Source organism: Lactuca saligna, chromosome 2 (assembly GCF_052625555.1).
Source record: "Lactuca saligna cultivar CGN05327 chromosome 2, ASM5262555v1, whole genome shotgun sequence".
NCBI lineage: Eukaryota > Viridiplantae > Streptophyta > Magnoliopsida > Asterales > Asteraceae > Lactuca > Lactuca saligna.
In genome coordinates, this window is record NC_136418.1 from 143,355,654 (window position 1) to 143,427,742 (window position 72,089).

At 38.4% G+C, this 72,089-nt stretch overlaps 2 protein-coding genes across 2 annotated transcripts; both read right to left on the minus strand.

Moving 5' to 3' along the window:
• Positions 1–11,497: 11,497 nt before the first annotated feature.
• Positions 11,498–15,593, minus strand: LOC145030190 (uncharacterized). Its single transcript, XM_078978596.1, has 5 exons — positions 14,810–15,593; positions 14,364–14,656; positions 14,190–14,225; positions 11,835–13,107; positions 11,498–11,748 (listed from the first exon to the last, which is right to left on the minus strand). Exons 1-5 carry the CDS (start codon positions 15,591–15,593, stop codon positions 11,498–11,500), a joined length of 2,637 nt encoding a protein of 878 aa, XP_078834722.1.
• Positions 15,594–59,620: 44,027 nt separating this feature from the next.
• Positions 59,621–60,316, minus strand: LOC145030191 (uncharacterized). The gene has a single exon (XM_078978597.1). It carries the CDS (start codon positions 60,314–60,316, stop codon positions 59,621–59,623), a length of 696 nt encoding a protein of 231 aa, XP_078834723.1.
• Positions 60,317–72,089: the final 11,773 nt, after the last annotated feature.

The following is a 72,089-nucleotide window of genomic DNA, read 5'->3' on the forward strand; positions in this document are numbered from 1 at the left end:
ATTAAATCATGTTCATTTTTAACTTATATACTTAATGGTATTTCATGGCCATTGCACTCTAGAGGATTCCTCATAATATCTTTATCTATATGTATGCATAATTTCATTTCCATGCAGACAATACCAATGGATGTATTGCTGCTAAAATTTTTGGATTATTTAGTTACAATGTTTGTTATTGATTTAATATATGTAGTCTTTTTATTCTTATTATTAATATTTTTTCTCACTTTTGATGAAGTTTTTGTATTATATTTGTGTATTTTCATGGGTTGTTTCTCATATTTTCAGTGAAACCAAAATCTAAAGTGATAATACATCTCAACCATATATACTTGTACCTACAAGTTTTTTTTTTTTTTTTTTTTTTTTTTTTTTTTTTTTTTTTTAATTTTCAAATAATAATTAAGATTCTAATTATTAATTCTTCTACTTGAGTAGAATGACAAGATTGCTAATTCTTAGAGCATTTTTTATAAGTCCGTGTGCTTAATTTTTTTTTCACCTGAGAAAATAGGTTATAGGTTTAAAATGTGATTATTATTCATATAACTACTTTTAATTAGAAAAAGTTATAATATTATGTTTAATTAATTCATTAAAACACATGACTTGGGTGGTTTAATATTTACTTAAATAAGTATTTATATACGTTTCACTCTATATAGTATATCTCTATATTATTATATAATATATGATATATTCACATGACTCGATGTATGTGAGTGCAAAGTTTTTGGCTGCCAAAATATAATAACCAAAATATAATAACCAAGATGATATTAAACAAGTTGATGAAATTATGTAAGTAAGAGAAGACAAATGTAACAATTTGGATTTAGTATGTTATTCGTGTAACGAAACCAAATTTGTTCAAACTGGATCCAAATAACCAAAAAGCAGATTAATAGAAGTAATACGATTCGGTTAAGTGACAAACATCAAACCGATAACCTTAAATCTGACTTACCCGCATGACGATCATGCCACATGAAGTATATTCGGTGGTATAATATTCTCAAGGTAAAAAGACTTCATTACTTACATTTTTCTGTATGTAAACATGTAATTAAGTATTTTTTTCAAAGTTAACTGATATTATATATAGATTATAAATTTTTATTTGTGTAGGTTAATGGCAAATAAAAAATAATAGATCAAACTATTCTTGTTAGAGAACAAAAACATATTTTGATATATATCATTAAGATAATACAATTTTAAGAATTGCTATACAAATTGATTAATTATCATAATAATAAATAATATAAAAAATCAAGTTAATGAAATTTTATACTATCTAAGAATAAACATTCTTGAGATAAGTTAATTTAAACATGTATATATCTTATTATATATTTAAAATAATCACAATGTAAAAAAGTATTATTTCAAAGTCAATGGTATTGATATTACTATTTTTAACTAGCAGAAAAACTCGGGCTTCGCCCCGTACCATTTTTGTGTTCTTTATGAAAAAATATAAAAGTTTTGACTGGAAGGACCAAAAGTATCAAAATGGCTAAAAAATTAAAAGGGTTGGAATTAGCAAGTTTTAAGAAAAGGGATCAAAGTTGTCAATTCCTCTTAAAGTGTTGTGGCAAAACTTTGAATATTAAAAGGTTCCTAAAAAATGTAAAAATTTTGATTCCAATGACCAAAAGTGTTAAAATGGCTAAAAAATGAAGGGGAAAATTGACAAAAATATACAAGTTTACTATTCATAAGGAAACATTATATATATATATATATATATATATATATATATATATATATATATATATATATATATATATACACTTTAAATACAATAACACAATAATTACTTTAAACACCCAAACCTAGCTCTCTCTATCTCTCTCTCTCTCTTTCTATATATATATATATATATATATATATATATATTATAATATTATGTGCCACGTACGAATATTCGTTTGGTTTATATTATAAAAGAATATCCCCTCCTAAAGCTTCTTTCTTGCTCAAAGGGTGTGTTTAGCACGGAGCTGTTGGAAGCGTTTGAGAGCTTCTAGCTTTTAATTTTTGATAAAACGTTCTAGTTTAAACAAAAAATTTTGTTTGACAGTACGAACGTTTAGCTTTTAGTTTAAATAAAACGCTCCAAATCTAAAAACTATTTCATGCAGCGTTTAACAAAATGCTACTGAGCTTTTGAAATCAATTTCCATAATTACTCTTAAAAATATATTTATATATTTATTTAATTTTAATCAATTGTCCTTTTATATAATTTCATATATTTTAAAAAACTTACAACTAGTTTTACCAAACACTCATATAACAAATAAATGCTACAACTTCCCGCTACCAGCTACCCGCTAACCATTTCTAGCTAACAACTATTTTTACCCAACACGTCCAAAATATCTAACTAAAATACCAAAATTGTCCTTATGCTACTATTAAAGCCATAGCTATTTAATGTCCTCTATTCATCTTCCTAATCTCACCGCTTTCTCCCTCAAAATGCAAAGTTAAAATTACCAAATAATAGAGATAATTCTTTCCTAAATTTTCTCTTATATTTTTTGTTTTATTTAATTTCTCTGAAAAATTAATAAAACAAAAAATGTATGAACCATAATAAAACAAGTAAATATTAACATATAATAATGGGATTTTTTCCCTAATATAAACACTCAATAATAATATGGATAGGATTTCTTTGATTAAAAAACCGATTTACCAAAATTACAATTCTTAGAATTATCTTCAAAACATAAATTCTTTGATACATAATATACTATCCACGTTTTATTTATGGTGCGAATCCGATTCAATATTGCATCTTTCTTGATCGTTTATTTATAGATGCACTATCTTTTGCTTTCTCATACTTTCACAAAAACAATGCCAGCCCCTCGAATGTTTGATACTAGCTGTTGCCCACATTATAAAATTTGGGAAATGTTAAATTTTGTTTTTACAAAATGTAAATACTTCACTAGTCAACACTAAAATATTGTAAGGATCTACTATCTAGTTGTCATGATTCATGTCAAAACTTTTGGTATAGTTTTTTTTAAGGGATAATGATTTAAAATGGTAATATATTTTTTGATTTGTATACATTTGGTAAATAAATTTTTTTTCGTCTACATTACCCCTTCATCTTGTTAAACTGTACACATTCAATCATTATGATCGATTACTCCATATTAGCGGAGAAAAATGATTTAATAGGATAATATATTTTTCATTTTGTACACATTTAGTTATTAATATTTTTTGTTTCAAAATAAATCTTTTTTGTTTTTGTACTTATTCAGTAATTATGAATGATTTATTTCGGTTTACTCATTACATCTTATGTCCATTGATGTGGGACAATCATTGATGGGGTGTTTGGGTTGTTGATGCTTATGTCCATCGCGATCTCGACTGCTTGATTGCGTAGCTCTTGTGGTTTGGTTTATGTCTTGTGTTTTGAACATCGTAGCTTCTTCATACGATATTAGATTTTAATAATTTTTATATCCACGTGTTCGTATTCTGAGTATACTACAACTTTTGTTAAGACTAATCTTGGTAAAATGAAATATATTTTTGGTTACGATTTTATAAAAAAAACATCCATACATGCATTCATAAAAAGTGTATGGATATAAAGATCGTAACTAAAAAATATATACTTTTTAACAGGAGTAATCTAAACAAAAGTTGTAACGAACGCATGGATATAAAGATTATTAAAATCTGAGATCGTATGAAGAAATTATGACGTTCAAAACATGTGACCTAAGAAACCAAGTAGTTAAGATTACGATGGTCATAAGCATCAAAAACCCTAAACACCTCATTAATGATTGTCACACATAAGATGGCGTGAAAAAAAACGAAATCATTCATAAGTACCAAATAAGTACAAAAACAAAAATGATTTATTTTGTAAAAAAAATATTACGGACTAATTAAATGTGTATAAAAATATTAAGGACTAACTACGTACAAAGTGAGAAATATATTATCATATTAAGCCATTTTTACCGGTTAACTTGAAGTAGTCAGTCATAAAGAATGAATGTGTACAGTTTAACAAGTTGAATGAGTAAATATTAAAAAAAAAACTCAATGACCATATGTGTAGAAATCTAAAATTTTATTACAATTTTAAATCATTATCCATTTTTTAACATATAAATGACTAAATTAAACAAAAACTAGCAATAGACTAGAAATTACAAATTATTCATTTGGTTTTTAATTCAAGAAACCCAAAAAATAAAAGCTTTATTCTTTTTATTTTTATACTACAAAAAATATATTCTAATATTGATTCAAGAATAAGGCCCCAATATTTTGGATTAGACTGAAAACAAAATTCATTTTTAAATCATGAAAGAAACCAACACATGGTCATCATAATCGTTTCAATCACCAATTATTTTAGAAGGGTTAGATGCAGTGTTGTAAAACTCGCTGAGTTGACCAATTACTCAATTGAGTACTCCCTTCTCGACCCTTACCGAGGCGAGTTACAAAATCCAAGTACTCCTTAATCGCCCCTTGCTGAAACGAGTAGTGTTGTAAAACTCGACCAACTCGGTGATTAATATGTATAATATATCTAATGATTTATTATTTAACACACTTACACACAAACACACATGATTATTACTACATATATATATATATATATATATATATATATATATATATATATATATATATCTTATAATTTTCAATAACTATTCACAAAGTGAATCCAATTTTTTTAGAAGGATTAGATGCAGTGTTGTAAAACTTGCTGAGTTGACCGATTACTCGATTGAGTACTCGCTTCTCGGCCCTTACCAAGGCGAGTTACAAAATCCGAGTACTCCCCAATCGGCCCCTTGCTGAAACTAGCAGTGTTGTAAAACTTAACCAACTCGGTGATTAATATGTACAATATATCTAATGATTTATTATTTAACACACTTACACACAAACACACATGATTATTACTACATATATATCTTAAAATTTTCAATAATTATTCACAAAGTGAAACCATTGTGTGTTTTTTCAGTTTTTATGTATTCAAATGTATCTAATTTGTTATATATTTCAATCAACTTATGATTTTGACATATATAATTTCCTTAAAAATATTTCTACGTGAATTACCGAATCCAAGTACTCGCTACTTGGTAGTCGGCCGAACAGGTACTGAGTAACGAATTCTACAACCTTGGATAGATGTAACAAATCTATCCTAATAATAATGTTAAGAACCTCAATATGTGTTAGGCGTGTCAAACCTAACAAATAAAGGGGTACAAAATGACTCCAAAACATTGTTACTTTGCACTAAAAATGTAATACAAGGTAAGCAGTGTCGCTCCACAGAAACACAGAACACATGTTAATACCTTTTTGCATAAGGTACAAAAATGGTCACATAAATGGGGGGTTGGTATGCAATGATTTAAACAAGAGGATAAAGCAATAAGTAAATGATCAATTAAATGAAACAAATTTAGGATTTGTAAGAACTCCAAATCTATGCAAGCCAATTTAACAATGTGATTCCAAGGATGAAATGATATCTACTCAAATCCAACTAAATTGGTACTTGAAAGTGTTACAAGTTCTAACACTTCTTATTTACCAAGTTGTCAAATTCAAAACAAACTCTTTGAAAATAACCTAACCTTCTAATTTAAGTCTAAACAAGCTCTTAGATAGAAATCAAAAGGTTACAATAAGATTTATGTGAATGTTCCCAACAACACCCAATACTCCTCACAAGCTCGGGAGTGTAAGAGTATGTGAATAAGATTTACTGTAACGACCGAAAAGTCCAACTAATTAAAATTTTTCAAAAACAATCAGATTTCATTAAATTATTACAAAAGGTTTTCAATACATTATTTATCAGAATATTCCCAGGTCCATTTCATAAAACATAAACGCGAGGGACGGTACGATCACGCCTTTGCCTTGCCACAGTCTCCGGAAGAACCTGAAAAACATTAAACCACAACTGTAAGCCCGAAAGCTTAGTGAGATACCCCCAAAATACCAACCACATATACGCCCTTCCAGGCTAGGACCTTCCGGTCCAAAACATATTGCCTTCCGGCCCATAACATATTGCCTTCCGGCCCATAGCATAAAAAGCATACATAACATAACAGAACATAGAACAACCATGCATATCGGGTCTACTGTGTGACTGGTCCGCCGTATCGGGCCTTCAGTCCGCCGGATCCACCCTCCGAGTCTAGTCATGTCCTTTGAGTCTACAATGTGGTTGGTCCGCCCGCACCGGGCCTTCAACCCACCTGGTCCACTCTCTGAGTCTACAGGGTGACTGGTCCGCCCGCATCGGGCCTTCAGTCGGCCTGGTCCACTCTCCGAGCATCGGCACGTCTGGTCCGCCCTCGTGGGGCCTACAGCCTATCCGGACCACTCGTTGGGCCTTCGGAATAACCGGTCCTCCCTGGGTATCTTGGCTTACAGCACAAAGCAGGACCCGCCTCAACCCATCCCCAGTCCAAACAACCATGTGCACATAACATACAATCATATAACAGTCATAGTCAACAAACCGAGCAAGCAGATCACATAGCATATCATTACCTTAACCAGGTTACCGACCTAACCGGTCACTAGCATAGCATCACTCTACATATCGGGAAACTGACCTTAACTAGGTCTCCAGCATGTACCATCCTAGCTACCAGGATGCAAACATATCAAACAATAACATAATAACCATATCCGAATCTCAATCCAATAAAGGGCCGACCTTGGTGCCTTAGACCCTGTTGATATAGTGAGGATAACTCACCTCGAAACTGCCGGCTGAAAGGATAAGATCCCGCTGCTCCGAACTCTGACACGTACTCCTCCAATTTCCCCTTTTCCCATCAACTCTACTCTTGGTATTTCGGGATGTTACATTTACACTAAATTAATTCAATGGAGATCAATTTAGTGTTTGTTACTTAGTCCAATTCACAAAACAATTACGGATTTTGCAATTAGATAACTTGAATGACCTAACCCAAATTCAAATGCCCAATAAGAATCACAATTAGAATGAAACATTCAATTGAAACAAAATCAAATTCACTAGGTAGGAATGGAAGCAAACATCAAATCACATGATTGAAATTACAACTAAAAAGTCAAGACATAAAGTTGGAGAAACTAGGGTTCTAACCACTCATGACTAGAACAAGATCACAAATCTAGAAAATGAAATTAAAGTTCTTACAAAATGAAACAGATGTTCCCAAGTGTTAATCATCTCCAAAAATCCTCAAGAAAATTGCCTTCTCCTCTCAAAAAGTCGACCCTCTAAAGAAAAAATTGGTTCCCCCTTTAAGAATGGTGAAAAACTGCTTTAAAACTCACATTTACGTTTACACGGCCCGCGTAAATTAACACTGTCATTTACGCGCCTGCGTAAACGAAAAAAATACAATGTGCAGAAATCTACGTTTACACAGGCGTGTAAATGCAAGGCTTCCATTTACATGGCCGTGTAAACGTCTGTAAAGCCAAAAACTTCATTTCTTTGATATCTTGCTCCTCGGTGCTCCGCAAGTCTCGAAATTTTGTCCACAACTCTTATTTACCTCCTCCAACAATATACTTCCTCCAAAAGTCCCTGAAATATCACAAAAATGTGTGAATGAAATTTCCTCCTGAAAAATCCCGAAAAACATGCAAAATGCATGAGTTTAAACATAAATGCAATGCACTTTTATGGAGTAAAACTACAAAATGGATGCATGAAATGAACCTAACAACATGCCTTGGAAAGTCTATGTATAGCCACAGAGAAATAGCGTTTCATATCCTCGCCACAATTTTACATTCAAAAAATAAGTGAAAAAGAGTTACATCATATACGATACATAAAGGACACTGAACTGAGGGGACCTGAATAACATTAGTCGCCAAAGTCGCTTTGAGAGGAAAATGATAAAGACAAAGTATAAAAAAATCACCTTCTATGAAATAAACTTATTCCATGTATCTAAATATTTCCCTATGATAACAAGTCATCCATATTATGTCTTATGAATTTGACCGTGAAGATGCCATCAACATACAACTCCCACCACCAAGAATCAAACTGATATTTCTACATTTACACACATTTCTAGGCAGTATTTTAATACATTTAACCTATGTTTTGGTTAATTGCAAAGGTATTCGGTACTTATAATGTTTAAATTATATTTTGAAGCCAAAAAGGAACATTCTTGAAGAAAAGGGCCAAAATTGAACAAATGTTGGAAGTTGGAGGACTGGAGCTAAAAATAGGAGAAGAAGATTAAAGAAGTCATGAAAAAGAAAGAAATCCCCATGACGTGGCATTGAGAAAGATTTTGAATACGTGCTGAACAAAGATTGTCATGACGTGACAATCTTACTGCCATTACGTGGCCATGCAATTTCTTGCATTGTACAAGATTTAAAAAGATTCCAATGGCGTGGATGTAACGCCCATAGATTCGAGCTACTCAATTTATAGACGATAAGCATCAAAAATGACTTTTTATAGATGATTATTTGGAATAAATAATGTTAACTAAGTTGTAGTATATGTCACAAGGTTTCCATACATATAAAGAGCGCTGAAATCCAAGTTATAACGAAGAAGTTATGACCTGTCGAAGTTTCGCGACAAAACCAGTACGACACCGGGAATCGTAAAAAGTGAGTTTACGATAAAGCACTTTTTAGACTTAAGGGTCTATATGAAATTTTTTAAGTATGTCTCCACCTACGTGTGAATATAAATAACATCAAAAACGGAGCTCGTATGCAAAAGCTATGACCTTCCGAAGATGCAGCTGTCTAAGAGCATGACACATGTCAAAAACCTTAATTTGACTGGACTCACGACATGAGCATGATTTCTCACGATGTGAGGAGTCAGAACGCCACTTTTCAAGGCTAGAATGCAGATGGCAAGTCTACATTTAAGGCTCACAATGTGAGCATGATTTCTCACGACGTGAGGAGTCAAACAAACACTATTCAAGCCTAGAACGCAGATGGCGAAGCTACGAAGTGATACAACAATGGATCATGATGTGAGCAATGAATTCTCACGACGTGAGAGACCAAAAATCAGGCTATAAATAGCAAGTTCGTCCTCATCCATTCCGACACCTTCTACTTTCATTCTCTCTCGTTTATTGAGGCCGTTACCGTGTCTCGAGCCCGATGATCACGAACCGCTGACCGTTTCTAGTTAGATTCTATCAAGCATGCTACTAACGTGAGTGCATATTTACTTTCATCTTACACATAGATATGAAGTATTTAATATAAATTACATGCTATGTGTGCATATTATCTGTGTTCTTGATATCCATGTTGGATGAACAAAAACATACATGTTTTATTTGTCTTAAACTATATATGTGTTTTATACATATAATTATGATGGTTAAACGATGGGTAGATTAAAGATGAGATAAATGATGAGCGATGAAAGATGAGTGATGATATATGAGTGGTAAAATATGGTGAGAAGCGATGAGCCAAGCGATGACCCAAGCAGTGGCCCCATCATCTAGCAGATTATGGATGACAACCACGGACTATTCTAGATAGTCCAGTGGAACACTAGCAGACTCGCAACCTATAGGTGTTGTGAACGATATGTTCACCCGGTGTACTCTAAAAAACCCATTGACATGTATTACAAGTGGACTCTAAAAAATAATACTATCAATAAATGAGATAAACCCTGGCAGCTATGGATTTAGCACCTGTTGGATGAACCCTGGAAACTATGGATTTAGTGTCTGTTGTATAAACCATGGAGATGATGGACTTCTTGCCTATTCCTTAAGAACAATCCTTAGGAATGAGTGATAGATGATTCTTAGGGTAGATCCGTAAGAAATAAACAAGATAATGGGGATGGGTAATTGGGTTAATTTTTTGATGATAAAACATAATAAATTTATTATTGTGGGTTGAAAACCCTATGTACTCACCAGGTTTCCCAACCTGACTCACTCAGTTTATTTGTATCACAGGTGTCGATATGAAGCTACATTGCATTAAGAGATTAAAAGAGATGTATATCACTAGTGTAAATGAAAGTAAGGTCTGTTTATGCTTATGTTTTTGTATTGACGATGACATCCTAAAGTTTTAATATCAATAAAATACATTTCTTCAAAATGCTTTGATAATATATTTATCATGTTTTCTGGGAACAAATTCCACAATATATTTCTTTAAAAATATACTCTGATTTTCAAAGCATAAACAAATCAGTCTTTACTGATTGTGAATTTGGGGATGTCACAGTTGCTATTAGAGAATTAGTTTAAGCGAACTATGAGTAAGGATTTATTTCTAGACTTAAACTTAGAATGCTAAGCAATGATTGTGAGATGAGTGTCTACTACACTTTAGACACAAGCACTAGCTTAATTTAGGATTAGATGCATAAATTGCTTTTATATGCCAAATGATTTATGCTATAAGATGCCTTATATGCTTTAGGATGTTATTATTTGATCGGATCTATGGTCTATTGCTGAACGGATCTGGAAACCTTATGTTCAGGATTCTAAACCTTTAATTACGATATTAGAACTAACATGTAACTTTTTGTAGTGATAAGGATATTTATATGTCTATCATAAATAAAGTTTTCCTATCTTAATTCTCTTCACTACAAACCGAATGTCTGATTTGGTGTATAGATTTAAATGGAAAGAACCCAAAGTGGAGTCGGAAATGCCAATACAAATAACAATCAACAGCCTCAACCCCAAGTGATTGAGCAAGTATCGGTGGTAGCAGCTGCACCTGAGCCAATCACAATGGCTGGAGAACAAGCCATGATTCGGGCTGTGATGGCCGAACAGAGGGAAAAGAGTAGGCAGATGTTGCACAAGAATAGGGATGAACCTACGATTCATGTTGAACAACCTGAACTGAATGAGGGTCAGTCAGAGGAAGGAAATTATAGTAGAACTGTTGGTCAAGCTGAACTGCCTATGGTTAGGAGGAATAACCAAGAGGACGGAGTCGAGAGAAATGGATGCAAGTACAAAGACTTTACGACTTGCAAGATGTCAAATTTCACTGGAAAGGAAGATCCCATCGGAGTAATGGATTGGATCTTGGAGATGGAATTAGCCTTCATGACATGTGGTTGCAAAGGCAAGATACAAACCACATTTGCAGTGCGTCAGTTCAGAGGTGGCGCTGTTTGCTGGTGGAACACTCTGGGGAAGACCCTAAGCCCTAATGAGCTACTGCAACTGACTTGGATAGAGTTCTTGGTTCATTTCAAGCGCAAGTACTACTCGGCCCAAAATCTACTTGAGCTAGAGAACCTATTTCTGACATTGAAGAAGGGAATCATGTCCATCGATGAATACACCAATAACTTCACAGACAAAATGGAGTTTGCTTTGCATATTGTCCCAGACGAGCTGAAAAAAATTGACAGGTATGCAAAGGGACTTCGATGGGAGTACGTGGTGCCAGTACGTCAGACACCTACTCTGGAGGCAGTTAACCATATCCCCTCACATATACCTTGACACATTGCTCGGAATTCAGCCTCAACACTACTTCTAGCCACCACAGATTGCTTCTTGCTACGCCAAGTGACCAAATTACCCCACACAAAAGTGCAATAACCTGTGGTTGACCGTCCATCAACATAAGATCCTCCCCAATCTGCATCAGTGTAGGCATTTACTCCTCTCTCAATGGATTTTTTAAAGTATAGACCATATCCTGGATTTTTTTTAAGTAGTGCAGAATTTGAATAATAGCTTCCATATGCCTAGTTGTGAGAGCATTCATGAATCTACTCACCATACCTACAGCAAACCCAATGTCAGGTCTTGTGTGTGCAAGATAAGTCAACTTACCCACCAATCTTTGATATCTTCCTTTATCAACAGGGTCATCTTTGGTTTTTGTTCGAAGTTTTATTCCTGGTTCCATTGGCACACTTTTTGGTTTGCAACCCAACAATCCGGTTTCTTTCAAGAGATCAAGAGTGTACTTTCTTTGTGATACAAAAATGCCTTTTCTTGATCTGGAAATTTCCATAACAAGAAAGTATATAAGCTGGCTCAAATCTTTTATTTCAAATTCTTGTCCTAAAAGAAGTTTTAGTTCTTTAACTTGCTTTGAGTAGTCTCCGGTTATAATGATATCGTCCACATAAACAATCATGATTACAACTCTCCCGTCATGAGAGTGTTTAGTGAACATCGTGTGGTCGATTTGCCCCTGAATGAATCCGTATTGCTTACCCACTTGAGTCAGTTTTTCAAACCATGTTCGTGGCGATTGCTTTAGGCCATAAAGAGATTTTTTAAGTTTGCACACCATTCCTTTGTTTTCTGGAGATTCGAGGCCAAGTGGAACATCCATGTAAACTTCTTCCTCTAGTTCCCCATTTAAGAATGCGTTCCTTACATCGAGTTGATGCAATGGCCAGTCAAGATTTACAGCAAGAGATAGCAATACACGAATGGAATTTAGTTTTTCCACGGGAGCAAAAGTTTCTGCGTAGTCGATCCCGTAAGACTGTGTAAAACCTTTTGCGACCAGCCTTGCTTTAAATCTGTTTACACTACCATCGGAGTTGTATTTGACAACAAATACCCATTTGCACCCCACTGTTTTCTTTCCCAGTGGAAGATTAGTGTATTCCCATGTTTTGCTTTTTTGAAGAGCATTCACTTCTTCACGGACTGCATTTGCACATTCCTTTTTTGAGATTGCTTCTTGAAAGTTCCTGGGAACTTGAATTTCTGAAACTGAAAGAGCAAAAGCTTTGTACTTTGGTGACAGTTTGTCATATGACACAAAGTTACTTATTGGATGCATAGTATAACTTCTCTTCCCTTTCCGTAATGCAACTGGAATATTTAAATCATCCGACTCATTTGGGGAAATGTAAGAAGTGGAATCATTAGATTGAGTATTAACTGGTGAATTCGGAGGTGATTCATGGCTGTGTGTTTCAGTAGTAACTTGCTCTACCACCTTAGTATGCTGTCTCGACCTTCTAGTGTAAACTATATAGTCTTTTTGAGCATCTTGATTTGAAGTTCCAACTATTTGGTGGAGTTTGAATACCTGGATTTTCACTGTTAGAGTCTACTTGAACTGGTATCACTATTGGGTCGGAATGGTATAAGGTAGGATAGTCCAAAAATTGATATTCCTCAAAGTTCTCCCCCTAAATATCAGTTTTGGAGTAGTAGGGGTTGTCTTCAAAGAATGTGACACCCATGGAGTGATAGAATTTTCTGGTGGATGGGGAGTAGCACTTATAACCTTGCTGGTTCAGGGAATATCCTAGAAAGACACCTTTGAATGACCTAGGATCTAACTTGCTACGGCTTGGCTGATGATTATGAACAAATGAAGTACAACCAAATATTTTAGGTTGTACCTGGGACAAAATCCGAATGTGAGGGAAACTGGATTGAAGAGATTGGTGTGGCATTTTGAAGTCAATGACTCGAGAAGGCATCCTATTAATAAGGTATGTTGCAGTTAAAACATCTTCACCACAAAAATGATTCGGAACAGAACTGGATAATAGTAATGACTGAGTTACCTCAAGTAGGTGTCTATTTTTCTTTCTGCTACTCCATTCTGTTGGGGGTGTCAACGCATGATGTGAGGTGAACAATTCCTTGTTGAGTAAGGTAGTTTCCCAACTCAGAATGAAAGTATTCTTTTGCATTATCCGATTTAAGCACTTGAATTTTTGTTACGAATTGGTTTTGTATCATTTGATGAAAACGTTGGAAGATCGGCCCAACCTCAGATTTGTCTTTCATCAAAAATACCCATGTAACACAGGTGTGGTCATTGATAAAGGTAAGAAACCATCCCGCACCAGAGATATTTTTCACTCTAGAGGGTCCCCAAACATCACTATGGATTAAGTAGAAAGGATGAGAAGGTTTGTACGGAAGTGGAGAATAAGAATGTCTAACATGTTTGGAAATTTGACACACTTCATAATTGTAATCATTCGGATTTTTAATCATTAAATGGGGAAACAACTTCTTTAAGTAATGAAAATTTGGATGACCTAATCTATGATGCCATAGCATTATATTATTTTGACTAGAAACATGAAAGACTGACGAGACAAAATATTTTTTTAACTTCTCGGCTTCAAGGTGGTAGAGCTCATCGCATACTTTAGCACTGCTAATCATCTTCCCCGAACTCATGGCCTGAAACATACATACAAATGGGGTTAAGATAGTAATGCAATTAAGATCCCTCATTAATTGAATGGGGGATAATAAGTTGAAGTCTAGATTAGGGACATATAACACATATTTCAATGTTATATTCTTGGATATGACAACTGTACCAATGCCCTCTACTTTTGAGTCTTCTCCTGTAGCAACTCGTATTGTTCTTCCATTAGGTACTGGTTGGAAGTTAGTGAATACAATTCGATCCCTAATCATGTGATCAGTAGCTCCACAATCAACAACCCATGGTTTTTCTGCAAATGCATTTGTTACAAATGCAGATGAGACTCCACCTTGTTGAGCCACAAAAGCAATCCCTTTGTCTTCACGGGATGTGATTTGCAGCATCTTCCGGAGGGCTTCAATTTGTTCTTTGCTAAACACTTCTTGGTTGTCACTAGCTGCTACATTTACACGAGTACTAGATTTCAAGTCAGATGGTTTTCCATGAATTTTCCAGCAGGTTTCTTTGCTGTGACCAGGTTTTTTGTAATGATCACACCAAGGCCGATTATTCTTCTTCTAAGATGTTCCAGGGCTCACTTGAAATTTCATACTAGATGGGGCACGAGTTTCAAGAGCAGATCCCTCATTTGTGATGTTGCCAATATTTTCAAGCATTACTCTTCTTCGAATTTCTTCACGTCGGACTTCTGAGAACACTTCCCTGAGGTTGGGCATAGGTTTAGTACCAAGAATCCTTCCTTGGACTTCATCAAGTTCCTGGTTGAGCCCAAGAAGGAATTTATAAATCCTTTCAGTCTCAACCAACCGCTTGTATTGTTTTCCATCTTCCGGGAAGCTCCAAGTAACAACATCAAGGACATCGAGTTGCTGCCAATACCGGTTCAATGCAGTGAAATAACCCATCACAGTTGACTCTCCTTGACGGAGATCATGGAGAATGCCCTTGATTTCAAATAGAGCTGAAGTGTTATATTGATTTGAGAATGTGTCACGAGCCGCTTCCCAAATTTCGGATGTTGTCTTGTAAAACATAAACTGTTCTCCTATTTCAGGAGTCATAGAGTTCAAGAGCCATGACATAACCATATTGTTCTCTACCTTCCATTTTTTATGTTCTGGACTTTTATCATCAGGTTGGGCTAGATTTATGGACAAGTAGTCTTCTTTGCCTTTTCCTGCAATGAAAATTGAAACTGAGTGAGACCAAAGATTGTAGTTATGACCATTCAGTTTATATGTTGTGGGCAAGGAAATGTAATTAGGATTCAAAGTTGGTGGAATTTGGGACGAGTTTGCTGATGATGAGCCGGAATTGACATCTTCACTGACGAGGGCAGTGGGTATATTTCTGAATTTGATTGAAGTATTATTCATGGTGACAGAAGCTTGAAAGAATCCTCAGAGCAGTAGGTTGCAAAGAAAAAAAAGAAGAAAGAAGAAATTGGTTTGGAATAACCAACCCAAGAATCTGATGATAAGAGAGATTGCTGGTTTAAGGTTAATCTAACCAACCTTTTTTTGAAGAACGACACTCGATTAGGCCTGGATCGAGCTCTGCTCTGATACCATATTGATTCCTGCAACCCTACTGTAGATCTAGTAGCAGACCAGAAAGATTGAGAGAAAACGATGCATTATTTTTATTCATCATTGATCTAATTCTCAAAGAACAGGAAAGAAATATTTATACTAAAAAGGCTAGGGCTGACTCAACCCTATAACAGAACTAATAATGGGATAATATCCCTTCAGCCTAAATAAGGAAACAAATAAGAAAATTAAATTCAGAAATCTTTGATATAAAACCTTGATTTTGTTATCTGATGTGTTAAATTATTATATGAAAATTCTTGAATGGTGACTTGGAAAAAAATGCGAGACAATACTTGGGACGAGTATGAGTAGGTGTGAATGGTAGTAGATTCCTATACTATCGGAAGCACAAGAGTCACACTTGGATCAGGGAAAGTCACAAGGTTACCAAGAAGCTAGTAATTGATTCCATTTTGTTCAAGTATGTCGTTACCATCGTTTCGGTAATGACTAAGAAGATGATTGTTATTCCCACCCAAGTGTTCATATCATATCAAGTCCTTCTAAGATATGTATTCTACGTGGTTCAGAGAACTAAGTTCGATGTAGCATCCGACTTAAGCCAAAAGATTGAAGTGAAATTTAATTTAAGCGATCAATAGAAGTATCGCGACCATTGTTTAAGTAAGAAGCCTATAGCTAGAACTGCTACATGCCAAAATGTGATTATATCACATTATAACATGAAGGAAGGTATATTCCATTATGGAATTTGACTCTAAGAGACTTGAGTCTAAGTGTTGCATCATAAGATGAGAGGTCATTAGAACATGACCCATCGGTCTGTTACAATAAATGAAGGAAAGAAATTATCGTAAGTCTTTTAAAGAGGAAGGAGTCTTCAATAAGGATTATGTAATTTGAAGGTTACGACTGAAAGTCCAACGCAAGATAGAGAGCGGGTGCAAGATTGAGCACCGCCTGCGGTTAAGAAGTCCAAGAGTTAGATACTCGTTCGGAGGAACGTAGGAGTTACGATTATTACCTAGGATGAAGAGATAATGTATGGAGTCATTATACAATCCCTGTTTTGTTGATGATTCTGGGACGTAATCATCCTAAGGGGTAGATAATTGTAACACCCGCAAATTCGAGCTAGTCAATTTAGATACGATAAGCGTCAAAATGACATTTTTATATATGATTATTTAGAATAAATAATGTTAAATAAGTTTTAGTATATTTCACAAGGTTGTGGAACTAGTGAAGGTACAGTGGCTGCATCGGAAGGGGTCCGAGTGGACTTAGGAGCCCGAGGAGGAGATGAGAGAGCATTATCCAAAATTGTTCAGGGCAGCAGACTTCGAGAACGAAGTCTGATTCAATTGGGGGAGAATTGTAATGCCTGGTTTCCGGTATGAACTTATTTTTCCAGTTGTTTAAGCTTTCTTTTTGGACTCGGCGTGTTAGAGCCTCAACATGGCGTGTCGAGATGTTTTTGGTCACGAGGTTTAATGAAGCAACATGGCGAGTTAAGGCGCCTCAACTAGGCGTGTTGGCAGCTAGGAAGGAAACCCTATTTTTTTAGGGTGTTGCACACTATTTAAAGGCCTTAAGTCCCTTGGCTAGCATCCCTATTAGCCCCCTCTATCCAGAAACCCTAAAACCGTGCATCATTTTCCATTGTTGAGTGTGTGATCTTGTGGAGAGCCTTGAGTGTTCAGTTTTGGTGCATTTTGAAGGAGCTAAGGAACTAGGAGTTTCTTGGTTTGAAGAAGAGGTCATAGGTATCAAGTTCTCACCTTGCTTGTTAGTTGCTTAGATCTCTTCTTGGGATGGATTGTATGATTTTTGCAATGTTTTGGTGGATTATGGGGGATTAGTGTCTAAGTCCATAACTATAATTGGTATGTACTTGACCCGATTTGGCATGATCCATTTGGGTTGCACTTTACCGGAACAATTTATATGGATAGTCTTTTGAGAATAGTATGTTTATGATTTATATTAATATATTATAAGTTCTAATATATTAATATGGAATCACATTATTTAATTAGTATTGATCAAGAATTAATTTAGAATTAATTTAGTGATCAAAAGGAACTAATTAAATATGAACTCTTATATATATATATATATATATATATATATATATATATATATATATATATATATATATATTATGAGCCAAGTTCATTTAGGTTGGGCTAAGCTTTCATGGATAGTCCATGGAGTTTTTAACTCATGGATCCTATGGAAATGAAAGGTCATGCGCATTAGGGTTTACATGGATGAAACCCTAATCCTCCATACTATATAAAGAGGTCTTTGGCACATGAAATGGCACTAGTGTGTGAGAAAACAAGAGTGGGCCAATTTCTAGTATGCTTACTATTCTCTCAAGTTTTCCAAGGTGTTCTTGGTGATTTGTGATTCCACTTGAGGCTTCCACACTATTGGGGCTAAGCTCTTAAAGTTCAAGACTTCAAGCTTCATTAAAAGGTATGTTATCTAACTAGGCTTTTGTAGTATAGTTGCTTCATATTATTCTAGTTAGGATTAAACCTTGGAATATTGAATATTTGCATGTATAATAGAGAAAACATAGATCCAAGGTTTATAGGGTTGCATGTACACCATAGGAGTGTTAGAATGCTCAAAACCCATGAGTGGTATCAGAGCCTAGGCTTGTTTTCAATTATACTTGATGCTATTTGCAAGGAAAATCTTTTTTTTTTTTTTTGGAATCTACCAGTTCACCACGAGGTGGTAAAATTTACCACGAGGCGGCGATTTTTCAGTGTGTTTTTTTTTTTTGGCTTGTTTTGGATTAGAATAATTACCACAAAGTGTTTTTTGTTCATAAAACTTGATTTTGATGTTATGGTAATGTTTATTCTCATCCAAATAAATGATAATTGTCAAAGTTTCAAGACTTGTTTTAGTTTATGTGATTAGCCAAGTTCTTGAAAATTGTTGATATGAATTATCTTCACTAATCATTTTGATCTTGTTCATAGAAAAATTACTTGATTATTGTGTTAATTGGTAATTTGATCTTAATGGTTTTTATGAATTCCATAACTTGTCCTCAAGTTATGGAAAATGAAGAGTTTTTCTTTTAAAGTGTCATTAAAAGACATAGATTATGAAAATGGAAGAGTCTCTAATTTTAATGTCATTATAAAATGTTTTTTATATCTTCCATAACTTGTCCTCAAGTTATGGAACTTGAAAATTCTTCCATAAAAACCATATTAAACTCATAAGTTTTGGAAACCAAAAGTTTTTGAATTGTTCAAAACTTACCCTCAAGTTTTGGAATTTCTAAAGTGTCACACACACTTTAATTCCAAACCCCTAGAATTTTTAAAGTTAAAAATCAACCCTTATACTTTATATTATTATAAGTTAATAGTATATATATATATATATATATATATATATATATATATATATATATATATATATATATATATATAAGATCAAGTCATTTTACGGTTAGTAGGCCTCATTCACAAAGCCGGTCTATAAGGGGGGTATAAGGTTACTGCCTATAAAATAACAGTTTAATGAGTGCCCACTCTCACCCACCACTTCCTTGACTGGTGGAGGGTCGTTAGCCGAACAGGTAGGAAAAGGACTATAATTCTCCTTCATTATAAGTATAATGATAAATATAAAGTAATTAAACCTTTTATGAATTCCTAATCTTAGTTACTTTAAGAAAATGTGAATTTGGTGCTAACCCATGCAATTACACTTTGCACTTAGCTTAATTCGGTAGTGGAGTGCATGTGGTTAACCGACACACTAGCCTGGATTTAACAAGGTAGGAAAATGGTAACTTAATGTTTATCATAGTATCAGTGGAGCGCGTGTGGTTAACCTGCACATCAATTAAGTGATAAATATTAAGGGTACCAAGTATGTTTGCATGGTTATTCACACCTTGTTTTGTGATCCCCGACAGCCAAGTCACAAAACTTAAGAGGGCACAATCGATATTGAAACATGCCATTGAAACCTAATTAAAATCTAATAAATTATTTCGTTTTTCATGGTGGAAATTGGTGAATTGTCATTCGTCTACCTTCAAATATTTTATAGTTTGGTTACGACATCCTTTTTCCAAGTTATAAAATATTGTGTTGGGTCCTAGCCTTAATATTTCATATTGGGTGTTATATTAAGGATTTAAATCAACTAACTTGAAATTTATCCCATTGTAAATGTCTGGTTCAGACAACTATGATCTTCCCAAATCTCATGGAACAAGCTTTCCTAATGAAGATGATGATTCGTGGTTGTATAATGGAAATCATACTTCTCTTCCTCCACCTCCTTCAATTATTCTCCTTAACCCACAAGTTCTTGAATAGTTCAAGGTCACTCAAGCCCTATTGGCAAGCAAGGTCTATGTGTGTTCACATCTTGGAGATGAAGTCACATATTGACAAGCCGGGAGAGTTGGGTGTCAAAGTCTTGAGAAATTTGGTTGTTTAATCACTTTCTAAGTTACATAATGAGTTTCCTTTGGGACTACTATGAAACAGACTATGACATGACCCTTAGTGATCTTATCAATTTGCTTGGTGCTACTGAATCAACAATGATTTGGAGGACTGGTAAAGCAAATTTGATTAGAAGATCAACTTCCTAAACTTCCATGGACATTGACAATGGTAACATTGGAAATCCAAAAAGCATTCTCTTCCCAATGGAAAGGGATTGTCCATAGTCAACTCGGTTGACCAAATGGTAAAGAGAAAGGCAAGTCTGAGATAGTCCAGTGTACCATTCCCAATGGGTCCATATGGTTCTATTGCCAAAGGAAAGGACATTGGTTGCAAAGCTTCCCTAACTACCTAAAGGATCTAAGAGAAGGCCTAGTAAAAAAGTTTGACTCTGCTTCAAGTAAGTCCACTATCTAACTCAATTAAGTTCCTATTTGGAGATTCTTAGTACATTTTGATGTATGGCAGGATCAAGCAAAGGGAAGGAAGCTTAAAGAAAGAATATGATGAATCTGATCGCGAATATGGATTTCAATCGCATGGTTTGAAGATCAGATTCTTGAGCTACTACTTAGGAGTTATGATAGATTGCTAGAAAATATGTAATAGCATAGGTTGTCATTTAAAGTTGCATTGTAAGGAAAAAGTTTTTTCCTCATTTTATAAACAAATAAAATTTTGTTTTATTTTATTATATCTCTGTGCAATGACATTTATGAAAAATTGATGTTTGTATGTTTGCAGCAATAATGGAAATATGAATTTGATTCTTTCTTTTGTGGTAATGTCTAAATTTACCAAATAAGGAAAGATTCTCATCACCCAAGTTTTCAGTTGGATAGAAACTTGGAATCATGCAAGTTGTATAGTATGATGAATGAGAACTTTCAACTTTGGAAAAATTAAAACTAATTCCTTGTTCACATATATATGTGAGTCAAGTGAAGGACTAAGGGATCGAGTACACATTCTTATGCACTGGTTAAGGCCACCACAAAATATCGATAAGACTATTCGTCATGATTTACTAAAGCTTTGTAAATATGGTTATACTTACAAGTTTATAGTATAATTATGAAACATTGGAAAAGTTTCGATGTATGGCAGAACGAATGAGAAGAATCAAATTAGGCAGAAAAATAAAAGTTTCTCAAATCTGAAAATATGGGAGAGTACTTTAGTATCATGTTTTATGATCATCTTAATGATTGTGAGACCATATCACAATTCATCCTCTAATGACAGCTTAGTGCATTGTTATGGATAAGAAGAGGAGTCATAAATTGTTGAAAAGGTTAAATCAAGAAGATGAGTCATACTTCATTCCAAAACAAGTCTTAGAGTCATACTCCAAGATTGTAACTTGAGTGAAACATCTTAAAGAAGGTTTATTATCACTTGTCAAATGTAAGAGTAAAATGTGGTCTACTCTTGTACATTTGAAATTGGTAAGCTGTGATGTTTGGATAAAACAAAGACCAACTAAGGCCAACCTGTAGTTTATCACTAGCACGTGACTTGAGGTTTATAACCTATCGTGTTGACATATTGTATTTCTGTGCCCATTCCAGTTAAATTTGGCTTTGCATATGAGTTATATGATTTCTCAATTTGTTGCATAACAACTTGGAAGCAATGGTAGTCCCTTGTGCTACCAGGTGGCAAGAAGTAAAGACTGCACAAGTTCAGTCTATATGAGTTTGGATTTGTCACTAACCTTATATTGAGATCATGGTTTGAAAAATTCACATGGATAGGAACACATAAACCATAAAATCTAAGTATCATAAGGTTTATCTCCGATTTATGAGAATAACGGTGAGGAAACACTTTTACTAAGTAGGTTTTAAGTAGATAGCAATTGTGATATTTGCATTATCAAAGTCGTTAGTGGAGCGTGTGTGGTTAACTGGCACACTAACATGGACTTGTGAGGAATGACAAAGGTCTAACCAATTGAGACTATGATTACGACATCCCTTTTCATGGGTATGAAATTGTTTAGACACACATGTGTGCTATCTAAGGAAAGGTGTATGATTTTGATAAAGTTTAATCAAAGCATTTCGTATCAGAAGTCTGAACTTTGGTAAGAAAGTCAATAAGTTATTGATTTCTAGAAGTCCAACTGATTTCTGAGTACATGTCAAAGCTAGTGGGAGCATAAGTGTTATGCTAATAATCATCATGTTAGTGGGAGCATGATAATTATGATAAGTGTTTCAAGTTAGCAATATTTATTATAGAAAACAAAAGTTTCAATTGGGAAAAGTTGTTTTGCTATAATTAAGGGAGAGGTAATTATACTTCATTTCAAATCTAAAAGCTTAGATCGTGAGATTTTAATCAAACTTAGTCAAGTATATATATGAATGTTATGTTGGAATGGTTCAACATAAGGAAATTCTATATATGGGAACATTATTTGCGTTCTAAAATTAGATTATGATTACGACATCCCTTTTCATAATCTGAATTATCAGAACATGGAAAATTGAAATAGAAATATTATAGCAAAAGACTGGTCTAGTATCATGTCTTTATGTGAGACATCATGAATCGTGTCCCATATGCTTCAGATATAGGGTCGATTGCATGTGCTACAATATTTATCTATTCTAAATTTTTCCAAATGCCTAAAGCATTAAGACGGAAAAGTACTAGAACTAGATATGACTATTTTTATTAAGCAATTGTCGAGGAAAATGTAAGGTTTACCAAAGATTGGTTGCTCAGGGACAGTTGGAAGTATAGTGTTAACTTTTGAAGGACCATATTGACATATTCTGAAAAGAGGCAACTCTTGTTCAGAAGTGATAGTGAAAATGGGAATATGGAGATGTATCTATTGGTGGAAGTTATTCAATTTGTGTAAGATTAGAAAAAAACTTAATGCAAGAAGGATGTTTAAAACAATGTACTTTGAATACGATACGTTGTTTCCATGGAGTTGATCTCCATTGGAATACTCTGTAATGTCTGTTGACAAGTCTTTGTGACTTTGTGCATAATCATCACAAGAGGATCAGTGCATATAAGTTTAAAATCTAACAAATTTCGGTAAATGGAAGGAATTTTGAATTCTTGCATTTGCGATAAGGATTTGGGATTGTGAAATGAGAATCATTTGAATTATGTTCAATTGGTCTATTTCACAAAGTAAGGATCATAGACAAACATAGTGTGCATACTTGGTGTATGGCATAACTAGTGTTTAGAAAAACATAGTGTACATGCTTGGAGCATGGGACAACTATTTTTTTAATTTAAGTATAAAATTGATAAATTTGAAACATTATACAATGAATAATGTGTAATCAATATGGTGATAAATAAAAGGTGTTCTATCTATATTCATAAGTTCTGAGACAATATTGGATTTGATTATTCTTGTGTTTCTCTTTGCATGTTTTGACTTCCAGAATAACTAGGTCGTTCTTCCTAAATGACTAAGTTATTAAAACCATCCACAGTCGATAATATGTTGGAACTAGGTATTAAGGCAAGACTGTCAAGAAGCTGGTTTGTAGATGTCCAAGGTATTGGACATAGCAATAGTTGCTACAACATTCATGAGTGCTCATAAGTTCTGAGTATTGGATTAAACCTACGCTCATGTGAATCACTTCATGGATTTTATCACAAGTGATCATGAGACGATAATATGTTATATTCTTCAAACCTAGAGATATGAGTTGTTGCCTATGAGGTGGTTATACATTGATTATACGAAAATGCATTGGTAACTCGATGTTATAAAATGTGCCTTTGTGTATGATTCAACAAGTAGTAGAACAAGCATATGAATCGTAGTTTATCCATTCCTTTTACCCTTAAAGGGATAAAAGTGATATATGTGGGCCCCTCGATGATTTAGTGATGACACCCCAAAGTGCTTGGCCAAGCTTGAACTGATTTGATTTGTTCAGTTAGTCGGTCGTCATAATCGGAAATCAAAAAACAACAAATAGCCAACGAGAATGATTATAATCCATGTCTCAGTCCATATGATATCTAGAATGGTGGAATATATGATCCCTTATCTAATGTACAAGTCATTGACTAAGGTCAAAGTTCGATAGTGGGTTTAAGAGCTATGATTGTTAGTCGGGTTTTGGAGTCATACACAATAATAGTTTTAGACTTATCCAAGTGGGAGACTGTTGGATTAGTATCTAAGTCCCTAACTATAATTGATATGTACTTGACCCGATTTGGCATGATCCATTTGGGTTGCACTTCACCAAAACAATTTATATGGACAGTCTTTTGAGAATAGTATGTTTATGATTTATATTAATATATTATAAGTTCTAATATATTAATATGGAATCATATTATTTAATTAGTATTGATCAAGAATTAATTTAGTGATCAAAAGGAACTAATAAAATATGGACTCTTATATATAGTATGGGCCAAGTTCATTTAGGTTAGGCTAAGCCTGCATGGATAGTCCATGGCGTTTTTAACCCATGGATCCTATGAAAATGAAAGGTCATGGGTATTAGGGTTTACATGGATGAAACCCTAATCCTCCATAATATATAAAGAGATCCTTAGCACATGAAATGGCACTAGTGTGTGAGAAAACATGAATGGGCCAATTTCTAGTGTGCTTACTATTCTCTCAAGTTTTCCAAGGCATTCTTGGTGATTTGTGATTCCACTTGAGGCTTCCACATTATTGGGGCTAAGCTCTTAAAGTTCAAGACTTCAAGCTTCATTAAAAGGTATGTCATCTAACTAGGCTTTTGTAGTATAGTTGCTTCATATTATGCTAGTTAGGATTAAACCTTGGAATATTGAATATTTGCATGTATAATAGAGAAAACATAGATCCAAGGTTTATAGGGTTGCATGTACACCATAGGAGAGTTGGAATGCTTAAATCCCATCAATTAGGATGCCCTAAATGTTTATTCTTTCAGATCTAAGATCTACATGAACTCTTTTGGCATAAAGGTGCCAACTTTATGGTCTTAAGGGATTCATGCATTCATTAAGTCCTTCTTCTGGCCTCTTTTGAGAATTGGAGCCTCTCCTAGTCATGAATGAGCATAAAGTTCGGAACTTTACGTGGCCATTCAGCTTTAAGGGACTAGATCTGCATTTTAGGGCTATGTCTTTGATGATTAAGTGCTGAATGATTAAGCCTAACCCTTTTTAGCCTAGGGTTTGAGTTTTGGACCCATTTTGGTGGTTCCTAGGAGTAAAGTTGGAAACTTTACCCTTCTAGATGCTATTTTAATTTAGATCGGAGTGTTGAAGCTCTTCGATTCGATAATGCCAACTTAATGTATTAAGCTGTTGGGTTTCTAGCGAACTTGGTGTGTTTATTGATAAACACGACGAGTTGGCTCGGGTTCTCCGGACTTTGCAGTTAATGGAGAAACACGACGAGTTAAAGGACAACTCGCGTTTTGGGTTAACTCGGGCCATTGATCTTAAATTTTGACTTTGTCTTTGACCTAGTTGGCCTATAAGGGGTAATGGTCAATTTCAGTTGTATCTAAGGAATTGTTTCTGTTTAGGGGTTGGGAAGAGCTGATATCTGGAGTCGGAATCTATTCAGCCATCGTTCAACATTCGAGGTGAGTTTCCTCACTGGGTTATAGCGGGTCTAAGGTACGAATGCCGACCCTTAATGGGTATGCTAGGATGCTTGTAATCTGTGTGACCCTTGTATGTATTATGTGATGATATATACACCGAGCGGGGCTTGATGCCAGGCGACGCCTGAAGACAGGAACATATGTTAAAGTGTATGATCATTATGAGTGTTAGCATGATTATGTGATAGTGATTGCACATGTATAGCGGACGAGGCCCAATGACATGCGAGGCTTGAGAACAACAGATCCGTATACCTAGCGGAGCTCGATGTCAGGCGGGGCCATATGTTGGGCGAGGCCCGAGGCCAGACAGGGGAACAATATGTGTTTTAAATAGATGTGGTATGGGGGTATGTTGGGGAACTCACTAAGATGTGTGCTTATGGTTTTCTGTTTGTGTTTCAGGTACTTGCAGTTGCCAAGGGAAGAGCTCAGGTTGAATGCATCCCACACACCATAGGAATTCCACATATGATGTTTTACTCTGATCTTATTTGATATTTGATACATTGGTTTTGTTGAGATGAATGGAAGACATTAGAAAAATAATATTTACTTAATATAAAAACAAATATTTTAGGACCATAATTTTGGGTTACAGAGAGATGAGGACGTGGAGAAGACCATGTTCTGGACTCGTTTTAGGCATTACGAGTTTGTGGTAATGCCGTTTGGGATCACCAGTGTGCCTGTAGTGTTTATGGATTTGATGAATCAGGTGTGTAGGCCGATGCTCGGCAGATAGGTTATAGTGTTCATTGATGATATCTTGGTGTATTCCAAGACTAGAGAGCAGCACGAGGAGAACCTTCAAGAGCTTTTGGGAGTATTGAGGCGGGAACAGCTGTATGCCAAGTTCTCAAAGTGTGAGTTTTAGTTACGAGAGGTCCAGTTCCTAGGAGATCTTGTTTACTAGGATGGGATTTTGATCGATACCACCAAGATCGAGGCTGTTATGCAGTGGAATTGATGAGATGAAAATCTCTTTGATCGTTTAGATCTTGCACAGGTTAATCAGAATAATGCAAACAAAATAACAAACAAAAGAATGAATCAATAATAAGCTGAATGATTCAATAGATTCACGCCTCAGTAGAGCTCTATGAAGAGCTACCGTTGTAGAGGCTTTTAGGGTTACAATCGATAAAAACAATAATCGCTATGAATGATCGACTAAACAGCTACATACCAAGATGCATGCAAGCATCTATAAATACTAAACCCTAATAATTAAATCACGGATGGACAGGCCCAATCCGGATACAAAACCGAGCCAAGCCCAAGACGCAACACATAATGAACCCAACAATCTCCCCCTTTGCGTCAATTGGGGCGAGACCCTACTTTGGCTTACTGGATCCTGCTGCACCAACCTTCTTCGTGGTTTTGAATAGGCAAGGAATGATGGCAAGAAGAGTTTGTCGGAAATGAATATACCAGTGGACCATGTCATTGAAGTATTTCTTATCATTTTCAGAATTTTGCTTACACCGATTGATAATCCCCAGAACATGCTCCAGACAAGAAGTGGTGTAAAGATGTTTGTCAGCTAAAGCGAACAAACATTTCTGGCCTTCTTTCCTGGTGAACATAACCGAGTTTCGCTTCGGATCAATCCTCCCCATCTGCATTTTATTCAGATCACTTGTAGAGCTGACTGGGGTGATGGTGGGATTCTTTCTAAGTACATTAGTAATTTCCTGATCCAACTTGGCAACCTCCAAGATATAACAAACCAACATCCTCTTGAAGTGATCTATGATTGGCCCGTATTCAGTTTCATTGGTGAGGAGGATGTTATGCAGGATGATCTAATCGTGCGGATTTAGATTAGGAAGATCAGCGAGAGAAATAGCATGTTCGGTTTTATCTGACCCCCTCAAGACTTTGAATCTGACATTCGTGAAGTTACCCTCCCGAAAAGGTTTGAAGACCCGAACATTGACAATCTTCTGTGCACTCCATGTCTGATACTGAGGCTGAGCAGCCCTCAGATAGAAATCAATAATTTCCCTATCAACCTTCGGGTGAGGATGAGGGACTTCAGCTATGTGGGAAAATGCATGAAAGATAAATGCCTTTTGGGTCAAGGGCATGTCAAATTGAGAATCAACATAATTAACCCTGTCCAAAGAGATCACAGGTTCAAGCCAGAGGATGCTGGGGACTCGATAGCTTCTTTGACAAGCTTCTCAAGAGTCCATGGACGAAATAGGGTTTTTCGACTTTCAAGGAGATCACGAGCCTCCTTCATCCTTCTTTCATTTGCTTCGGCCTCCCTAGCAATCCGAGCATTCATATCCAGTTCCTTCTCCCTGGCTCGTTTCTTCAAAATATCAGCAATGGTTTCTTTGTCTTCGCTTCCATCACTGTCATCGAGAACCTTTTTGCCTTTGTCTTGAGCACCCGAACCTGATGCATGACTAGTTGTTGGTGGTTCGGTTGCTTTAGGTGGAACTGATGAAGAAATTGGAGGCAGTTGGGATTGAGTTGTGGAAACAAGAGGAGGTTGAGATTGATTCCTGCCCTTTGAAGCTCCTTCTCCCCCTTGTTTTGGATGGACCACTTGCTCAGGAAGCCCCTCAATTATGCTAAGCATGGCAATTGCAGGAGCAAGTTTCTCAGCAAGAGTTCGCCTCACTGAGTAGTTGAGAATCAGGTCATGCGCTTCAATGATGTTCGAGAGGGCTCCGTGGACATCTGAAACACAACTCTTAATCGCATCACACTCGGACTGAAGAGAATCAACCTCCTTCTCAGATTGGGAAAGTTGAAGACTCGTGGTTTGTAGCTCAGTGGTTTTGCGTGCAAGCGCATCCATCACAGAATTTGCAGTGGCAAGATCTTTTTAGAGCTTGGTCAGGCGATCCTCAACGGATGTCTGGAAGGATTTGTTGTTTGCTGCTAGGGTTTGACGAAGACTGGCGAAATGTTGCTGTTCTGTGTTAAAGGAAGTAGCCATCTTCTCAACAACCGAATTAACCTTCGATGCATTAGATTCGGTTGCCCCTGCAAAGACTCCAAAAAGAGGTTAGCATCTCGAAATAGTTTTTTGACTTTTTCGGTCGCAACAGCACAAGCCTTTGTTGATGCATCTATGGCACCAGTAGAAGAGTTGATGGAGGCTTCGTGTGCCTTGGTGAAAGTATCGACCATCCCTTGAATGACAGCTTCCAAGATATGGGACCGAGAGGAGGATGAAGAAGCGACGAGATTATCAATCTTCTCGTGAAGTTCCTTGATGTGCTTTTTGGTGACAGGAGCATCATCATCATCATCGCTCTGAACCTGGTAGGGACTATAGTAAATTGAATCAAAATTCATATCTTCCCCTCCTAGAAATGTCTTGGTTTCAGCTGAGTGATTGGGAGATAAAGGCGATGTTGAAGGTTCGGTTGTGGGAGTAGGTTCGGGTGCTGAAGTACGATCCCCCGTATCAGATACGTTGGTTCGAACTCCAGTGGTTGTTGTTTTTGTGGCTTCACAGAAAATGGGAGGTGGTATAGGAATAGAAGTGGGTGGAATATAAGTAGAGGAAGTTATTGGGGGAATAGAAATAGAGGAGGTTATGATGGGAATGGAAACAGAGATAATGATAGGTGGAGAAGAGATAGGTTCGGGTGTGACTGGTACCTCATGTGAAGACGATCGGGGAGGAGAGTCGCCTCAAACCTACTCCTCTGAGTCTGAGCCTTCATCCTTTGATTCGCTTGAGGAAGAAGGAAAAACAAGTTTTCTTTTAGATTGTGTTTTCTTCTTCTTCGGTGGAGGTGATTGAGCTGCCTTTGTTGAATTTCTCTTCTTAAGAGTAGGGCCTTTTCACACCTTTTGCCACTTGCTTTACTTTCCCTTTCTCCAGTTTCTTGCCCCTGGTAGCAGGTTTGTCTGCGTCGTTGATGGACTGAATCATCTCTACAGTTAGCTCTCTCGGACCCGAAGGAGGAAACTCCTTGTAGGTCTTGAAGATTTGGCTCTCCTTTGATACACAAGCATACATGGACTCAGGAATTGAGCCAACAAAGATGAACTTGGAGGGATCAGTGACGATGATCTTGGTAGTGTGGAACACACCAATCGAGGAGAGTGGAGAAGTGGCCACAGTGGGGACATGATACTTGTCCATTGCCCATTTGGTGACAAGCGTCCAGAACCTGGAATAGGAGATTTCAGTGTGTCGAGAAGTAGAGCCGAGGCTTTGAATCAACTGTTGCCAGAGAACCGAGCCATAGTCGAGGTTGATCCCATTGCACAACCCATAAAGAATTGTCATGAACAAACGACTGGCCCCATCAGAACTTGCACTCCTCTCAGATAAACCTTTGAATAAAATCGTGAAGAAGCTGTTCCATTGAGGAGGAAGGCATGACTTCTTGAACTTCGTGACAGTAGTAAGGGTTTCAGTGTAACCCATGTTGTAAAACATGGAGAATAATTGACCCACATAGATCGAATCAGGGTTAACCCTCGATTCGTTAGGTTCAAACCCTAGAAGCCAGCAAAATCACTGCTTTGAGATGGAGGTTTTGTTGTCAAGTGTGACAACCGTCAAATTTCGGTTAAGTCAAAGTCAACTAAAGTCAGCAAGTCAAACCGTTTGACTCAATTTGCCCATGAGTACTAAAATTCACATTATGAAACTTCTACATAACTCTCTATGCTAATGAGAAATCATAAAGCAAAAAGGGCGAACATCTAGATCTCCTTAACCTAAAACTGTGCTACGTGGCGAGCCAAACCGATAAAACAATGTTGCATGCTCATCGGGAGTGTGTAAGATCCTAAAACAAGGCTTAACAGGGTTTACAAAACCTTGCCTTGCGAAGCTAGACACTCACAAATGCCACACTCGAAACCTCTCTCAATCGTTATCACTCTACCTCTCTCTATTTGAAATCTCTCTCTAGTATCTCTCTGTATGAAAAATCTCTCCAAGTATGTGAAACCTCTCTCAAATATCTCTTTGTATGAGAAATCTCTCCAAGAATGTTAAATCTCTCCCAAGTCTCTCTAAGTATGTGAAATCTCTCCCAAATCTCTCCAAGTATGTGAAATCTCTCTCTAGTATCTCTCTGTATGACAAATCTCTCCAAGTATGTGAAACCTCTCTCAAATATCTCTTTGTATGAGAAATCTCTCCAAGAATGTCAAATCTCTCCCAAATCTCTCCAAGTATGTGAAATCTCTCCCAAATCTCTCTCAAAAGCTTCCCGTAACTTTTTAGAATCATTCGGGTCATTCCGACCCTTAACCGGGTCAAAAACGGCTTAAAACGGGATAAAAACGAGAAAAATGGACCTTAGGAACCGAAACCCTCTTATAAGAGGCGAAGTTCCTTAGGACCCGAAGGTCCTCTTAGGAATCGAAAGTAAGAGGACCGAACCCGAGCAGGAGGAACCGAACCCAAGAGCAAGAACCGAACCCGAGAGCAAGAACCGAAACTACTGTTCATCTGACCGAACCGAAGGTACTGTTCACCCGAACCGAAAGTACTGTTCACTACTGTTCACTACAGTCCGTTCGGTTCGCACGTTCTCGCCTCTTATTCCCGAACCGAACCCCGCCTTCTCTCGCTTCTCGCCCCGTCTCTTCGCGCCCTCTGTTCTCTCCTCCCTCTCTCGGTTCCTTCCCTTCTCTCTTCTTCTTCTCTCGGTTTCTGCCTCCCTCTCTCTCGGTTCAGCACCAGAAGGCCGAACCTCGGCCAGAATTTCGCATATTTGCCACTTTTAGCCCATTTTTGATATTTTTAACATTTTAAGCCCGTTTTTCGTGATTTTAAAGCGGGATTTTCTCCAGAAATTATATTTTAACATAATAAACTCTAAATATTCATAATTTAAACATATTTTGATGAAAATCATTATTTAAATAATAAAAATCAAATGGGTGAATTATTAATGGTAGAGTGTTGACTTTGCCTTATCCAATGTCACAAGCAACCACCCCACACCCACTCTTTGACTAACCACACCTCCCCACCTTACCTAGGTCACATCAATGTCCCTCACACTCAATTTACCCTCATTCCCACGTTTTTAGAGCTGGAACAAACATCCTCTCTCCTCATTTTCTCTCATTTGCCCTCATTTCACTAAGAATCAAACACCACTTTTCTCTCAAACTTTTCCCACTCCAATTTCGAGATTCAAGGGCTGAGCTTGAGTTTTTCCTCCACATTTGGTAAGTATAATCCATTCTCTTTATGATTATCTCACTTATTTCCACTCAAATCATGGATATCTTACACAAACTCCATTATATTGTGTTAGAGCTTCGAATCTTCAAGTGATTCTTCAAGTGTTCTTGGGTTGAACACTTCTCTTCTTCAACACTTATCTACTGAAATCACTCAAGGTGAGTTCATACCCCTACATTTTCATGTTTTCTCAAGTTTTCAGGGGGGGAATACAAGTTAAAACACTAAGAACATAACTAGATTTTTCTAACAGCCTTCATCAGAAAAGTTCAACCCCATTCACGGACTGTTTTGGGCATCTTAAACATTTTTGTTTTCAAACCTGTACAAGGTGCAAATAGTTCAAGTTTTTAGCTTTAAAATGACTACTTGCACATCTCCATACGATTTTTCTACAATTTATGGTGATTTTTACAAAACTGCCTATCATTTCAAACAACAATCCGGACCAGTCTGTGATTATGGACTTTTTCACCCAAGTTAGAGGTCATATTAATTTGTGATAAAAATTATGAGCAAACTAGACACATTTTGTGAACTCTCAGAATTTACGGATCTAGTTTTCGACTTCGTATGATTTTTCTATGATTTTTACAAAACAGGGCAGAATTGCTAAATTTTGCCAACAGCATGTAAATATCATAACACTTTGTATTATGTTGAGCAAAGTGTATAATCATAAGTTTTAGTATTTGAATGTGTTTCCTTGTTAGTTTATCATTATGAACTGAAACTAAGACATTCATATTAAATATTATTCATTCATTTTGGAACACGTATTATTAAACTATAAAAAGTATAGTTTGATAAATTCACAACACTAATACATTTCCATAAAAGAATTCATACATATTACATACATTTTAGATAAACTATAATAGGTATAGTTTATGATACATCACTCTACGCACTCGTACAAGAAGGGTACATTCATACAAGAAATATTTATATTCACACACATTTAACGTAAACTTGTTATCCTATATTGTGAGTTTCTCTATTTTTCTTTCTCTCTCTCTCTCTCTCTCTCTCTCTCTCCCCCCGTACGTCCGAGTGCGGGATATAATTCCTGGTAGTTATAATCAGAATCTCCTTGAGGGAGAACGTGATACTTGTATATAGATCTATATTGGGTTTGACACCCCACACCTTTCTGCTAGCTACAGTTGGACCTGCAGGTCTACGGGTGACAAATGTCATTTTAATTTTCGCGACGTCTGAGAACGTCGTGGCAGGTTCACATAGTCATAGTATGATTATAGCGGCTCACATAGGATATAACAATCCATAAGTTTACGGGATTTTATATTAAAACCTAAATGAGTTTTATGTCGATTTAAAATAACTTTTTATCTCTATGAGTACAGATTTTTCTGTACACTTTTGGTTTTGGTAGTTACGACTACACATCATTTGAAACCAAATTCATACCTTTAAGTATGGTCAATACTTGTTATTACTCGGTCCTCTAATTTAGGACTACATATATATAATGTATTAACAAACATGAGAACGTACAGAAATTTCATTTAATTCAAAAGCGTCCATGTCCATTTAAATACATAACATTTTCTACTAATAAGAAGGGTTACTTATACATTTTGGTCTTCAGTCATAAGACTACATTACACAGGTTTTAAAGAAAATATCGGATGTTCTGGATACATACTCTAACGCTTTTTCGAGGAAAACGATTTACTTTTCTAACGAAATCTCTTATGAACTCACCAACCTTTGTGTTGACACTTTTCAAAACTACTTGTATTCTCAGGAATTCAGTGAAAACAGGAAATCAACAACGTTTTGAGGATGGGACGATAAATCGTCAAACAGTTCATTTTGTACCATAACGTAATTGATGTGAATCATGTAAACATGTGCTTTGATGTAACGTTTTCAATTATATTTGTGTTGGTTGTATTTACTTTGAGCACTATTATGCTCATCGTTGTGATACTCTACATGAAGTCCTCCACCCCCGGACGTTTCCGCCATCCTTGGTTTGGGGGTGTGACAGATTGGTATCAGAGCATTGTTTATAGTGAACTCAGTATATCAAACCACATAAGATATACAAACTATAAATGCATTGGGACTAAGTCTCTGATTTAATGTTTCAAAACAACCATACTTTTAGAAATAAATAGTTTCTTATTAAAGGTATACATGCATACATACATATTAAGGTCAGCAGCACTCTAGAATAAAAGAAAAGTAATGATTGTTGAATATCACAGGTAAGCTCGGGGATGTATGGTCAGTCTTGGGAGTGGCATAGCCTGATCAACTATGCTGGTCCGAGGAGTGATTAGCACATGCCCAAGAATAGTTGTGATATGGCAACAAGTCTAAAAACTTACCAACACTACCACAATGAGAACATAAGAATAGAACATGAGTTTAAAATACTATAGGAGTATTTTGTAATATCATAATTTATATGAAAAGTAAATAGATCCTCAATGATAGGTCTATAGTCCCTAGGTGGATACCTTAAGGTTATATATAACTTAGAAATTATAGACTTAGAATTTGTGGTCATTACTTTACTTCCTTTTCCTTGTTTGGATGTGGACTTAGAGTGGGACCACTTATTCAAAGGTCTATCGTATCTTGTTATATATAATTAGTATGCACTATGCCATTATAGAAGTAACTAATAAGGATTACCCCCTATAAGTAATTGATAATAGAGTTAGACGCATAGTACTTATCTCCTCCACTTCTATTCTCGCAAATACGGCATAGCAAAAATCCTACTCACCGGAAGATCCTTACTTTCCTAATTCGAACTCGAGGAATGGTGAATGATTATGAGAAGAATCATAAGCGGGACCGAAGGTAATCAATCCTCCATGCATAGCAAGGGTTCCGTGAACCGTTTCGACTATAACGAAACCGTGAACCGTTGGGCAATCGTGATCGAGGGTTGAATGTCGACAACAATGAAAACAACCACCATGTGGAGACCAACGAGGGTGCTATGACCTCAACCACGGAGGACCGACGGACAGAGCCCTCCCGGCAAGGACCCGGCAGATCGCGATGATCATGGATCAAAACAGGATGACTACAATCTGAGTTCAGAAAACTGCGCACTACTGTAAACCCCACCATCTCATGTACCGGTGACTCAGAATTATACTACTATTCCCGAGACCAAATCTTTTTAGGACCTTATCGCCACTCGTGAAGAGGAAAGAGAGTAACAGGGTAGGACACACAGCATTCAGAGAAAGGATGATTGTAGCCAAGCGTTGATTGGCAAAGCTACAAGACTACATCGACCTTGCCTTAGGCATCACAAGGGTTGGATCATCGTAAGTAGAGTTCGTACCACTCACCCGACCTGGTAAATTAGCTTCATAAATATGCGCTAGTGCTACTCTATTGTAAGTGAAATCGCAACACAACAAATTAAGTGGTCATTCTAATCGAGAAATCTATCCTCTATTAAAACCCGCCCATGCACAAATGTGAAGCAGACCTGCATTGAGGTCAAAATTTTCACTGAAACCATGATTTCTAGAGTCATATTAACAAGATGGGCTTAGGATGTACCTATCAGACTCGAAGGACTATCTAGCCTTAATTATATAACTAAGCACACATCAATAGGTCGTGATAAGGACTTAGCTTGGGTCAAGTATAAGGTTTCACTGGGATACCGAACTACTCAAATACATGAGTTTATTATATAAAGAATCTCATTATAATTGTTTTCAGAACACCCTAAACAACCGAACTTTGATACAAATCGATATAAGATAAACTTAGTTAGAAAAACTCGCGACATATAGCCATCCTAGAAACTCATTATCGTCTCGCCTTTAAGCATTTATTGAGAAGTTTCTTCTTCATAGACCTATGGGTGCGATCATACCAGCACTAATGCACCGGATCCCCTCAAAATTTCCTCAGCCAAGATTGTTAGGACAAACATGATTCTAAGAGGGGTAAGATTTAACGTCCGTGTGAAACCCACTCCTACCTACTGCCATAACTCCATCTCGGGAGCGTTAGTAGAAACACTAAGGATAGTACAGTAATGTGCAAAAATTTATATGCGTAAATATAAATTGTAAGGATGCACTTAAGACAATCATTTCCATTAACGAAGTCGTTTTTCGTCATGAAATAGAGCTATGTCTTCACCAAGAGGCAACAAACCAACTAGTAAGGCGCCAACACTTCGGATAGACGCTGCTACTTTTCAAGCTGCAGTCACGGCAGCCGTGGCAGCCGTCATGGTGCACTTCAATACTAACAACATCAACAAGGGTGGAAGCGGTACTAACAATACAAATGGTGGTAACAATCAGGGACACCAATGGGTACCTACCAACAAAAATACCTCAGGCCACGAACCTACGAACAAGAAGAGAAAGTTTTGGGACATGAAAAAGCGCCACAAATCAAAGGGATACACTAAAAGACAACAGCCTAAGGCCACCCCTACCATTACAACAGCAGTCATGACAAATGCCTCAACACTAGCCTCGGGGTTTGCCACCCAAATGCCTGCCAGACCATATGAGGGATCACTCCCAAAGTGCAACAAATGTGGCTTTCATCACCTTGGGGCTTGCTGGGAGATGCACTGTAAAAACTGCAACAGGAAAGGGCATACCGCTCGTTTCTGTAGGGCCTCGGCCCATCACCTCCCTTCAATCAACTTCACCAAGGTAGGCCCAGTATGCTACCTATGTGGTGAAATGGGACACTTCAAGAGAAAATGTCCAACTGAGAAGAATGACGAAGGAACAGGAGGAATGTGATGAACACACCAACAGGAGCAGCAAGGGAACCATGTTAGGACTTTTGTAATGTTCCCAACGATAAAACGTTTAAGTACTATATGTTTGTAATGAATTTGGTACACTTACTAAAGTAACCTTCTTCCTAAAAAGTAGCTGAAATATTTTCTCTCTCATACAAATCAAACCAAAGATATTCATATGTGACCTTAGGAGCATTACCTGTAAGTTGTGATGACCTAGTCCATACATCGGGGTTAAATTAAAATCAAAATACTAAAGTCTTGAAATAGATAATTCCATCCTGGCTCCGATTCCATGTCTAGTATTAGGGGTTGAGTGGGGTCACCCACTCGACAATTTCACGATGTCAATTTACATACGACGATCATATACCGCTCTATCATAAGGAGACCTGTCAGGAATCATGATATCAAGTATCATTACTGGCTATCGAAAACACACCCACTACCAGTGCTAGGCACTGTGGTATGAATCATCTACAATAATCATAACATTTAACACGGAACACACAGAAAAGAAATACAGAACACTCTATCACTCTAGTGATCTCTTCCTTTGAATACAACTTATCTCACGTTATCTAAAAAGATAGTGTTGTCGTTATTCAATTTTGATTGATATAGCCCTCGTCTTCCCGATTTAACGACTACAAAAGGGCCTTTCGCCTAACCCCCCTGAACATCGAAACTATCATCTTTCATAAACATCCGGCACGGACCTTGGGTCATCTCTCGCTGTGGAACTCCAAAACACGCACCAGAGGAGTGTTATACTTCATAAAGCCCTATCACAAGTATTTACAGGAGACCTTTCAGGAAGGTCATGCATACAACAGACAAAGTTCAAGCAAGGAAGCTTGGGATGGATACAACCAGGTGCGAATCTTGCCATGAACTTCAGGCCAAGGTTTCCCAGAAGGACGAGTAAATGTCCTACCATTCAAAAAGGCCTAGTCGCGTAAACCAAACCCACTCATAGAATTCATGAACGTAATAAATAGGATATGCCATTATTGCTAGGATCAGTTCATCATCATCATTACAAATGACTTACTTATCTACCCTCGTAGTAAGAAGGAGACCAAGGAGAGCAGCTACAACAAACCACAGAAACAATTTGATCAGAGAAGTATTACCCGAGGTTCTCTAGATGCGAGTTTTGGAATTGAGGAGTTCAATTCTCAAGACACATCGTTACCAAAGTGGAAATTCATAAGGACCCTTTCAGCTGATCAAAACCGTTGAGAAACAGTCAACACCGAAGGCGTTAGCAGAAATACGCCAAAATTCTTGGTCTCGCTGACCTACTGTCTTAATTCCTTTGGAACTTCTCGAAAAATACGAAACCCCCTCCCAACCTTGACCCTAAAGGGAACAACCCTTGACAGGAAGAGAAGCAAGAGGAAGAAACCGTTAGAACGCCGGTATAACCGATCAAATTCCTCTAGAGGCACTCACTCTGGGAAGGCTCAGTACGCTTCGGAAAGCATGGAAAGCCAACACCCCATATAATTGTGTCTTTCGAGATTCTCGTCAGAATCAGCCCTGTAACTCGCTCCTTCAATATACTCCCGCGAGTTTGGTAAAATACACTCTACCCAACACGTCCCAAATTTACAAGAAGTACCCATCCGATGAGACTCTTGCAATTCCCCTCGACGAGATCGAGTTCCACAAGAGCCTCACCTTCTTAGAAGAACCATGGTGACCATGGATCGAGGTCAAGCGGATGAAACAGCGCCACTTCCCATTAGTGAAAGTTCGCTGGAATATTAACCACGGACCTAGAGTCACATGGGAGCGCGTGAGTCAGTCAATTAAGAAGTATCCTCACTTCTCGGCTTGATTATTCATACCTACTCCTTTCCTAAATTCAAATTTCGGGACGAAATTCCCTCTAACGGGGGGATGATGTGACAACCGTCAAATTTCGGTTAAGTCAAAGTCAACTAAAGTCAGCAAGTCAAACCGTTTGACTCAATTTGCCCATGAGTACTAAAATTCACATTATGAAACTTCTACATAACTCTCTATGCTAATGAGAAATCATAAAGCAAAAAGGGCGAACATCTAGATCTCCTTAACCTAAAACTGTGCTACGTGGCGAGCCAAACCGATAAAACAATGTTGCATGCTCATCGGGAGTGTGTAAGATCCTAAAACAAGGCTTAACAGGGTTTACAAAACCTTGCCTTGCGAAGCTAGACACTCACAAATGCCACACTCGAAACCTCTCTCAATCGTTATCACTCTACCTCTCTCTATTTGAAATCTCTCTCTAGTATCTCTCTGTATGAAAAATCTCTCCAAGTATGTGAAACCTCTCTCAAATATCTCTTTGTATGAGAAATCTCTCCAAGAATGTTAAATCTCTCCCAAGTCTCTCTAAGTATGTGAAATCTCTCCCAAATCTCTCCAAGTATGTGAAATCTCTCTCTAGTATCTCTCTGTATGACAAATCTCTCCAAGTATGTGAAACCTCTCTCAAATATCTCTTTGTATGAGAAATCTCTCCAAGAATGTCAAATCTCTCCCAAATCTCTCCAAGTATGTGAAATCTCTCCCAAATCTCTCTCAAAAGCTTCCCGTAACTTTTTAGAATCATTCGGGTCATTCCGACCCTTAACCGGGTCAAAAACGGCTTAAAACGGGATAAAAACGAGAAAAATGGACCTTAGGAACCGAAACCCTCTTATAAGAGGCGAAGTTCCTTAGGACCCGAAGGTCCTCTTAGGAATCGAAAGTAAGAGGACCGAACCCGAGCAGGAGGAACCGAACCCAAGAGCAAGAACCGAACCCGAGAGCAAGAACCGAAACTACTGTTCATCTGACCGAACCGAAGGTACTGTTCACCCGAACCGAAAGTACTGTTCACTACTGTTCACTACAGTCCGTTCGGTTCGCACGTTCTCGCCTCTTATTCCCGAACCGAACCCCGCCTTCTCTCGCTTCTCGCCCCGTCTCTTCGCGCCCTCTGTTCTCTCCTCCCTCTCTCGGTTCCTTCCCTTCTCTCTTCTTCTTCTCTCGGTTTCTGCCTCCCTCTCTCTCGGTTCAGCACCAGAAGGCCGAACCTCGGCCAGAATTTCGCATATTTGCCACTTTTAGCCCATTTTTGATATTTTTAACATTTTAAGCCCGTTTTTCGTGATTTTAAAGCGGGATTTTCTCCAGAAATTATATTTTAACATAATAAACTCTAAATATTCATAATTTAAACATATTTTGATGAAAATCATTATTTAAATAATAAAAATCAAATGGGTGAATTATTAATGGTAGAGTGTTGACTTTGCCTTATCCAATGTCACAAGCAACCACCCCACACCCACTCTTTGACTAACCACACCTCCCCACCTTACCTAGGTCACATCAATGTCCCTCACACTCAATTTACCCTCATTCCCACGTTTTTAGAGCTGGAACAAACATCCTCTCTCCTCATTTTCTCTCATTTGCCCTCATTTCACTAAGAATCAAACACCACTTTTCTCTCAAACTTTTCCCACTCCAATTTCGAGATTCAAGGGCTGAGCTTGAGTTTTTCCTCCACATTTGGTAAGTATAATCCATTCTCTTTATGATTATCTCACTTATTTCCACTCAAATCATGGATATCTTACACAAACTCCATTATATTGTGTTAGAGCTTCGAATCTTCAAGTGATTCTTCAAGTGTTCTTGGGTTGAACACTTCTCTTCTTCAACACTTATCTACTGAAATCACTCAAGGTGAGTTCATACCCCTACATTTTCATGTTTTCTCAAGTTTTCAGGGGGGGAATACAAGTTAAAACACTAAGAACATAACTAGATTTTTCTAACAGCCTTCATCAGAAAAGTTCAACCCCATTCACGGACTGTTTTGGGCATCTTAAACATTTTTGTTTTCAAAACTGTACAAGGTGAAAATAGTTCAAGTTTTTAGCTTTAAAATGACTACTTGCACATCTCCATACGATTTTTCTACAATTTATGGTGATTTTTACAAAACTGCCTATCATTTCAAACAACAATCCGGACCAGTCTGTGATTATGGACTTTTTCACCCAAGTTAGAGGTCATATTAATTTGTGATAAAAATTATGAGCAAACTAGACACATTTTTTGAACTCTCAGAATTTACGGATCTAGTTTTCGACTTCGTATGATTTTTCTATGATTTTTCCAAAACAGGACAGAATTGCTAAATTTTGCCAACAGCATGTAAATATCATAACACTTTGTATTATGTTGAGCAAAGTGTATAATCATAAGTTTTAGTATTTGAATGTGTTTCCTTGTTAGTTTATCATTATGAACTGAAACTAAGACATTCATATTAAATATTATTCATTCATTTTGGAACACGTATTATTAAACTATAAAAAGTATAGTTTGATAAATTCACAACACTAATACATTTCCATAAAAGAATTCATACATATTACATACATTTTAGATAAACTATAATAGGTATAGTTTATGATACATCACTCTACGCACTCGTACAAGAAGGGTACATTCATACAAGAAATATTTATATTCACACACATTTAACGTAAACTTGTTATCCTATATTGTGAGTTTCTCTATTTTTCTTTCTCTCTCTCTCTCTCTCTCTCCCCCCGTACGTCCGAGTGCGGGATATAATTCCTGGTAGTTATAATCAGAATCTCCTTGAGGGAGAACGTGATACTTGTATATAGATCTATATTGGGTTTGACACCCCACACCTTTCTGCTAGCTACAGTTGGACCTGCAGGTCTACGGGTGACAAATGTCATTTTAATTTTCGCGACGTCTGAGAACGTCGTGGCAGGTTCACATAGTCATAGTATGATTATAGCGGCTCACATAGGATATAACAATCCATAAGTTTACGGGATTTTATATTAAAACCTAAATGAGTTTTATGTCGATTTAAAATAACTTTTTATCTCTATGAGTACAGATTTTTCTGTACACTTTTGGTTTTGGTAGTTACGACTACACATCATTTGAAACCAAATTCATACCTTTAAGTATGGTCAATACTTGTTATTACTCGGTCCTCTAATTTAGGACTACATATATATAATGTATTAACAAACATGAGAACGTACAGAAATTTCATTTAATTCAAAAGCGTCCATGTCCATTTAAATACATAACATTTTCTACTAATAAGAAGGGTTACTTATACATTTTGGTCTTCAGTCATAAGACTACATTACACAGGTTTTAAAGAAAATATCGGATGTTCTGGATACATACTCTAACGCTTTTTCGAGGAAAACGATTTACTTTTCTAACGAAATCTCTTATGAACTCACCAACCTTTGTGTTGACACTTTTCAAAACTACTTGTATTCTCAGGAATTCAGTGAAAACAGGAAATCAACAACGTTTTGAGGATGGGACGATAAATCGTCAAACAGTTCATTTTGTACCATAACGTAATTGATGTGAATCATGTAAACATGTGCTTTGATGTAACGTTTTCAATTATATTTGTGTTGGTTGTATTTACTTTGAGCACTATTATGCTCATCGTTGTGATACTCTACATGAAGTCCTCCACCCCCGGACGTTTCCGCCATCCTTGGTTTGGGGGTGTGACATCAAGGATGTCGAAGTAGATGTGATCAACAGATTTGTCGTAGTGAGCTGTGGAGAAAATCTGGGATAGACATTCCATAGGCACAATTTCAACCTTGGAAAGTGCGAGAATAAGTGGAGACTATTTCAGACACTCAACTATGGGATACATGAAGGCATCATAGGAGATTGGGGTGAGGTCGATGATCAAGCTTTGTTGAGGTCTGATTGGGAGAATGGTAGATCTAGAAAATGTTTCATGAACAGAGAAGGAATCCGCCATTGTTGAATGCTTCGAAGAAGAAAATGAACAGTAGGAGAAAAATCGCCTTCGTTTGCTCTCAGAAATTTGGGTTGCAGTAAAGAGGTAAAACAACTAGGGTTTAACCCTGTATACCGGGTATGGAGGTGAGAGGAAAATTCGCCCCCAAATCCTCTTGAAACACGAAACGGTTCTTGAATTGATTGAAATGTGACAGTTGGCAACCTCGATGATTACACATGAGAGAGAAAATTGTTTCTGTTTGGCACGCCTTCCCACCAAATCCATTTTTGAATTCTTGAAACCATTAATCTTCCGGCTGAGTCATCATCTTATCTTTTAAATGAGCTGTCATCAGTAAATAAAATCAAATACTTAGAAAAACCACATCATTCCCTTGTTGAGTATTTCATCAAGAACCAAAGCTACATAAAGGAAAGTAGCTTGTAGAGAATTGAACTAGACTTTTGGAAAATCAAAAAGATTTTCGTGCATAGAGTTTCAAAGATAAAGAAATAAAGCAACATCTATGTGAGAATTTGTGATGTCAATATAGACACGAAACTGTGGATCCCGGGCACGAATCTCTTCCTTCAAAGTAAAGAGAGACTTTAAAGTGTCTGTGTGGTTTCCCGTTGAATTACGATCAAGCACTTGTTAAGAAGTGTTGAAAGGCATCTTTTGATGAGGCTTAGAAGGGTGTCTTTCGCTTCAGTTCAGAATTCCGGATCTTGACATAAGACCGAAACCGAATGAAGTACCTATGAGACCGATGTGGTCTGTTGAACAAGTAGGTTTGGACTATATTCAGTGACTTGCTGGAAATGTTTGGTGTGAAATCTCAAAAAAAAAATTAAAACTGGATTGTATGGGTAGAAATGTTATGGTGTGTAACAATTTCATAAGAATCACACAAAAAGAAAAATAGAGATTTCATGGTACAACCACTTGGGTGGTTTTGTTAATTCATGGGTGAAAGCTAGAGCAAATTTAATTGTTCACCGTCAATGCATAGTCGGTATTGAATTTTGGGTTTCACTTAGCACGTAATGACACGAAGCTAAGATCATAAACACGGAGATTGTGTAACCATAAACCTCATTGGTTATTTTTGAGAGTCTCAAGGGTTACGTTTATGAACCGAAATATGATGGAGAAAAATGTTTGAGGTGTTATAAAGAAACCGAAGTACCTCTGCTATAAAAGGAATGACCAAGCAGAAAACTCTTAACTCATATGAGAAAAGAGTAAGGTAGCTCATGATTAGAATAAATTTAGCAGCCTAATTGGGAAGACAAGGTTTGTATATACCCAGTTAATAAGGCTTTATTCCAAATCAGTTGAGGCTTTGGACAACATGCAACAGCATGCTTCTAGGGACACTTAGCTAGTACAAAGTGTGAGAAAGATACCTGCCCCATCGATATTCCAGAAACTGTTAACATAAACAGAAGTAGAGACGAAAGAAAGAAAATATTTTTGGAATTTTGATATTTTTGTAAAGAGAAAAACAAAACAAACCAAACAACAACAAAAAAAAATTTAACCGAACCAGAAGTGGACCGAACGCTCGGTTCATTTTGGTTCCTTAAATTTTTTTTGGATTGTAAACACATCACCTTTATGAGATAAGCGAAAACAAGTGTAGTGGGACCGAACCCGAAATAGACCGAGAGTTCGGTTCATTTCGGTTCCCGTGTGAACCAAGCCCGAAATAGACCGAGCGTTCAATTCATTTCGCTTTCAACTTTTAGTTTAAGAAGGTGTTTTTGGTACTGACTCTGATTCCATCATACCTAGGCCTTGTAGGATTTTATTGAAACTTGCTTCATGAAGGGCTTTGGTGAAGATGTCGGCCAGTTGATCAGTGGTTCGAACAAAGTGAATTTCGACATTTCCATCTTCCACATGATTCTTAATAAAGTGATACCTTAGTGCTATATGCTTGGTCTTGGAATGTTGCACTGGGTTATGACAGATCCTAATTTCACTTTCTGAGTCGCAATATAGTGGGATCTTTTTCATATTGAGTCCATAATCCCGTAGTTGGATTTAGATCCAAATCACTTGTGATGTGCACGAGGTGGCTGCAATGTACTCTGCTTCGGCTGTAGATAGAGAAACACATGTTTGTTTCTTCGATTGCCAGCTAACCAACTTCCCGTCTAGGAATTGGAAGTCTCCTGTAGTGCTTTTTCGGTCTAGACTACATCCTCCTAAGTCTGCATCTGAGTAGGCTTGAACAAAGAAACCTGAGTTTGAGGGATACCAGAGACCGAGAGAGGTGGTTCGCTTCAAATACTGGAATATATTCTTCACTGCCATCATGTGTGGTTCACGAGGGTTTGCTTGAAACCTGGCACAATAGCATACTGAAAAAATTATATCGGGCGTGCTAGCTGTGAGGTACATCAGGGAACCAATCATTTGGCGATATAGCGTTATGTCGACTGCCGGTTTTTCCAAAGATGGTGTGAGCTTTGTGCTGAACGCCATAGGGACTTTGACCTTTGAGTCTCCCATCATGCCGAATTTGAAAAGAAGAGTCTTGGTGTATGATTCCTGGTTGATAAAGATGCCTTCGGATCCCTATCTAATATTTAAACCAAGGAAAAAGTTAATCGGACCCGTTGAGCTCATTTCAAATTTAGTCTCCATAAACTTCCTGAATTCAGCTATTAGGCTAGGATTCGTGGAGCCGAAGATGATATCGTCGACATAGATTTGAGCAATCATAAGGTGGTTACCTTCCTTTTTACGAAAGAAGGTTGGGTCAACCGAACCTTGTTTGAATTTAGACATCTTTAAAAACTTAGTTAATGTTTCATACCATGCCCTAGGAGCTTGTTTCAGACCATAAAATGCCTTATCCAAGATGTAGCAGTGATTTGGATGCTTTTCATTTACAAAACCAGGAGGTTGCTCCACGTACACGGTTTCTTCAAGTTCGCCATTCAGAAAGACACACTTCACATCCATCTGGTAGACCTCAAAGTTCTTGTGTGTAGCATAGGCAAGAAATATTCGAATGGATTCCAACCTTGCAACTGGAGCGAATGTCTCTTCGTAATCGATTCCTTCTTCTTGGCAATATCCTTTCACCACTAGCCGAGCCTTATTCCGGATCGCATTTCCCTCATTGTCCATTTTGTTTCTGAACACCCATTTGAGATCGAAAACCGAGGCATCTTTTGGTGTTGGAATAAGTCTACAAACCTTATTTCTTTCGAACTCATTGAGTTCGTCTTGCATTGCCTGAACCCAATCAGAATGATTGAGAGCAGTATTGACGGTCTTCGACTCTATTTTGGAGATGAATGAATTAAACATGCTGAATTCTACTTTGGAGAATAGAGCAGTTTGCTTCACCTTCAGTTATGATCGAGTTAGAACCTTTTCTGATGCATCGCCCACTATTTAAGATACAAGATGATCTCTGGTCCATTTGGTGAGAGGAGGATAATTTGGATCATAAGAGGGATTCAATTCAGCATTTACCTCTTCTTCCAACTCTGATTGAATATCATCATCATAAAGCATTTTGGAATTCTCCCCCTCGACAGATGATGAAACATTTGGATGTGAACTAAAAACTCCTTCTTCTCTTGGGCTTTCGGGCTGTTCCGGACTTTCAGTTGCTACAGGACTTTCGGGTGCAACCGGGCTTTCGGTTCTGGCTGGGCTTTTGATGCCGTCAAAGATTGGATTCTCCCTCTGGCCATGAGCATTATCGTCGATTGAAAATGATGGACCCTCCCCCTGGATATGTGAGTCCTGTCGATCCGAAGAGAATTGATTCTCCCCCTCGACTTAAGTATTGCTCTGAGGAGGTTCGTTTCTAACCGGTTCTTCTTCTGCCATTTGTTTTGCTGCATCTTCGATAATATTCTTAAGTTGATCTACCTTGTTGTCTGCTACCATGGCTTCAGAGTGAATATCCTTCTCAGGTTCATCAAATAAACCCATCAACTGGTCAAAAAGATTGGCGATTGAGGTTGTGACCCGACCGGTTTGAGAGAAAATCTCTCCAATTGTCCCTCCGGTAGACTTCAACTTCTTGACGTAATTTTCATCGAACGTTACATAATAGGTTTCTTCAATACGTTTAGAACGCTTATTCAGAACCCTGTACGCCTTTGAAGTAAGAGAATATCCCAGAAAGATGCCTTCATCGGCTTTGACATCGAATTTGTTGCGATGCTCTTTGGAATTGAAAATAAAGCACCTCGAGCCGAACACATGAAAGAACTTGACATTTGGCTTCCTGTTGTTAAGAATCTCATAGGGGGTGAGAGAGAAACGCTTATTGAGATAAGACCTGTTTTGAGTGAAACAAGCTCGAGCAATGGCGTATGCCCAGAAATATAGAGGAAGGGAGGCAAAACTCAGCATGGTTCGGGCCGCCTCACACAGGGATCGGTTTTGCCTTTCGATAATTCCGTTATGTTGAGGTGTATAGGGGGCTGAGAAATTGTGACTGGTGCCTTTTTCTGCTAAGAAATCTTCGAATTCTTTGTTCTTGAATTCCAGTCCATTGTCGCTCCTGATGTTTCGAACGACTTTTCTCAGTTGTACTTCAACCTGCTTGATAAAGATCTTCAGCTTGGGGGTTGCCTTAGATTTGTGCTTTAGAAAGAACACCCACGTAAACCCTGAGAAGTCATCTACAATAACAAGGATGTACTTGTTACTGCCAATGCTCTCGATCGATAATGGACCACATAAGTCGATGTGAAGCAATTCAAGTGGTTCAACAACTTTGGTGTTTATGTTTTTTGGGTGACTTTGACGACTCTGTTTCCCCATTTCACAAGCAGCACATAGATGTTATCGATCTAACTTAAGCATTGGAAGACCCCAAACATGATCACCGATGACTAGCTTGTTGATGTCTTTGAAGTTGAGTTGTGAGAGCCTTCGGTGCCACAACCAGCTTTCTTCTGAATGGGCTTTAGACGATAGACATATGGCTGGATTCCCTTTGATTGGGTTGAGATTCAAAGGGAACATTTCACCTTTTCATTCTGACTTGAGAATAACCTTGTTGGACTTCTTCTCTATTATCTCTGAACCTTCTTCATCGAACGAAACTTTGAGACCTGTACCTCCCACCAGTTGAGACACATTAATGAGGTTATGCTACAATCCCTCTACATAAGCCACCTTCCTGATTGTAAAGTCTCCACTGGTTATCATCCCATAACTCTTTATCGTTCCATAGGAGTTGTTATCAAACTTGACGTTACCACCGTTTTGAAGGGACTGAAACTCCCTTAGCTCTCCCTTCCTTCCTGTCATGTGACGTGAGCAGCCACTGTCTATGTACCATTCTTCGTCAAACTGCTCGTCACTTATAACCTACAAAAATTAAGCAGATTAAGGAACCCAAAGTTTCTTGGGTCCTCGTGAGCCTTTTATAGAAACATGAATAGTAAGAGAAGCATCAACAAGATAAGTTCATTTTGTTAATGTTGTTTTATCTTTCCTCTTAATAGGAAACACATTGATTTTATTGGAGTTAGATTCAAGTGTTTTGGATTTAGGTTCAGGAGTTTGGACTTTAGCTTGCTTTCGGTCTTCATTTGCTAAGGAAATCTTACTTTTTCCTTTCAAATCCTTCGTCGATTGTGAGCTTGGTGTAGGACGAGAATTAGGCTTAGAAGAAGAATGAGAACGAGAAGAATTAGAGGAATAGAAATTAGAATGAGAATCTTTCCTGACTTGAGGTTTGAAATGACCCTTTCGGTTTTGATCATTTGAGGGACCGAATCTGGACCTTCGGTTGCTATTTGTTGATGAATCGAAACTGGCTTTTCGGTTATTGTGGGTTGCTGGACCGAAACTGGGTCTTCTGCTGTAAAAGCTTGATGAACTGAACCCTGGTCTTTGTCTGTTGTTGTTTGGTGGATAGAAACCAGGCTTTCGGTTGCTGTTACTTTCAGGACCGAACCTATCCTTCCGGTCTTGTTCTTTCTGTGGCCCGAAAGTCTTCTTTTGGTTCTTTTGATCCAATGGATCGAAGCTCCTTTTATCCTTATTCTCTTCTCCTTTTGGCTTGGAGTTTCTATCAAAGTGAGTATAGTGAGGATTTTGGGAGCGCCAAAATTGCTTTCGCTCTGAGAGATTTTTCTTATATCTCAGATTCCTTTGCTGCTTTTGATTGTTCACCTGTTTCGGTTGTCTATGAATATTTGCCTTCTGTTTCGGCTTCTAAACAACAGGTTCACTTTCCATGGAAGAGGTTTCGCTTGTTGAGGAGACATATTTCACTGGAACCACTTTTGTGCCACTAGTACTGGGCACGTCAAAGTTGGTAGGTTTATTAAGTGGTTCTGCCACATATCTACCTTTGACCTTCCATGATGTTCGCTCTGACAAACCAACTGTTTCATCTACGTTGTCTATCAGTGCAGACCAGAAAAACTCATCACAACCATCTGCATTATCTTCATTCACCAATGTAGTGAGTTCGACTGTCTGATGTCCGGTTACTCCTGTGACCTTATAAACCTGATTGGGAGTGGTTCTTACCTTTTGGTATACAGCGGCCTTTTCTTTAAGGATTGGGGACTTATTTTTGGACAGATGATCGAATTCCACAGAATTTTCAGAAATCAAGTTTTTGTGGTTTTCAGGTTCACTCCTAATAAACTCTAAACAGTCAACCTCATCCTCTACAGAGATTTCACTCATGTCATCGTCCTCATTAAGTTCAGATGCATTTTCAACATCAATTTTATTTCCTGAACTTAATTTGGTACTTAATGAGTCAAATTTTTGTATAGTTTCAGCTCTGAGTTTCAACCTATCATTTTCATCCAAAAGGTTCTTAAGCATGTCCTTATGGTCGTTGGACTTTATAAATGATTCAATTTTGTCCAGACCAAACATATAAGTGGGATTTACATCATCTGAAGATACAACACTTTCACAGTTGTCTGCTTCGGCATCGATTTCATCCTCCTTTAGCTCAAGGAAGGGCAAAATCATGCGATGTGTTTTCTGGCCTATTTCACAGTCTAAATGCAGTTGTGTAATGTTAGTATAAAGTCTTTTTGCAATCAAACAAAAAACATTTCTCTATTTTAACAATTTAAGATTGTCTCTTTGCAAATAAATATTTTCATTCCTAGACCTAACCAACTCCAACTCCTTCTACTCAATCTACATTCTTCGCTCCTCACTCTTGGATGACACCCTGCTTCTTTGGTCAGTTAGATTAGAGTTCGTGACTCGTGTTTGAGTTAAACAACTATCTCGATTTGAAATTCTTGAATTCAAGTTATTCAATTCTTTTTCATATGATGTTTGTGGAATTTTAAACGAAACAAAAATGGATTGTACCTTTTTGATAAGTTCATCGAGTTCACTGATCTGCACACTGAGAGGCTTCACTGTAAAGCACACGTCCTCTCGCTCCTTAGCCACTTCTTTTCCACCATCAATGTTGTATCTCCTCATCTGGGATACATCTGTCACCATTAAACATCTTCCACTAGCATCACCACTCTTTTCCACATAAGCCTTTCCATGAGTAGGCTTTCTCACTTCATCATCTTCTGAGTTGATCGACCATACCTGTACACCACTGAACTCATCATCATCTACCAAACCCTGCATAACTAGAGCATTCATAGAGGGATTAATAGCAGCTTTCTTCCTTTTAATCTCCTCCAGTCTTTTCAGGAGACTTGCTTCTTCATCCTTCTCCTCATCTTTCTCTGCTATTTTCTTCAACACGCAATCTTTTGCATGGTGATTTTTCCTTCCACAGTAAAAATAGCTAGCACCAGAATCAGCTTCACCCTTCGCTTCTTTCTTTGGTTCTTCAACCTTCGGCTCCTCTTTCGCTTTTTCAGAGCTGTAGCTTCCCTGCCAATTTCAGTTCTTGTTGGTAGGGAACTTCTTTTTGATGAACCTCCTGGGATTTGACACCATCATTGCACAGTCTTCAGATGTCAGATCGTAGTCTCCCAGATTTAGATCTTCTTCTTTTTCTGCTGCGCTCTTACCTTTAGACAGAAGGGCCAAAGACCCCAAGTTTGAGACCACGCTCTTCTCTGGTAGCACAATCTTTTCCTAGGATTTCAGTATCCCCACAAGTTTTGCCAAAGAATATGATTTGAACTGCTCATGTGGTTTAACCGTCGACACAACCGCCCTCCATTCGGGTCTTAGGCCATTTAAGAAAGTGACCTTCTATTTGATGAGCTTTCTTTCTATGTCATGTTTGATCATCTTACTGAGAAGATGATTGAACCGATTAAATGTTTGTGTAACAACCTCCTCTGTCTTCTGCTCGAACTCTCCAAATCCGGAGAGAAGTAGGGTTCGAATCGAGTGCTCCAGATCTTCATCTGTGGAATACAGCTCTCGTAGCCGATCCCAGATTTCCTTTGCTGTACCACATGAACTTACTAACCGAAACGTGTCGGACTGAATGGCGAATCGAATTAGTCTCAATGCCTTAATGTTGCATTGGAACTTATCCTTTTCGTCCTGAGCGACGTCCTTCACATCTTTTAATAGATCATTGTACTCCTTCTGAGTTTTAATGATTCTTGAAGTTTTTGAGTGAGAGAATGGGCCAACTGTGATTGCTTCCCATATCAGATACACGTTATCCTCCGACCCAATAACGTAATCTTCAAAATGGTGCGTCCACACTTCATAGTCTTGAGTGTAGAGGATTGGGATCTTGGTTGTTGATCCGATGTTGTTAGAGATGTTGATGGGATTGGATTGAGAATCGTCCATGCTTGATCGTTTAACCTATTATAAGATCAGACTCTGTAATACGTAATATTAGGGCAAGATTAATAATTAATGAGATACGTCAATTATGGAGTGACGGCTCAATAAATATCAATTAATGCGGAATGAACCCTAATCACTTCTTTGATAGAAGAGATATGTATGAATTACACAGCCTCTTGCTTTGATACCAATTGATGAGATGAAAATCTCTTTGATCGTTTAGATCTTGCACAGGTTAATCAGAATAATGAAAACAAAATAACAAACAAAAGAATGAATCAATAATAAGCTGAATGATTCAATAGATTCACGCCTCAACAGAGCTCGATGAAGAAATACCGCTGCAGAGGCTTTTAGGGTTACAATCGATAAAAACAATAATCGCTATGAATGATCGACTAAACAGTTACGTACCAAGATGCATGCAAGCATCTACAAATACTAAACCCTAATAATTAAATCACGGATGGACAGGCCTAATCCGGATACAAAACCGGGCCAAGGAACGAGCCCAAGACGCAACACATAATGAACCCAACAGGAATGTTTCCAAATCTTCCTCAAAGATCAAGAGTTTCTCAGGTTTGGCAGGATATTATCAGAGATTTATTCAGGAATTCTCCAAGATTGTTGTACCCCTTACTTGTCTGACAAGGAAGGGAGTGGATTTCCAATGGGGCCTCGAGCAGCAGGTTGCTTTTGATATGTTGCGGCAGTGATAATGTGAGGCCATGATGTTTGAGCCTTCCTGAGGGTGCCGAGGATTTCGTAGTATTCTGTGATGCATACATCACTGGTTTGGGGGCGGTCCTTATGGAGAGAATTCAAGTGATTCCTTTTGCTTCTCGGTAGTTAAAGCCACATGAGGTGCAATATCCTACTCATGGCCTGGACTTGGGGCAGTAATGTTTGCCCTCAAGATTTGGAGACATTATATTTATGGGGTCCATTGTAATGTTTACACGGATCACAAGAGTTTCCAATATATTATGGACTAGACGTACCTGAACATGAGGTAGCAGCGATGGATGGACATGGTCAAGGATTATGACTGTAGGATCCTTTACTATCCGGATAAAGTGAATGTGGCAGCGGATGCCTTGATCCGTAAGTCGGCTAGATCTTCAGTTGGAGAAATGTGTATGAGGATATCCTTTGATTCTCCGCTCTTGGATTTGATCAAAAGGGCACAAGTAGAGGGAGTTAGGAAGGAGAACTAGAGATTGGAAAGTATCAGGGGATAGATCGACGGGTTTGTCACCGATGGTCGGGGGTTGTTGACCCGGTGTGGTCGGGTATGGGTTTTAGTTTCCGATGGGATCAGGCAGATAGTGTTGGAGGAGGTTCATAACTCTTCCTTTTCTATACACCTGGGAGCCACCAAGATGTATCGGGATTTGAGATTGAGTTACTGTGGCCGTGTATGAAGAGGAAGATAGCCTATTATATACAAGGATGCTTGACTTGTACGATGGTCAAGGTCGAGCATCAGAGGCTGCATGGCAAGCTGCAGCCTTTAGAGTTTCCTAGGTGGTAGTAGGAACAGATCACCATTTATTTCATCTCCAAGTTGACGAAGACTGCTAAGGGTTTCAATGCTATATGGTTTATCATGGATCGATTGACCAATAATGTCCACTTTTTGGCCATCTGGGAGAGCTCTTTAGCCAAAAAGTTGGTTGATGTGTATGTATGAGAGATTTTTGCTCATCATGAGGTTCCAGTCTCTATTGTTTCATACCGATATGTTCGGTTCACTTCCTATTTCTGGCAGAAGTTCCACGAGGACTGGGCGCAAGGCTACATTTCAACACGACATATCACCTGCAGACCAATGGTCAGAGTGAGTGGACCATCGAAAACCTTAAGGATATGTTACGGGCTTGTGTCATAGATTTTGACAGGAGTTGGGATTCCTACCTGCCTCTTGCAGAGTTTTCTAACAACAACAACTATCACCCCAACATTGGTGCCCTACCTTTTATGCTCTTGTATGGTCGGATATGTCGTACCCCGGTGTGTTGGGGAGTGGTTGGTCATAGGGTCATGGGAAGGACAGAAGTGGTCCTTCAGACCAGTGATCTTATTCAACATATCAGGCAGAGATTGTAGACAGATTAGAGTCAGCAGAAGATTTATGTCGATCGATGCTGGTCAAAGTTGGAATTTCAGGTCGGTGATATGGCATTACTGAAGATCTTACCCTGGAAGGGTGTGATACGCTTTAGGAAGAGGGGGAATTTGGGTCCCCGATATATTAGACCAATCTGTGTAATCACCAGGGTAGGCAGGGTGGCCTACTGGTTAGACCTGTCGAGTGAGCTTAGTCAGATCCACAACACTTTCCATGTCTCTCAGTTGTAGAAGTTTGTGTTAGATGGTGAGGCAATGGTCCCCTTGGATGATATTCAGGTCTATGAGCTCCTGAATTATATTGAGAGGCCGGTGGCTATATTGGAGAAAAAAATGAAGCTCCTACGCAACACAGAGATACCTTTGGTAATGGTTCGGTGGCAACATCGGAGAGTCTCTGAGTGGACTTGGGAGTTGGAGGTTGAGTTGTGGGAGCATTACCATGAGTTATTGGTGACAACTAACTTTGAGGATGAAGTCTATTTCAAGTGGGAGAGAGTTGTAACATCTCAATGTCAAGGTAATTTCAATTTCAACCATATGTTTGAATTATATTGTATTTTAGCCATTGATATTGGAAAGGATCGTAAAATGGCCCATAGTGGCATTATAGTAACTTTACCCAAGTGTAGTACGTTGGGCGTACGTTGTGTAATCTAGGCGTACTAGGTCGCGCCATAGTACGTTGGGCATGCACCTCATATACAGGGCATACATGAAGAAATGGAAAACCCTAATTTTTAGGGTTTGGTCCATATTTAAACCTTATTATAGCCTCATATCTCATTTCTTCTTCAACCTCCCTTTGTGAGAACGACCCCCAAGCAAACCATAAGTGAAAGAGTGCATTTTGGATTCCTTTGGAGTGTTTAGAAGTGTTCTTGAAGAAGAAGAGAGTGGTGAGAAGAGCCTGGAGTTTGGGAAGCACCTTGGATCTGAGATTTCCTTCTTGATAGAAACCTCAAGAAAGTAAACATTTCATATCTTGATCACTCCATCTTGTAGATCAAGACATTTCTTCCTTTAAGAGACTTTTTGTCCCAAAAATGGCGATTCTTGAGTGATACGACCTTGACCTTGACCTTGTGTTTGCTCTCCGATATGGTGTTAGAAGGTATCTGCAAGGCCACATGAAAGAAGAATCGCCAACCGCTTCCCGGGAGGAGGCTCCCGGAAGAACGCTCCAACGGTCAAGTTAGATGGAGTTTTTAGTGTTTCTTAAGGAAATTTCTCTTAGAAAAGCTAGCTTACCTTTAGGGCTCCTGAGTGCGCCTTTTTATACCTAGTGATCCCGCTTGTCCGTACGGAAAAGGATCGCTTTTTAGGGGACAAGGTCAGAGGCACTGATTGGAGGGTTGTGCACCTCTTTATGTCAGAGTACTGCCATTGGCTCCAACGGTAATGCTCCGAATCTTAGCCTTGTCGCTTAACAGTATCCTTTGTCTTGAAACTGAGAGCGCCTCTGGTGGGCGCGAGCCTTTTGCCAGGGCGCCCTGCTCTTAGGGGCGCTGGCGGGCGCTGAGCCCGCTCCTCTTGGCTTAGCCGGAACGCCTGGTATCTTGGGCAGGCGTGGATCTTCCATGCCGACTTAGTCCTAGTCTAGTAGCCGTAGCGTTGGGCTGCTAGATACGATGTTCTGGGCTTGATTACTTTACAGGTGTTACTTCCCTGTTTGTTTGCCGTTTTGGTTTTAATGGTGACGTGACTGCTCATGATGGATAACGGTTACGTCAGCGTGTCAGACATTTTGAACATCCCGCCCTTTTCATTTTCTTATAAGAGTACTTATCACGCTTTCTCATCTCGGTTTCCTCTTTCTTTTTATCCTTCTTCCTCAACTTCATTTTCTCTCCTTTCGTTTCATGGCGAGTCCTCTAGACATTGTGCCCTCTGCTTCTGAGTACTCATTTCTCGAAACCACTTATGGCCTCACTTCTCTTGATGGTGTGGATATTCCTTCACCAGGTTCTTCTATCCTTTCCCCCCCTCCCGAAAAAGTCGAAATCTACTAGAAAACCCTAGATGCCAGCCTTCGTCTCCCCTTGACTGATTTCTAGGAGGAGGTTCTCCAGAGAGACAGTTGTAGCATTCAAATGCTAACACCCAATGCCATAAACACGGTTGTTGCTTTTGAGATGATCTGTCGGGATAACGGTTATCTTCATGATAATTTTGTGTTTAAAAACTTCTTCCACTTTTGTTGCACCGATGATAAGTTCACGTTTTCCGTTCGCCGGGGAGGACATACCCTAGTGCCTGACAACCGAATGCCCAAAAATTGGCAAGATAATTCGTTTTGGGTTAATCAGGGCTTGGTGGGTAGTGGACGCTACCGTGCCAAAACTTTTGCTGATACTACCCCTAAACTCTTTCCCCATAACCAGGGCGTGGATGATTTTCGCAAGAACATCCAAGTGTCCCCCGAGGACTACTCTGAGTCCCTTCTCTCCGGTGTAGGAATGAGCCCTTCTTGGAGACGTCGCGGTAAAATGGCGATTTTCTTTTGCATCATGGATGGTAAGTATCTGCGTTCTCGTTTTGTGCATCGATGTTAGGGTTTTATTATCTGAAAATCTTCTCTTTTTGACTTTCCTTAATACCTTAAACTCCCCAGGTAACGAGTCTTCTTTGTTTATGGATGAGGTGCTTTGGAAACGCTACAGGGGTAAGTTGGATCATCGGGAAGCAGATCTGGTCGATTGTCTTCCCCCCTCACCGTTTGGACCAGCTTGCTCTTACTGCCGCTATGCCTACTCCTCTGACGACAAACGTGGATCCGCCATCTAACGGGGTGGATCCCCTTGCTCTTCGCCCACTTTCTCTTTTATGCCTTTAGGTGGCTTTGATACTACTTCCACCGAGGGTGACGAAGACAACAAAGATGGAATCATTGTTGATATTCGGTGACTGCAGGCGAAGCGGAAGGCCGTTTTGGCTATGGGCGAGACTATGAGCAGTGCACCTAATGTCGCTAAGCGAGTTCAAACCAGAAGTAGTTTCTTGCACCTTCTAAGCTCGATCTCCTCGTCACCGGCACCCGTTGTTGTTATCCCTGATGATGACACTCAACAGTTTGAAGGGATTGGTGTGGCGCATAAATATCCCGTAGTTCCTACTTCAGTTGCTAAGCCCGTTTCTACCAATTCTTCTCATCCAAAGGATCTTCGTGACCCAGACCCCACCCTTGTTTCTCCTGTCAAGAACTTAGGTGGAGGTTCTTCAGGACCATCTCCTTTTGTCCCCACTTGGAATCTTCACAATGAGTCTCATCTCTCCGTTCGTGCTAATGCTTTAGTGTTCGCTCGACATGCCTTTACTCCTGCCACTGCTGCTGATATGGAGGCTATGGGCAGTACTGCCTTGTCGCATAACATGAACTGCATTGTTGCGCAAGCCATGTTTTATCTTGTTGTCGGGGCTTGACGTATTCAGACGCTCAACAAGATGGAAGTTGTGCATGCCGGTTGTGGGGCCCATGTAACTGAGTTAGAGCAACGTATTTCAGAACTTACTGGTGATCTGCAGCGTGTAGAGCAAAGGTATCAACTTCTGGCTTCCGAAAAAGTTGCGATGGAGGAACTCAGGTCCGGTTTGGAAGCCAAAATTGACTCTCTTTCTCAGGTTAATGAGGGTTTAATGATTCAGGTCGAAAGCCTTGAACATGACGCGGTCGATGGTGATAGGGTGGTTGCTGACTTGCAATCAAATTTAACCGCTAAACAACGTGACCTGAACTTGTTATTACAGGTGGGGCTTGTGCGAGTTGTTGATAAGCTAATTGAGCATCCGGAGTTTACGGGGCAGTGAGTCTCATCCGTCACGCCGCCTTTGTTGCCGGAGCGGAATTTATGCATGCTGATCTGGTCACTACTGGTCACCTAGGTCTTGTAGATACCCGTGCTGCTGGCCTCGTTACTAGTGTCAACGAGGCTCTCTTAGAATTTGCAAGTATGGATCACGCTTCATTGCTAGGGTTAAGCGAGTTGGACATACATGTGTTCATGATCTTTGTGCTTTCTCTGGTGCCGATGGTACTCCAGAAGATGTGGTGGATGGCAACAATGGAATTGATCATGGTAAGATCACTGTTGGTGGTGGTGAGGGTGTTGTTAATGAGAGTGATGGTGGTGGTGGTTTTGGCATTTTTTGGGCGCCAACGTTTGTCTTGGTGATGAGCGCAATGATGCTGTTTTTGAGCCGGGTCGTCTTGATGACATTGTTGAGAACGCTGGAGGTGTAGAAGATGTTGTTGTGTGTGTAGGTGGCGACGCTAATGCCGAAGGGAATGGTGATGATGGTGATGGTATGATGTAGGTTTCGTGTGCTACCCCTATGGGGCGTGAAGACTCTTGTTTGTTTGTTGTTTTGATGTTTATGTCTTGAACTCTCGTGTGTGGTTATTTTGGCTTTTTTTTTGTTGTTGACGATGTTATCCTTGCTGTGACATTTTGATGATATATGCAATGTAATCACTATGTGTTTATTACTCCATATATCGTTAGTTGTTAAATTTATTAATGCTATAGGTCCACGCACTTAGCGATTGACCTTGTACTGAGCATAAAGGTGATGTATCGATTAATTCGATGCACTAAGCGTCCGCATGAGCCAGTGTGTCGAGCCTCATATGCGTTGGCTATAAGGCTTAATACTCTAAGTATTAAGGCTGAATGCACTGGGTTTTAATATACTGAGTATTTAATACACTAGGTATTATCATTGAATGCACTAAGCATTGTAATTTAATACGCCAAAATTTAAGACTTAAATGCACTAAGCATTACGCGCACTAATCATTAAGAGTTTAGTACACTAAGTACATATTTCATCATTTTAATTGCTTAGATTTGTACACTGAGTACAATGCTTTAAACACATTGAGTATCAGGACCTTCTTTAGTGCTCACGCACCCAGGGTTTGGTCTTGGCTTCTTGTGCTTTGACACTTGGATTATTCACCAGTACTTACTCCAACCTCATTGCTTTCATGTGGGGGCTTTCTTCTAGAAGTAGAATTTTCTCAAATTCCTTGTGTTCCACGTTCTTGGAATCTGCCTTCCTTCCATTGTTTCTAGTGCGTACGCCCCATTCTGCTTTGCTTCTACAACCTTGTATGGACCCTCCCATATGGGTCCTAGCTTACCCTGAGGCTGAGCCCGACTTGCCTCGTTTTTTCTTAGTACGTACTCTCCAACTTTAAACGCTTTTTCCTTGACTCTTTGATTGTAATATCTCTCTGTCGTGCGCTTGCATGCCACCTGGCGTATGCTTGCCTGCTTTCACCTTTCCTCAAGGATATCTAGGTTCATCCTCAAGTCTCGGGAATATGCTTCTTCATTGGTATGCCTAGTCCTTAGTGTGCCTATCATCACCTCCGCTGGAAGCATTGCATCCTCTCCATATGTCAAACTGAATGGTGTCTCCCTTGTGCCTGTCCGCGGGGTGGTCCTATACAACCATATCACCGTCGGTATCCCTTCTGCCCAGTTTCCTTTGGCCTTTCCTAACTGCTTCTTGATCCCGTCCATAATGGTTCTATTGGATACTTATGTATGTCCGTTTGCTTGTGGGTGTGCCATTGACGTGAATCGTTGATTTATCCCCTTGCTGGCGTACCACTCCTTGAATGGGTTTTTAGAAAACTGAAGTCCATTGTCACTTACCAGCGTTTTAGGTGTGACAAACCTAGTCATGATATTCTTCCATACAAACTTGATCATGTGCCTTCCTGTTATGCATGCCAACGACTCTGCTTCAATCCATTTCGTAAAATAGTCCCTAGCCACGACCATATATTTTAACCTTCCTGGTGGTTCTGAGAATGGTCCCACAATGTCTATTCCCCATTGATAAAATGGGCAGGGGTTGGATATATTAGATAAAGGTGTTGAGGGATTTGCTTGGACCGGGGAGAACGCTTGACACTCCCCACATTCTTTCGTCAGCTCTGTTGCGTCTTGATACACGGTGGGCCAGTAGATCCCCATCCGAAGCACCTTTCCCGTTAGAGCTCGTGCACCCTCATGTGCACTTGCTTGACCTGTTGTGCTTCCTACAATGCCTCCTTCCCTTTAATGTTGTCCACGCATCTTAGCCATGGGGTCGTGAACCCTTTCCGGTATAGCTCCCCCTCAATTAGAGCGTATGAAAGTGCCTTTATGCGTATTTGTCTGGCTTCGTCAAGACTATCAGGTAGGATGCCTTGCTGTAAGTAGTCTATTAGTGGGGTCATCCATGTGGGTCCTGCTGTCGTGAGTGCGCCTACCTGCCGTTCCTCTATGCTCGTTTCCTTGAGAACCTCGACCAAAACCTTCTTTGATAGGTGATCGAAACATGTCGACGCCAGTTTGCTTAGGGTATCTGCTCTCCTGTTCTCGCTGCTTGGGATTTGCTTGATGGTAAACTCCTTAAAGGATTTGGTAAGTTGTTGCACTGCCTTAACGTATCTTTCCATTCTTTTGTCTCTTGTCTCAAAGCATCCATTACCCTGGTTGGCAGCCAGTCTTGAGTCTGTCATCACAGCTATGGCCTCTGCCCCCATTTGTTTGGCCAAGCGTAGGCCAGCGAGCAATGCTTCATACTCCGCCTCATTATTTGAGGTGTGGAAGTTGAAACGGAGGGAATATGTAATCTCTTCTCCTTCTGGGCTAGTTAAGATTAGGCCATCCCCCGAGTCCTCCCTGTCGGACGCTCCATCACTGTACAACATCGATTTTCTGTTTCCCTTTGGTATTTCTTTTACCGCCATGATTCCTTTTTTGATTACATCTCCTTCCCCTGGGACTTCAAGTAGAAAATCTGCCAGTGCTTGCCCTTTGATGCTTTTCCTTGGCCGTTAGCTAATATCATGTCCACCCAATTCGATCGCCCATTTTGCGAGTCTTCCTGAGGTTTCGGGCTTGAGCAAGATTTGTTTAATTGAACAATTTGTCAGGACCTCTATTTGGTGGGCTTGAAAATACCGTCTCAACCGTCTCGCATCATAGATCAGTGCTGGCACCAGCTTTTCCAGAGTGGGGTAATTGAGTTTAGGGCCTTGTAGCGCTCTGCTCACGAAGTACACTGGCTTCTGTTCCCTATCTCTCTCCACAACTAGTACAAATGATATGGCTATGGCTGAGGTCGATAGGTATACCTGCAATATCTCACCAGGAATGGGGCTAGCTAACGTGGGTAGCTTGTGCAAAGCTTCCTTGATTCCTTGGAGTGCTACCTCTGCCGTCGTTGTCCACTATAAATTACCTTTCTCGATACAGCCTTTCAATGTGTTGAATAGCGACATAGCCTTTTCAGCTGACTTTGAAATGAACCAATTGAGCGCCGTGAATTTCCCATTCAGGCCTTGTGCATCTCTTAGAGTACTTGGGGGTGGCATTTCCATGAACTCGTCCACTTTTTGTTGGGTTGGGTTGGATGCCCTGTCTGGTAACATAGTATCTTAGGAACTAGCCTTCTTCCACTCCACACCTACACTTGCTCGGGTTTAGCTTCATCCTTGCTTTCTCCAACGTTTTGAAAGTCTCCTCGATATCGTACAACATCATTTCCTCATCCTCACTTTTAATGACCATATCATCGACATATACTTCAATGTTCCTCCCAATATGGCTTGAGAACATGGAGTCGATTGGACATTGGTATGTTGCCCCCACGTTTTTTTAACCAAAGGGCATTTTGGTATAGCAAAATGTGCCATGGTCGGTGTAGAAGGCTGTTTTCTCCTCATCGTCCATACTCATCAGGATATGGTGATACCCTTTATACGCATCCCAAAAACAATTTAATTTGAAACCTTGTAGTGATACTACCTTCTGGTCAATTTTGAGAGGGGGTAGCAATCTTTGGGGCATGCCTTGTTAAGGTCGGAGAAATCGATGCACATGCTCCATGATCCTTCATGCTTTCATACAATGATAGGATTGGCTATCCAAGTTGGGAAAATTGCTTCCCTCAGGATCCTTGCCTTTGTTAGCTTAGTCACCTACGCATTGATCACCCTATTTCGATATCCCCATGGACCCTCTTTTTCTGTTAACTTCCTTTGTACCCAGTTTAATCATGATCTTATGTTCGATGATTTTCCGGTCTACACCTACCATGTCTGTGGGAGTCCGCGCAAATATGTGCTTGTATCGTCTGAGGAGGTTGACGAGTGCCCGCCTGGTGTGTTCTGGAAGGTTGTGACCAATGCTGATTGTCTGATCAAGGTGTTCTTTGTTGATCACCTATTTCTCGTATGCCTATTCACCCAATGCTTTTTTGGTTTCTCTTGTTATCTCGGCTGGATGCATAATCGTAAAGCATTGTAGTTGTCTTGGAGGTGTAGCCAGGATTCTGGCCGGACCTCCGCTAGTGTTGAACTTCAATATCATGTGCATTGTGGACGGAATCGCGCCTAATTTGAGTAAGGCTGGCCTTCCCAGAATGATATTATGATTTGCTGAATGTTGGATTACAACGAAATCGACCATGATTGTTTTCCTTCGTTGCTTGTCATGACTAGTCAGCGTAAGAGGGAGGTGGATCATGCCTAGCGGCCATAGACTGTGTCCCGTGAATCCGACCAACCTTCTCGTTGTAGGTCTCAGGCCGTCCTTCCACCTTCCTGGATGGAGTCGGAAGCAATGCTCTTAGATGATGTCTGCGGAGCTACCTGTGTCGATATATACTCTATGTATGACCACGTCTTTAATAGAGGCGCGTATTATAAGAGGGTTATCACCTTTGGGTTTGAAATCTTGTGCTGAGAATGTGAGTTTATGTGTCATGGGCGTGAGGTTCTCCTGATGTGCAGTTACCTCGTGCCTGCTTCTCTTGGCTTGAATCATGAATATTTCTTTGTGTCGAGTACCTTCTTTCGGAGCTCCTTTGGTGTTTTCTGCATCAAACTTGGCGCACAGGCTGTGTGCTATCTCCACAAGATCTCCCTTGTTCTTTTTCTCCTCCATTTCTTTTTTATGGACTGAACAGTTGGTAGTGTCATGTGTTTTGCTTTAGTGGTATTCGCAGTACCGTCCTTTTGGTACTCTCTCTTGCTGCTTGTCCGCGACCACATATACATCTGGATGACGACCCCATCAGTCATCCTTAACGAATGGTCTGAAGCGACCCAGTGGTCTTTTCCCTCGCCAAAGTGCATGCCTACCCCTGATGTTTCAGAGTAGGTTGGGTTAGAATTCTTGATGACCATGGCGTTTAAGTATGCTTGTTTTGCTACTTCACCTTCCTCCTATCTTAAATATCTTTCCACTCTTTCCTTTAACTTAGCTCTTGTCTGTGGTTTTTTTCCCATGAGGTTTTGTGACAGAGGGCCGGGAGGAGTCCCCATGTGAAAGTACCTGCTATAAGACCCTCTTCATGACCCGACACATCTAACGTGGTATTTGTAAATCGTGTGAAATACTCTCTTATGCGTTTCCCTTCCTTTTGCTTACATCCGATGATGGAATTGTTGGATTAGTGTCTAAGTCCATAACTATTTTGGTATGTACTTGACCCGATGGTGCATGGTCCTTTTGGGTTGCCTTCACCAAAGCAACTTGATAGGATGAATTATGGAGAGAAAGGATTAAATATGATTTATTTATATATTATGAGAATAATATATTAAAGGAGAAATCATATTGTTTAATTAATATTAGTCAAGAATTAATTAGTAATTAGTTTTGTGACTAAAAGGGATTAATTAAACTTAAGGGATTGGAATTGTAATTATAAGATAATTGCAATTTGGGCTATGGATTGTCTTAAATTAAGGAGTTGACGAATTCTTTGGGGAAGCCCATAAGGAAATTGTCCAAGGCCTTAACTAAAGGAGTTTATGGGTTGCTTAGGGCTTGAGCATCCAAATTATTGTTTCCTTGTTAGATAACCCTAATAGCCTCACTATATAAAGACCCCTTATGACCCAAAAATGTGGGGAAGACTTCTTCTCGGATTATAACACGTTTTGGGCAGCCTCCATCCTCTCTCCTCTTCATCCTCTTGCTTATGGTGTTTGTGAACCATTAGAGGAGTGACATTTGTGACTATAAGCTTTCTAAAGTCAATACAAGGAGGAATTGAGGTTGTTATTGCTACATAACAATCAAGGTATGATCTAAACCCTAATAATATGTTATATTGATTATCATATGTTAGATCTAGGGTTTGTAGTCTTGGATAACTTGCATGTACAATAGAGAAACCTAGATCAAAGCATTAGGGTTTGTATGAGCACATAGGATGTTCTTATGACCAAAACCCATAAGTGGTATCAGAGCCTAGATTGGTTTCTATTGTATTGATGCATTATGTGTTTGAAAAATTCGTTTTTTGTGTTTCTGGGGGCTGGACTCGCCGAGTCCATAGCTGAACTCGCCGAGTCCATAGCTGAACTCGCCGAGTCCATGCTGACTCGACGAGTCAAGTCGTCAGATGGAGCAAACTTCGGGATTTCTTGCTGTTTTTGCTTAAGGACAGTTGCCTTATCATATTAGATCAATATAAATCCGATTTTATGATATATATGAGTATATTCTTGATCTAATTAAAGATATTTATCAATTAATAAAATATTTATTTCCTTATGTGATAATCGATTAATTATTTTGATTAAATTGGTAAATTGTTTTGCAAGAAATCATTAAATAAATCAAATATGGATAATTATGTGATTAAATGTTAATTTAGATTATTTGTTATTTGATCCTTGTTGTTATGAAAAGTTTCGTATTTTCCCCTTTAGGTTTTATAGTTTAAATTTTAACCCAAAAGTTTTGTTGTTTTGAAATTTAAATAGTTAAAACCTTAATGTTTTGAAAAAGGTTTCAAAACTTGCCCTCAAGTTTTGGAATTTAAATTTTGATTAATAGTTTAATTTTGATGTATATTTAAATTCTAAACCCTTATGTTTTTGAAATGTTTCAAAACTTGCCCTCAAGTTTTGGAATTTAAAAGCTAATTAAAAAGTTTAATTTAGGAATGTTAAATTCTAAAACCCTAGTAATGTTTTGAAAAGTTCAATTCACACCTTTATGGTTTTATTAATTAGTTAAGGTGTATAATTAAAAGAGGTTTAATAAATCCATAATAGTTTTTGGTTTAAAATTTAATAGAATTAAATGTATAATTATTAAATTTGACCACCTAGTATTTTAAAAGTGTTACCGTTAGTAGGCCTCATTCACGAAGCTGATCTATAAGGGGGGTTTAAGGAAATTGCCTATAATGTGGCGATTGAATGGGTATCCACTCTTACCCACCGCACTCTTGACTAGTGGAGGGTCGTTAGCCGAACGGGTAGGATAGGACGAAACCTTCCATTATAAGTATGATGAAGTACAAAACTAACTAAATGTTTTTCAAATTCTCAATCTTAGTTACTTAGGCAAAGTGAATTGATGCAATTCCATGAAATTACACTTTGTGCCCTTGCGAAGACGTTAGTGGAGCGTGTGTGGTTTATCGGCACACTAAATGGTTCTAAGCAAAGGTAGCAAAGGGTGACTCAATGTTTGTCATAGTTCGGTGGAGCGTGTATGGTTTACCGGCACATCGAATAGGTGACTGTAACATGTGAGGGCACCATGTATGTTTGCATGGTTATTCACACCCGCTTTGTGATCCTCGGCATCCTAGCCACAAACAAGAGGGACATATCGAGATTTAAACATGCCATTGAAATGTTCAATGAATCTCAAAGGATCTAGGAGTTTTCATAGATTTAAAACTTAAATTTCTTTTTGTTTTTCATGGTGGAAATTAGTGAATCGTCATTCACTTACCTTCAAATATTCTGCAACTAGATTACATCATCCCTTTTCTAGGTTGTAGCGTATTGTGTTGGGTCCTAGCCTTAGTATCTCATTTGGGTGATTTACTAAGGACTCAATCGATCAACTAACTAGAATTTGTTTTCTCCCGTTTTGTAGATGTCAAAGTTCGACAACTATGGTCTTCCCAAATCCCGTGGAACAAGAATTCCACATGAAGATGGTATTCCACGATTCGATCGAGGAACAAGATATCATGCTTCACTTCCTCCACCTCCTCCAATTGTTCTCCCTAACCCACAAGATCGAAGAATTGAAAGGTTCAACATCACTAAAGCTCTATTGGAAATGAAACATGAAGATGGTAACCCCGTGTGTGCCCATGTTCTAGGAATGAAATCACACATTGATAGGTTGATAATGTTGGGTGTGTCATTCCCGAATGAGTTGGCTATAAATTGGGTTTTGCAGTCACTTCCTGAATCATATAATGAGTTCAAAAGAAAGTATTATATGATGGATCATGACAACAACCTCATTGACCTAACTTACATGCTCATTGCTGCTGAATCAGAAATGATTTGGCGAAACAATGGAGCGTATTTGTTTGGAAAGTCAACCGACCATGCTTCCGAGGACGTTCTAAGAGAAGCGACTTGCGTTTGCTGCCAAGAGAAAGGGCGTTGGATAGAAGTCTGCCCCAAGAGCCTGAAAATTCCAAAGATGGGAGAGTCAAAGAGGATGACTACGCTTCAGGTAAAATCCACTATCTAACTTCGTTAAGTTCCTATTCATTGATTCAAAATACATGATGTGATAAGATTGCATTTGAATGTTTTTGTAGGATCGGTGAAAAGAAAGGAAGCTTGGTGAAAGAGCAAGATGAATATAATCATAAGAAATGGATCTTGATCACATGGACTTGAAGATTAGATTTTGAGCTTAGATAGTTATGATAGAGTTGTTAGAAATTTTCTTTTTGAAATACATAGTTTTCAATGGATTTTGCATTGTAAGGACAAATATTTTCCACTGCTTTTATAAATAAAATAAATTTTGGTTTGACTTATTTATTTATTTGTTTACTTCCTTGCAATGAAATCGTTATGAAAATTGATGTTTGAATATTTTTACAAAAAATGGATATGATTCTTATTTATGGTGTTTATGGAAAAAGTCGAGAATTTACCAAATAGGGAGAGTTTCTCATCGCCCAAGTTTCAATTGGACAGAAATTTGGAATCACGCAACTTGGTTGCATGATGAATGAGAAATTTCATATTTGGAAATTAGACTAATTCGTTGACAAAGTGTTAAGTGAAAGGACTAGGAGATCGAGCACACAAAGTTGTGTGTTGATCAAAGTCCACCATAAGAGTAACAAGATATTCGTCATGGTTTACTAAAAGTTTAGTAAATATGATTATACTCATAAGATTATGTGTAATTCTGACTTTATTGAAAAATTATAAATCAATAGCAAAACGAATAAGAAGAATCAAGTAGGCAGAAAGATAAAAGTTTCTCCATTCTAAGAAGAAGGGAGAATACCTTTTATGCTTTATGATAGGTCTTAATAATTAAGAACCATATCTCAATTTATCCTCTAAGTGAGTCTTAGTACAATTGTATGTCTAAGAAGAGGAATCAAGAATTGAAGAAATGGTTAAATCAAAAAGTCAATCATACTTCGTTCCAATAACAAGTCTTAAAGTTAAGATTGTGGCAATAAGTGACAAGTATTAAGAAGGTTTTTTAACATTCATTAAATGTGGAAAGTTGTGATGTCTTGGATAAGACAAAGACCAACTAGGAACAATTTATGAAGTGTTTTGATAAAAACTACACTAACTCTTGAATATTTGTTTGTCAAGAAATGCTTATTGACAAGAGAATCTTATATGTCAAGGAGTCAGTGGGAGTCTTAATGGTCTTGAAAAGTTTCAAGAACAAATCAAATAAACCTTATCGATCATCACTAGCACACGAGTTGAGGTTTACAACCTATCGTGTTGACATTATTTTGTTTATGTGTTGTTCCAATTGAGTTAATTATGCATGTGAGTCCTATGAGTTCTCATTTTGAATGCATAAAAGGCAAGGCACCTTAATCAATGAAAGGTACATTGATAGGAAAGGGTGAGCTGCTTAACTACTTGGAAGACATGGTGGGCAGTTGTGCTACCATAAGGCAAGAAAGAAAGATTAAGAAAGTTCCATCCATATGAGTTTGAATTTGTCGTAAACTTTGGTTTTAAAATATTCACATGGATAGGAACACATACACCGTTTAAATCTAAGTGTCATAAGATTTCCTCCCTCATGAAAATGATTGTGTGGAAATGCTTTCACTAAGAAAGATTTTAAGAAGATAGTGATTGTAAAATTGCATTCTCGAATTCGATTATGGTTACGGTATCCCTTTCCATGATTTGAATTGTGAGGTTTGGCAATTAGTCTTAATTGTTTAGACACACATATAATCTATCTAAGGCAAAGGTGTATTAGTTTAAGAGGCCTTGATAAAAGATTATCAAAGCATTAAGTATTAGAAACATGGACTTAAGAAATTCAATAGGTATTGTTTTTCTAAAAGTTAAGCTGTTTCTGAATACATGTCAAAGCTAGTGGGAGCATAAGTGTTATGATAGTGGGAGCATAAATGTTATGCTTGTATGATTATTAAGGCACATATTGCAAGTTGGCAATATTAATTATAGAAAACAAGAGTTATACCTTGCAAAGTTGTAAGGATGAAATAGTTGTTTTGCTATAATTAAGGGAGAGAATATTATGCTTCATTTCAAATCTAAAGGCTTAGGTTGAGAAATGTTAATAAATTTAGTCAAAGGTACATAGTGTGTTCTTAAAATTTTGATTATGATTACGGAATTCCTCTTCACAATTCGAATTTTGAGAACATAGCAAATAAAACATTATGCATCGTGTCCCATACGCTTCGGGTATAGTGTCGATTGAAAATGCTTTAATATTTGATCATTCTAAAATTTTCCAAATGTCTAGCGCATTTAGAGGGAAAAGGGACTAGAATCGGTTTTGACTAAAATAATTAAACAACTATCAAAGGACAATCCAAAGTTCGACGAGGATTGGTTGCTTATGAGTAGTTGGAAGCATGGTATTGAATGGACCATATCGACATTATTAAGAATAGAAAAGATTATATTAAGAATGAGTTGTCATATGGAAATATTTCCATATTGGATGGACCATATCGACATCATTACGAATAGATAAGATTCTATTAAGAATGAGTTGTCATATGAAAATATGGAAGCGTGTCCATATTGGGAATTGAATATTGAAAATCTATGTCTAGATTAGAAACTTTTATGCAAAAGCATGTTAAAAGGAATGTACTTTGAGTGAGAGACATCATATCTAAGGAATTGTCTTGTAGCAATCTTCGATAGAAGATTTTGTAATATCATTGGCAATAGTCTTTGTGACCTTGGTGCAGTGACATTATGAAAGAATCATTGCATAGAATGTTAGAATCTATCATATTCTATAAGTAGCAAGAATTTGATATTCTTTCACTTATGAAAAAGGATTTGGAGTTGTGAAATGAGAATGATTGGAAATGTGTTCAATTTGATCTATTTCACAAAGTAAGAACCATAGGTAAACATTGTGTGCATGCTAGGAGCATGGGACAAGTGTAATAATTCAAGTAAGAAGTTGATTACCCGAAGCGACAAATAATGAGTAATCGATATGGTGATAAATAAAAGGAGTTTTATTTATACTCAAAGGTTTGAGGCCATATGGGATTAGTATTATTCTTGTGTTTCACTTTGCATGTTTTGACTTCCAGAATAATTTAATTGGTTAAGAACAGTCAAATTATTCGAACGGGACACAATCGTTCATATGTTCGAAGTAGGTATGAATGAAGATTGTCGTGAATTGGTGTGTGGATTGTCTAGAAGAGTATTAGACATAAGCAAATGTTTGCTGCAACGTTCATGAGTGCTTATGAATAAGATTTGAGCATTGGATTAAACCCACGCTCACTTGGATCACTCCATGAATTGTATCACGAGTGATTGGTGAGACGATAACATCTTATATTCTTGAAACCGAGATGTGTGAGTTGTATCTTGCAAATCGGTTGCACATTGATAATATGTAAACGCACTAGTAACTTGGTGTTATAAAATATATTATTGTGTGTGATTCGGTGAGTGAGTGCAAGCAAGCATTGTATCAAAGTTTATGCGTTCCTTTGATCCAAAGTAGGATAAAAGCGATATCGTTGGGCCCCTCGATGATTTAGTGATGACAAACGTAAATGCTCGGCCGGGCTAGGGCTAATTTGATTTGTTCAATTAGTCAGTCCTCATCAATCGGAAATTGAGATATAGTACAAAGAGAATGATTAGAAATCATATCTCATACGATATCTAGAATGGAGGAATATATGATCCCTTATCTAAAGGACAAGCGTATCTGATAGGATCAGAGTTGACATCGGCTTTGGAAAGGTATGATTGCAGATCAGGATTTGAAGTCATACACATAATAGTTATTAGACTTATCCAAGTGGGAGACTGTTGGATTAGTGTCTAAGTCCATAACTATTTTGGTATGTACTTGACCCGATGGTGCATGGTCCTTTTGGGTTGCCTTCACCAAAGCAACTTGATAGGATGAATTATGGAGAGAAAGGATTAAATATGATTTATTTATATATTATGAGAATAATATATTAAAGGAGAAATCATATTGTTTAATTAATATTAGTCAAGAATTAATTAGTAATTAGTTTTGTGACTAAAAGGGATTAATTAAACTTAAGGGACTGGAATTGTAATTATAAGATAATTGCAATCTGGGCTATGGATTGTCTTAAATTAAGGAGTGGACGAATTCTTTGGGGAAGCCCATAAGGAAATTGTCCAAGGCCTTAACTAAAGGAGTCTATGGGTTGCTTACGGCTTGAGCATCCAAATTAGGGTTTCCTTGTTAGATAACCCTAATAGCCTCACTATATAAAGACCCCTTATGACCCAAAAACGTGGGGATGACTTCTTCTAGGGTTAGAACACGTTTTGGGCAGCCTCCATCCTCTCTCCTCTTCATCCTCTTGCTTATGGTGTTTGTGAACCATTAGAGGAGTGACATTTGTGACTCTAAGCTTTCTAAAGTCAATACAAGGAGGAATTGAGATTGTTATTGCTACATAACAATCAAGGTATGATCTAAACCCTAATTATATGTTATATTGATTATCATATGTTAGATATAGGGTTTATAGTCTTGGATAACTTGCATGTACAATAGAGAAACCTAGATCCAAGCATTAGGGTTTATATGAGCACATAGGATGTTCTTATGACCAAAACCCATCAGGAATGGGAATCGCCCTTGTACTTTCGTAGTTACATGAAGTTGGTGAGGAAAAGATACTTGAGTTGGCCAAAGTTGGAAATGCTGCCAGGGCGTAACGTCTTGAACCACGTGCCCGCATTTCCATTTAGTGTCGTTGGGAAGTATGTGCACCAAAAACGCTCATCTAGCTTTAACGACGTCATTGTCCATTCAAACGTGTCAATATGACTATCCGGAGTGGTGGTGCCGTTGTAAGTTTTCAAGTTGGGGAGCTTTGCTGTGTTTGGGATCTCGTAATCTAGTAGTTCACTGGTGAACGGAGATGTGACACTCCGTGAGAGGCAGTCCTGATTGGGGATGGTCAGCTAGACCTGTACATTATGCTAGTGGAGTGTGTTGTATGACTGTGCCCCGGTGTGACTGTAGAATGCTTGGTATCCTGGGTGATGACCATAAAAGGCCTGCTATTGGAACGGCAACTGCAGCGAGTATCCCGGGTGTATGAGTTGAGGTTGAGCCAGGGATTACGTTGGTGCAGGCTTCTGTTGACTTGTGTGGGTGGTCACTATAGGCTCACCCCATGTGCCTGTCGAGAGGTGAGGAAACAATGGTGGTGCTATCATGGTTTGTGCGAGCGGCGGGAGCATTAGGGGTGCGCTCGTCACTATCTGGCTCCGTGGTGACATGTGGAGTGACGGTTGAGTGTTTGGTGCTTGGCTTGCTGGCATCGTGGCTGAGAAAAGGGGAAGCTAGCGATGCACCATCGGGGTAAAAAAGGGTGATTTTTGGTTTACTGAGAGTTATGTCGCCGTTGGCTAGAATGTTAACGGCGTTGGTAAGTGTGTAGCTAGCGGTACCGTCCCCATAGGTGGCCTCGGTTGTCGGGATGGCGTGTCGATGGTGGTTTCTATGCTTGTTGTTGACAACAAAAGTGGTGGTTGGGCTATCGGGGGTGTTGTAGTTAGCATTGAGCTTCCTTCGCTAGTGGGTTCACTGGTTTCCGTTATGGGTGGTGGTACGTCGTCCAACGGTGTCATGGAGCGTATGAGGCTATTCTAAATTCCATCAACCCCATCGCCGCCGTTAGACGCCATTGATTTTGCTGAAACAGTGGGTTTTTTACTTCGTTCTTCATCACACAAAATGGATGGCGCCAAATGATGCGACTTTGACCTTGACCTAGTGTTTGCTCTTCGGTATGGTGTTAGAAGGTATCTGCAAGGCCACACAAAAGAACAATCGTCAGCCGCTTCCCGGGAGGAGGCTCCCGGAAGAACGCTCAGATGGTCAAGTTAGATGGAGTTTTTAGTGTTTCATAAGGAAATTGCTCGTAGAAAAGCTGGCTTACCTTTAGAGCTCATGAGTGCGCCCTTTTATACCTAGAAATCCTTGTCCGTACGAGACAGGATCGGT

What these genes read in the sequence shown, in the direction of transcription:
- LOC145030191 (XM_078978597.1), bottom strand. Translation starts at nt 60,316, where the DNA reads ATGGCGGTAAAAGAAATACCAAAGGGAAACAGAAAATCGATGTTGTAC.
- LOC145030190 (XM_078978596.1), bottom strand. Translation starts at nt 15,593, where the DNA reads ATGAATAATACTTCAATCAAATTCAGAAATATACCCACTGCCCTCGTC. An exon ending in AAGTAGAGGGCATTGGTACA is followed by an intron (nt 14,226 to 14,363) that starts GTTGTCATATCC and finishes TGTATGTTTCAG; the next exon opens with GCCATGAGTTCGGGGAAGAT. An exon ending in TGACATTGGGTTTGCTGTAG is followed by an intron (nt 11,749 to 11,834) that starts GTATGGTGAGTA and finishes AAAAAAATCCAG; the next exon opens with GATATGGTCTATACTTTAAA.